This window comes from Cryptomeria japonica, chromosome 5 (genome assembly GCF_030272615.1).
Source record: "Cryptomeria japonica chromosome 5, Sugi_1.0, whole genome shotgun sequence".
Taxonomy (NCBI): Eukaryota; Viridiplantae; Streptophyta; class Pinopsida; order Cupressales; family Cupressaceae; genus Cryptomeria; species Cryptomeria japonica.
Genome location: NC_081409.1, coordinates 358,249,862 through 358,321,950, shown reverse-complemented (window position 1 = coordinate 358,321,950; position 72,089 = coordinate 358,249,862).

The following is a 72,089-nucleotide window of genomic DNA, read 5'->3' as shown; positions in this document are numbered from 1 at the left end:
TTCTTTCTAAAGCATTCAACTTTGAATTTATCTTTATTTTTAATAGCTTGGATGGCTTTAGTCTTGAGGATGATTCTTATTTTTCACTTCACAAATCATTATCCTTACTGATAAAGCTTTGAAAGGACTCTTTAGTGTTAATACTTATAGACACTAGTACAAAAACAATAATATATGACTAAAAAAACTACCAAAAATTGTAGATAAATGACTAAATTTGATCACGTGAACACTGGTAGTTTATTGCCAGTCATAAATCAATTTGGTCATGTGACCGCTAGTTGTTTTGATTGATCGATTTGGTCATTGGTTTGGTCATCGATTTGGTCATTGATTTAGTCATATATCTAGTCACTAATTTAGTCACTAATTTAGTCATATATTTAGTCACTAATTTAGTCATATATTTAATCATTAATTTAGTCATTGATTGTTGTTATCTGGTCATTTATTTAGTCATGACACTCACTAATTTAGTCATATATTTAGTTACTAATTTAGTCATATATTTAATCATTAATTTATTCATTGATTGTTGTTCTCTGGTCATTTATTTAGTCATATATTTCGTCATTAATTTAGTTATATATTGAGTCATTAATTTAATCATTGATTGTTGTTAAATGGTCTTTTATTTAGTCACCATAGTCATATATCTAGTCTTTATTTTAGTCATATATTTACATCCATTGGTAGTATATTTAATCATTTTATAATGCAAAAATAATATAACATTAAACTCGAACTAGATCATAAAAGCAAATAAAAATATTACATATACGATCAAGCTACATGTTAGAATTAAAAGATTGATTGAACATCATGACAAACAAGGTAATATGCAATAAAAAAATATAATGCAAATATGTATATATAAATCAATTTATAAGATGTCAAATCTGTCTAAGGGTATATATGTAAATATAATAAAAAATGTCAAAGTTGTGTAAGAGTTTCCAACTCTTTCAAAATATTCAAAGTACTGCATAAAACAATAAGAAACATGATAAACATATACAACTACATCATTTTTTGCAAATATTTTAATGACCACCTTGTGAAGGTTCCCTCCTTCTCTTTCAGATGAATGACTCCATCTATTTTGTCTTCATAAGGAAGAGGTATGTTACTTGTGACCATTAAAATGTTCACATTTGCGTTGCCTGTTACTTTTAAGTTTACTCCATGTAGAATAGATAGGGAGTGAATCCTCCCAATGCCAACGTCAACACTATCAAATGGATCCAACAACCTAACTTTATCACCTTCATTGAATTTATCAATGTGTTTCTACAAAAACAAAAAATAAACGTTATATTAATACATATGTAATGGTTACCCTCATTTGCAAAATAAAACAACCATTAATTTAATAGTACGCGTGTTAAAATAATTGTAAAAAGAAAATTTCAAAAAAATTGCAATGATTCTATAGCTGAAAAAAAAGACATCTAGCAGACCAAAGTTATGAATTCACTGTAATAGTCATACAATTATAAGAAATACTGCAATGTCAGTAAAAGTAGGTTTTTGCACATATTGTCTTATATTATTCTGCATAACAGTCTGATTACAAATGTTATTTCATGTCATAGAATTAGTGTCAGGTTCTAAAACCTATTGGGTTGGATAAAGGTGTGAATCCACTTCATTTTGGCTTTCGAATCACTTGATTCCATTAAGTATTGGATGAGATATTCACATTTTAGTGGAAGGCTGTCAAAGCCCTCATTAGGGTAACCTGAGAGGCATTAAAATGTAACCAGAAAAGCCTTTTGGTGAAAGAGCGATGTCAAGGAAATAAAAAAGGCACCTAGCGACACTAAAGTTTCATCAAAAACCCAACATCGATGAAAATAACAATGGTCTTTCCGAAGCAAACTTTTTCAATGAAAGGATGATGTCGGAAGAATTGAATGAACTCTTAGCGAAGGCAAAGTTTCATCGAAATATGTATTGCATTGGAATCATGCCAAATTTCAGTGAAAGGAACTCATCGATAAAACAAGGGTTTTGATGAATGGGATAAACAACTTATCAAAGCAGAATGTTCCATCGAAATGAAAAGAAAGCGAGACAAGCACATCAACTTGACCCTCAAAGTATCTATCAAAAGACCAAGTTCCATCGAAGTATCTAGTTCGATGAAAATGGGCACGATCTCATAGAGATGGTCTCATCGATGAAAAGGACATGTCGGTGAAATCCCAAAAGCATCTGCCGAAGCACGAGACTCATTAAAGTGGATATGAAGTGGGGCCCTCTGGTTGGAGTCACAGATCGATGAAATGGAATGAGATCTCATCAAAGTAAAAGGGGTTTTGATGAAAACAAGCTATCGATTAAAGCATTAGAGTGCATGGTGAAATGGAACCTTTCATCGAAAAATCCAATATCGATGAATTCAATGGATAACTCATCGAAATATGGTTGTCGATAGAAAATACATATCGATAAAAGGTGAAAACACTTGAGTGAAGAGAGAGTTTCAGCGAAACAAAATAAATAGTGTTGGGTATATACTGAAGATGGGCATCGATGAAACTAGGGCATCGAAGAACATGAAAATAAAGTCATCAAAGGGGTATGTTTCATCAAAATAAGAGTTGCCTTTGGGAAATGTGGCACGCTCATGCATCAAAAGGCAGAAATCAACAAAAAAGCACAATCAATCTGTCGAGAAATATTACACGAATCCAAATGAGTCACATCGTCATAAATTCAAAATGCGTTTCTTAATGATAATTTCAATAATAGAAGTAATCAAACTACTCAGATACCAAAATAGTTTAGGCGAATAAATTCATCAAGGAAAGAAGGAACTGGTGCAACATGAGTCACAAAATTCTTCACGGAAAGAAGTAAAAACTGTAAGTGCTTCTCAAAATTTCTTGTCTTCTTTTGAATTGAACATAAAGATGGAAGCTTCGTCGTCTAGGAAAGCTAAAACAAAGAAGAACAAAGAGCCTCACCCTCCTCAAACCAAAGAATAAAATCCAAAATGACAAAAAAAGGAAGGCCAACCCTTAGACTAGGACCTAATAGACCAATTCCCTCTCTCAAGTCACCGGTCTAGAAAAATTAAGAACTACGATGAGAGATTGGAAGATAGATTTGAAAACATAGGGGACATTTGGACAGACGTTCAAGGGCATGAATTGTTCATTTTTAGCTATGCTGGAAGGTTTACAGTAGAACCAGTGTGCAATATTTGGAAGATGAATCTAGGAAGACTTGTCATTCCCAACGTCTTTATGAATGTAGAGCTGATAACAACGTTGGTAGACAGATATGACCCACAAACACAAACCATCTGTGACTATAAAGGGAACCGCCTGTTGCCGATTAGTAAAGAGTACATTGAGGAAGTTTTTTGTCTGGAATGGGGGCATGAGGATGAAGTTGATGCCAAAAAGTTGGTGGATGAGTATTTAAACATGGAGAGAATTTATAAATGATGGAGACTCCCACTACACAGACTGAAGACCGAAGGAGCTGTGACTTTGTTTGCAGATACTGACAAAGCCCCATTTGATGTTAACTTGTTTTCTCCATACTTTAAGATCACCTATTATTGTACTACACAAGTGTTGGGCATGGACGCCTCCCCAATAATGGACATTGCTGCTATGGTGATTTGTGCCGACATCCAATCAAAGGACCCAAGGACCTTTGATTATGCTTCTTACTTAGCTCGTGCCATCAACCATGGGTTATAAAAATTAAAGGGAGACAGGGTTAATGTGAATTTTAGATACTACTCTCACCTTATGCATATGTTATTATACATTAGTCAAGATATAGGGCTATGGAATCAAGGTCTATCCATTAGGGAGTATGATAAAGCAGGAATCCACAAGCCAGTGCAATTATGGTTATCAACCTGGGACCAAAGATATATTAACAACTGGTACATGCACTTTGAAGAACATTTTGTGAAACTGTTATACAAATTGCTTGGACATCCATGTGATTTTTTACTTTCCCCTCAGGTTAAGAAATTCCTTCGACCTAAAGATTTTGATGAAGAAATCCACATTACCCATAACTAGGGGGATTAGTACTATTTCTTGGATTACACACAAATTAGGGTGTATGGGTTCGAGGGAGAACCTTCCTTATTGCCTGTGATTATCCCAAACATAATTGCTTATTTGGAAATCATTAGGCAATTGTCTATAGCCAGTGCCAAAAATCTTATAGATCATTGGAAGCAGTCAATTGTGCCTAGCTTGTTGTCCTTTTCTGATTTTTTTGTTAAGAGTTCGAAAAGTTATGGTTTACTGAAAAATAAGTTAGAATATTTCCACCTTGTGAAAGGAGACCCTAGGCCCAACTTTGATCTAGAAGGATATATGCGAGGGGCTAGAATGTCACAGAGATTGAAAGCCATAGAACATGTGCCATTAATGATTGATGAATTCATCAAGAATTTAGAAAGGGAGGAAGCAATCAAGAAGAGGTCGACACACGATAAGGTAGCTAAAGCATATGAATGGAAATTGAGGAGGGGCAAGATCAACAAAGAAATTCTGGAAGCAATTGACGACCCCATGGCCAAATCAAAAAATTATTGTCTCATTAATTGGAGATTCTAGATAATGCAGTACCATTGTGTGTTTAGAGAAAGGATTAAAGATCCTAGGGAGACTACTCCCATTGCCTGCTTATCCCCTAAATCCAGTGCTGAATTTATTAACATAGAAGAATATGTGCCACCTGCTGGGTTTGGACTTGATAACGACATGGATCTAGCAAGAGGATAGCCCTACGAGATGAAAATTGATGATATCAGAATCCTTGAGCATGAGGAATTTGTTTTAGATCAAAAGTTTGTTAACACTCCTGAGTTTGAAACCTTCTTATATCAATACAAAGGTAGGATGATAAAGCTGTAGATGGGAATCATGAAAGAGGAAGACACTCTATGAATGTTGTAGGAGGAAATCAATGTCGAGAAAAGAGAAATGACCCCTGAAAGAGGAAGATAGCTCCTCAAGGACGTTGGTGTGATAATTTACCCTAGGTGGGAAATGAAAGCTGCTATTATCCTTCATAGCTTCAGGAGAAAGCATCACAATGACAAATAATTGTTACCAGAGGAGGTTGATAGGATTTTTATAGGTTCAGGGTATGATCCAGAGCAGAAGGCCTTGTTGCTATGGGCTCTATATCCAAGAGATAAGAGACCTCTGTTGGTAGACACAGATGAAGCATTTGGCCACCTCATGATCTATCAAGTTGGAAAAACAAACCCTAGGATCACTGCCTAGTTAAACCTTGATGTTGCGAAGATAAACAAAGAACAAGTTGAGTTCTTGGTGAGGGAAAACCAAATTGTCAAAGGCCTTTATGAGAAAGCACAGGAAGAGAAACAATATTGGTAGGATAAGGCATTACGGTTGGAATTGGCCCCAAGGATTACAAAGGTTGGACTTTCTACTTATGAAACTGATGAAGATATACTTGAAAAAAATCACAACGCTTCATATTGGAGGTATAAGAGCGAGAAGGGGAATAGATTGCTCAAAGTTGCACAGGCTCGCACTATCAAGCTTGTTGATGACATAGTTGATGCTCATTTTAAGGTTATGATAAAGTATTCTGAAGACTTTTGGAAGATGCACACTGGTACCATCAAAGCATACACAAAGCATATGAGGTTGCATGAATAGATCTAAGAGATCATGACCACTCACGACTGTATGACTCCAGAGGATAAGAATGAAGCAGATACCTTGCTAAAGGCACACAGTGAATTCAGGAACAAGTTGAAAAAATGCCATCCAATTCCTGGAGAATGAACAATTGATCCAATTGCTAGCCATGTTACATGATGGAGAACTCATGTCATTGGGAGACTGACAACTTCAATTGATAGGTTTCATGAGCACAGCCAGAGGACTAGTCAATGAGGATGGGGATCTAGCTCCATATGTGATCTGGATGTCCTATACCATGGAGAGTGCAATGAAGAAATGGACCTCAAAGTTCTAGTGTTACCAGGATGATGATTATATCAATCATATTGGCATACTTAATTTGTTTGTCTAAGTTTAACAAACTATACCTGTTTAGTTCAAAAGGGGTGCACACCTTCATTTCAAAAGACTCGTGATTCTCATATATATGAGAAGGTTTTGTAATACTAGTCATCATTAGATAGTTTTAGATCTTTGCAAGAATTTATCAAGACTTTTTTAATGCAATACAATAGACTTTGATTTCTTTTGTGCAAGTTGTAGAACATATTGTCGTGGGTACCAATTCCTTGTGATATTATCTATAATAGATAAGGTTGCTTGAATTTCTTGGTGTGGAATGTTGGTGAATGTAATGTCCCTTCTTATGAATTCTTAAGAATAAGGAATTATTTAATCACAGATGACTTCCTTTTTTAAGTAATTAACTCAAAACCTTCATGAGAACTGATATATACAATAGTAGTTACCACTTACACTAAGAATGATGGTTATAATCTGCTATATCGATATATTTATCCCTCTAATTGGTATAGTTGATATCTGAAGTGATATATAATCTGCAACTATTATTGGGTTACGATGAAAGTGATACTTAGAACTCATAATGTATGGTCCCTATCAAACTGATGACATATAATATATTTTCTATGTCTAAAATAACTGTGGGGGTTATGCAATGACAATGTTTTGGTTAATATTATGGAAATACCATTCTACTGTCCCTGATACAACTATAAACTTATGTTATCAGTCTTCTCTCCATCTCTTATGGGGATGATGATTAATTGTTGTGTCTAATTATTCCTTCGAAGTATGCAAATAATGGTGTTGTTTCTAATTGTTGACCTCTAATCATGCCACCTGAATATGCAAATGGCAGTTTCTTGATTTGGGCCAATTTAACCATAGATACCAGTAAAAATAATCAGAAAAACCTTATTTGTACTACACAGATCAGTTATTTGTGATGAACCTGATGTATGGAAGCTCATCTAATAGTCAAGAAAAGTATAAAAAATATTTTTTATTAAATGGTTCATATAGATTGTCTTTGTTAAATGTCAAATGATCAAACTTAAATACAACATGCCCATTAATTTCCTAGTCATCATGCTCTAGGACTAAGTTGCAATCTTGTGTTGTGCATAGGGGCTGAATATTTTGTAATGTTCCCTATTCGATATTGTCATAGTTCAAATTATTTATCAATCATTAAAGAATAAATTATCAATTTATCATACTAGATAATTAATTCTTTCATCCCTAATCCCTAATTCTTAATTCAATTTACCAACCTCTGTTACTACTTCAACTTTAAGGAAGGAGGAGGATATGTATGTTACCAAAGCGCTTAGAGACCAAATACAATAGGTTCCCTCAAAGTTTATAGATCCAAGCCCTTACCTATCTTGGGCCTATACCCTCAAGGCTTATGGTTCGCTGATACCCACCCTCTCTTGGGACTTAACCTATTGCTTGAATTTAGACTACCCCTCTTTGGAACATCTCATTCCCATCTTCTTAAGTACTTGTAGTAATAACATGGTTTAGACTATAAGCATACTAATTTCTCATGTACTATAAATATATATTATATTTATTTATTATTAAACTATATTTCAAAGTAGGGACATTATAGTGAATGTTATCTTTAATTTGATTAAATATTCAATTTGATCATCAGAAGTATGTTGGCACAAAAGAAAAAACAAGTACTAAAAAAAAAGAAAAAGTAAAGGTTTCATAGCACTGACCTCAAGTTGAGCACAACTACTACTATGAATATCATTCACATACTGCTTGAATTCATCATCATCACTATCAATATCGACAACTCTATTGGCATCAAGGTGTTTTTGTTTTTTTGTTTCTTTGATAAAATTTCTCTGCATGTAGTTTAAAAAATTATCCATATAAGGAGTAATTCATTTAAAAAATAGTCAATAAAAGGCAAAATTTCATAGATTTGTTGTTCTATTTATGATCAAAATACATTTGCATACATATTCAAAATACAATATAAAGATGATATAGGTGAGAATCAAAATATTGAGGGATGTACTCTTACATGATCTGAATCCATGAAATCATGGTCATTCCATGCATAAATTATGGGCTTAACAGAGGCAGCCAACTATGAAACTTTCTCAGTGATACTGTGTAAGCAATTCATTATATATTTTAACCCTTCATTTGAGTTGACATGATTTTGTGAGGCTCTTAGTGGGCATTCAATAGATGGATGTGAAATCTTTGTGGATGAACTAGATTTGCACTTCATACTACCTGCTTCTCTATTATTGTTTTCCACCTAAAATACAATGTCAATTTTAACATATAGTCAGTCCAAAAAAAAATTAATTTAAAAACACAATGTAGATTGAACCAAAAGCCCATACACTTACTCCTAATTTGTCCATTTTGGCTTGCAACCCGCCTTGGCCAAATGACATATATTCAATGCTCACATTATCTCTTGCTCTCTTGCCTTTGTGACTCATTGTCAAATATTCTTCAGAACGCATGCTTTCTTTCAATGCCTCCCACTTTTTTGGAGATAGAGTGGAGTAGTGAGACCTCTCTTTTCCCTCCATGATTGCTTTTCTACAATTGTATCTAAAATTGTTCATCAAAAGTCTCATCTTGTTTTTTTAATATTTTCTTGAGATTTGTCCACTAATAGTGTCAAAGGCATTTTCCATTTTTTTAATAACATTTTCCACACTTTGTGGATCTTGGTTTGCAAAATTTGATTTACATATATCCAAATGGGCCCTACATCTTACGCCCAACTCAGTGGTCCACCTTGCAACATTTTGCCCAATGGGTTAACCATCTCTTGACACCTCAACCAAGAATGCCTTCTTCCCTTCTAATTTTCTTTCTTTTGCATTCTTCTATACAGATCTATATAAATCTTGAATCAATCTCTTTCTTTTAACAAAAGAGGCCACATCTTCTATTAAACCACTACCAATATTTCTAGCTGATCCAGTACTTCCATCAAAAGTTGGAGATGCAACAACTTCACTCTGAGCCACTGGAACTTCATGCTCCTCTACCACATTATGTGTGCCATGAGTAGATAGATCAGTAGTGGTCTTTTTAGATTTCACTTCAAACACATCCTTTAAACTTGAATAAATCATCTGCAAATTCATTGTTCCTTTTCTCTCTTGTTTTTCAATAATTTCTCTTAGACTTTGTGTTAAGAGATCACTATGTGGTATATTAGGCTGCACATCACCATGTGGTATATCAGGTTGCACATCACCATGTGCTTTGTGAGATTGCACATCACCACAACTATAGTTTTCACCAAATACATTTGTTGAGTCACAAAAACATTGGCTTCTACGAGTTGGCCGCATTGTATCTTTACTTTCTTTTTGTTTTTTCTCTGCTTTTTCTCTGCACTATTTTTCTTGGCTGAAAAACAAAAAAATATATCATATCATGTCTTATGTACATAAAAATATTTCCTATTAAATTTCATTAAACAATATTAAACAAATAGTATACTACTTAGTGGATTTACAACTTGCCTGTTTGTCAAACCTAAATGCGATTAAAAATCATTATTTTTGGCCACATGTTCTTCACGAGAGTGCTCATAATCTGTGATTGGAAATTCAGAAATATGATCACTATCATCTAATTTGTGCCTTAAATTCTTTTTCCTCATTTCTTGATGTCCAAATAAACAATAATGTATAATTAGCTCATCAAACCGAACAATTCACAAAGCATATCTCAGTGAATCATCTAGAGCATGTATAAGGCATTAACAAACCATACCATGATAGTCATAGAGCCAAAATATTGTCATTACATAGTAGTCCCAATAGATGCAGAGTAGTCCATGATACAAAGATAGAGTTAAGTACAGTCTAAGATAATGACTATCTACAAAGACATTTCATCAAATTCTTATCTTGTAGTCATTAGTGTTATAAGGCACAACTGACAGTCACAGTGTAGCATGGTTACAAAGATTAAAGCTAACATATTCATATAGCAACTTTGTTCAAAATTAAATCTTTCAAACAAGTATTAGTTAAAAGGTCTGTGTCCTTACAACATAAAACAATCTTAAAACAACATAAAAGTCTTAAATAAAAATTCATAAAATGGGGGGGCTCATCAATAATCATCTACATTGCCAGTGAGATCAGAATCTTGATCACTAGTGTCTGCATCTACTTGATTTTCTTCCTTGTCCTCATTTGAGAAATGTAATACATTCTCTCTCCCAATTTCTTCATTTGTAATCAAAATTTCTTGTTCAAACAATCCCTCATTGTCTTCATCCACTTCTTTGAATGTTTCTTGTAAATTAGCATGTTGCCCACCAGGCATTACATCGACAACTTCCATGAATTTTTCATTTTGAACAAGACTCTGTTTAAATGGAATAAGACCATCCTGGGATTCTTACATCATCAATTAAAAATGAATGGTTAATTTAAAGAGGGGAAACATATGGCTCATTTGTCTCTGATAAAAATTATCGTGTATTTGCACGCACAAATCCATACTCATCAAATTGTAACATGGATGGTCGGATCCACTTACATTTTAATAATATAGGACTATTTTCACCAAAATACACTTGAATAATATCTTGGATGAATCGAACATAAAATTTATTCTCATTTCCATGAAGAAATTCAGTACTAACAACACAATCACAATTAGTCTTTCCTTTGTCTTTTTCTTCCACTCTTAAGTGACCACCATAGGCCCACATTCCACTAAAACTCATAGCCCATAAATGTGGAGATTGTGAAAGTTCACGTTCCTCTGTTGTTATATCATGACCTCCTTCTTTTGCATCATTGATTGCATTAGCAATCCATTCTTCAAATTTTTGAAAAGAATCTCCTCCAAGCAAATCATGACGGTTGCGCTTTTGAAATCAATGTTGCATCCAAGTTTGATTCTCTTCTTCATATTTTCTACATAAAATAATGACGTACAAATAGTAAGAATAATAATATAAATGTGTAAATGCAATTGAGTAAATAAATTATTGTGTAATTTCTTTTTTACTTGCGCCACTTATCGAACCAAGATGTGTTTTGAAGAATAAAGGCATGTATTGCACTTCTTTCTTGATATGATAGCTTGAATCAACATCCATTGCCTTCCAATACTTCACCTACAACTTTATCATCTTCGTCATCATCCCATACATGTCGATTGACATTTTTAAAATACTTCATATATTCTGTGCAAAATCCCATGGCCTCTTGCAATGAATATCCCTCAGACATGCTGCCTTCTAGTTTTGCCCTAGTATGGACAATTTTTTTCAAAACCTTCATATATCATTCTATAGGATACATCCATCTCATTCTTATTGGGCCACAATGCTCTAGTTTATATTCTAGATGTATCAAAAGATGCATAGAAATGTTAAAGATTGCTGCTGGAAATTCTCGTTCCAATAGACAAAGGACTTCAACAACCTCCTCCCTCAAACTATCAAAGTTTGAAGGATCTAATACATGTAAGCTCATTCTCTTTAATATTAGGCCCAACCTTATAATTGCCAATCTTGGTCCCTTTGCCAAACTTGACATATTTACCACAATAGGTAAGATATTCTTGATTATGATATGATAGTCATGGGTCTTAAGGCCTCTTAAGCTTTTAATGTCAGTTTGGCTTCTGATGCTACTACTTACATATCTAGTGGGAAAGCGAGTATGCGACATCAACTGTAAGAATTGTGCACGTTGTTCCTTTTTCCAAACGCAAGGAGCACCATGTTTTCTATATTTTTCATTATCATATTTTTCAACCCAAAGATTTTGACAAATATTTATTTCTCGAAAGTCTTCACATGATGAAATAGTATCTAAGGCACCAAAAAGAGTTTCTATAATAGCATAGGCTATATTTTTCTTGGTATGCATAAAGAAACAATATTCCTAATGACTATATCCTTAAAGTATGACAACTTATATAATATGCACAATCATTTTAAATTTCTTTCATTACATGGATCATTTCTACTACTTGCAATCCCATTATTTTCAATAAATGACATTCTATTATGTCCATACTCAATAATGTAGTCACCTGTTATTAGCAATGGCGCTTCACGATTCTCTTCTTGACCGTTGAAACGTGTTTTTTGCTGACAATATGGATGATCCATTTTAAGGTAAGCATGATGTCCACAATAAATACACTTATGCAAACTTATTGAGTGCCTCAAAAAATCCTTAAAGTTGCAAGCAGGACATCCATGGTATCCATGAACAAAGAGACTAGATAATGTTCCATACGCAGGAAGATCATGAATCGTAAACAATAAGGAAGCTCTTAAAGTGAATTTGATTAAATGACCATCCCTTAAAGATTGAATTGCTTCAATTCCTTTCCATAATTCCATTAGCTCATCATATAATGGCTCTAGATAAGCGGGTATGTGCAGGATCATGGTGTGCCAAAACAGGCCCTTAAGTGGCAATGAAATTTCAGAAAAATCAGAGTTATGCAACTTGACATGAAAATTTGAATAAGTTGTGAACATTATTTTTAAAATATGTAAGAAGAGAATATATAGAAAATTGAATTTAGTTTCTAAGCTACTAGTTGTTTTTTGGAAAAAAAAAATCCTATTTGATGAAAATTTCAAATTTCAATGCAGTGGTACTAAAATTTCAGGAAAAAAATAAGAAGTAGATGTATGTCTGACCACCCTAATCACAATCAAATCTTAATATTTTTTTATAATATTTATAATATAAGTATTAGACTCATTTCCAGATGTGACACATATTTTTTTTTAATTTTATATGAATTAAATAATTATTTATGATTTTTTTACTATAGCTTTTCAGAAATTCAGAAACTCCTACGTCTGACCACCTTAACTTGGTCAAAACCTTATGAAATTTAATTTTTTTAAATTTTTCCCTATAGTAGATGAAGCATAGGATGTGACGCATGTTTCGGTTTCAAAAAATGTTATACCGTTTGAAAGTTATAAGTGTTTTTCAATCAGTATATCAATCAGGACTATTGTCAGAATTCAATTAGAAAATAAATAATAATTATTTACTAAAGTCGAAATAAGACAAGCCTTATATTGTTGGAAAGTTGGGAACGTCCTTAAAAAACCCTTTTCGTTTTATCAATTTTGGCTACAAAAAAAGTTGTCAGCCACCAGTGTAAAGTCTGGAAAATCAAGGAATACTGAAAAACACGTTTTTTTCAGTTGACTTTCCAGGCTTGTCACTTCCAAGCCTAATACCAAAGCATTCCCGAGCCAAAATTTGAAATTTCAAAATTTGAGAACAAAAATTTGCGGTCCCCAAAGAATTTCCCTTTGCTGCCATTTATGAAGTAAACTGCGACATGGTAGAAATCGGATATCCTATTAAATCGGATATCGGATTTTATTGGTCATATTTTAGAGAGAGAGAGAGAAGGAGAGGCAGAGAGGGAGAGAGAGAGAGAGAGAGAGAGAGAGAGAGAGAGAGAGAGAGAGAGAGAGAGAGAGAGAGAGAGAGAGAGAGAGAGAGAGAGAGGAGGAGGAGAGGGAGAGAGGGAGAGAGAGAGAAGGAAGGAGAGAGAGAGAGAGAGAGAGAGAGAGGGAGAGAGGGAGAGAGAGAGAGAGAGAGAGAGAGAGAGAGAGAGAGAGAGAGAGAGAGACCATATGACCCCTAACAACACAATTTGGTGTCTTAAGGGGTCCTATGGTGTCGTTAGGGGTCATATGGTGTCTTGGGACATAGGACCCCTTAAGACACCAAATCATGTCGTTAGGGGTCATATTGTGTCTTACGACCCATAACTATGACCCCTAATGATAGTTATGTGATATGGTGTCCCATGAACCCTTATGACCTCTCAGGACACCATATGACCCCTAATGACACCATATTGGGTTGCTTTGGGTCATATTGTGGTCTATGACCCCTTAGGACACAATATGACCCCTAACCACATGATTTGGTGTCTTAAGGGGTCTTATGGTGTCGTTAGGGGTCATATGGTGTCCGTAGGGGTCATATGGTGTCTTGGGACACCATAGGACCCTTTAGGACACAATATGACCCCTTAGGACATAATATGACCCAAAGCAACCCAATATGGTGTCATTAGGGGTCATATGGTATCCTAAGAGGTCATAAGGGTTCATGGGACACCATATGACCCCTATGGACACCATATGACCCCTAACGACACCATCAAACCCCTTAAGACACCAAATCATGTCGTTAGGGGTCATATTGTGTCCTACGACCCCGTAAGACACAATATGACCCCTAATGTTATGATTTTGTCTCTCAAGGGGTCGATTGGTGTCATTAGGGGTCATATGGTGTCTTGTGACACCATAAGACCCCTTACGACACCAAATTATGTCGTTAGGGGTCATATTGTGTCCTACGACCCCGTAAGACACAATATGAACCCTAACGACATGATTTGGTGTCTTAAGGGGTCCTATGGTGTCATATGGTGTCCCATGAACCCTTATGACCTCTTAGGACACAATATGACCCCTAGTGACACCATATTGGGTCGCTTTGGGTCATATTGTGTCCTAAGGGGTCATATTGTGTCTTAAGGGGTCCTACGGTGTCCCAAGACACCATATGACCCCTACGACACCAAATCATGTCGTTAGGGGTCATATTGTGTCCTACGACCCCGTAAGACACAATATGACCCCTAATGACATGATTTGGTGTCTTAAGGGGTCCTATGGTGTCGTTAGGGGTCATATGGTGTCTTGTGACACCATAGGACCCCTTAAGACACCAAATCATGTCGTTAGGGGTCATATTTACACCATAAGACCCCTTAAGACATAATATGACCCCTTAGGACACAACAATATGGTGTCATTAGGGGTCATATGGTGTCCTAAGAGGTTATAAGGGTTCATGGGACACCATATGACCCCTATGGACACCATATGACCCCTAATGACACCACAGGACCCCTTAAGACACCAAATCATGTCGTTAGGGGTCATATTGTGTCCTACGACCTTGTAAGACACAATATGACCCCTAATGACATGATTTAGTGTCTTAAGGGGTCATGTCGTTAGGGGTCATATGGTGTCCATAGGGGTCATATGGTGTCTTGGGACACCATAGGACCCCTTAAGACACAATATGACCCCTTAGGACACAATATGACCCAAAGCGACCCAATATGGTGTCATTAGGGGTCATATGGTGTCCTAAGAGGTCATAAGGGTTCATGGGACACCATATGACCCCTAACGACACCATTGGACCCCTACGACACCAAATCATGTCGTTAGGGGTCATATTGTGTCCTATGACCCTGTAAGACACAATATGACCCCTAATGACATGATTTTGTGTCTTAAGGGGTCCTATGGTGTCATTAGGGGTCATATGGTGTCTTGTGACACCATAGGACCCCTTAAGACACCAAATCATGTTGTTAGGGGTCATATGGTGTCTTGTGACACCATAGGACCCCTTAAGACACCAAATCATGTCGTTAGGGGTCATATTTACACCATAAGACCCCTTAAGACACAATATGACCCCTTAGGACACAACAATATGGTGTCATTAGGGGTCATATGGTCTCCTAAGAGGTCATAAGGGTTCATGGGACACCATATGACCCCTATGGACACCATATGACCCCTAACGACACCACAGGACCCCTTAAGACACCAAATCATGTTGTTAGGGGTCATATTGTATCCTACGACCCTGTAAGACACAATATGACCCCTAATGACATGATTTAGTGTCTTAAGGGGTCCTATGGTGTCGTTAGGGGTCATATGGTGTCCATAGGGGTCATATGGTGTCTTGGGACACCATAGGACCCCTTAAGACACAATATGACCCCTTAGGACAAAATATGACCCAAAGCGACCCAATATGGTGTCATTAGGGGTCATATGGTGTCCTAAGAGGTCATAAGGGTTCATGGGACACCATATGACCCCTATGGACACCATATGACCCCTAATGACACCATCGGACCCCTTAAGACACCAAATCATGTCGTTAGGGGTCATATTGTGTCTTATGGGGTCATAGGACACAATATGACCCCTAACGACATGATTTGGTGTCTTAAGGGGTCCTATGGTGTTGTTAGGGGTCCTATGGTGTTGCATGAACCCTTATGACCTCTTAGGACACCATATGACCCCTAATTACACCATATTGGGTTGCTTTGGGTCATATTGTGTCCTAAGGGGTCATATTGTGTCTTAAGGGGTCCTATGGTGTAAATATGACCCTTAATGACATGATTTGATGTCTTAAGGGGTCCTATTGTGTCACAAGATACCATATGACCCCTTAAGACACCAAATCATGTCATTAGGGATCATATTGTGTCTTACAGGGTCATAGGACACAATATGACCCCTAACGACATGATTTGGTGTCGTTAGGGGTCATATTGTGTCCATAGGGGTCATATGGTGTCTTGGGACACCATAGGACCCCTTAAGACACAATATGACCCCTTAGGACACAATATGACCCAAAGCGACCCAATATGGTGTCATTAGGGGTCATATGGTATCCTAAGAGGTCATAAGGGTTCATGGGACACCATATGACCCCTATGGACACCATATGACCCCTAACGACACCATAGGACCCCTTAAGACACCAAATCATGTTGTTAGGGGTCATATTGTGTCCTACGACCCTGTAAGACATAATATGACCCCTAATGTTATGATTTGGTGTCTTAAGGGGTCCTATGGTGTCGTTAGGGGTCATTTGGTGTCCATAGGGGTCATATGGTGTATTGGGACACCATAGGACCCCTTAAGACACAATATGACCCCTTAGGACACAATATGACCCAAAGAAACCCAATATGGTGTCAATAGGGGCCATATGGTATCCTAAGAGGTCATAAGGGTTCATGGGACACCATATGACCCCTATGGACACCATATGACCCCTAACGACACCATCGGACCCCTTAAGACACCAAATCATGTCGTTAGGGGTCATATTGTGTCCTACGACCCCGTAAGACACAATATGACCCCTAATGACATGATTTGGTGTCTTAAGGGGTCCTATGGTGTCGTTAGGGGTCATATGGTGTCCATAGGGGTCATATGGTGTCTTGGGACACCATAGGACCCCTTAAGACACAATATGACCCCTTAGGACACAATATGACCCAAAGCGACCCAATATGGTGTCATTAGGGGTCATATGGTGTCCTAATAGGTCATAAGGGTTCATGGGACACCATATGACCCCTATGGACACCATATGACCCCTAACGACACCATCGGACCCCTTAAGACACCGAATCATGTTGTTAGGGGTCATATTGTGTTCTACAACCCCGTAAGACAAAATATGACCCCTAACGACATGATTTGGTGTCTTAAGGGGTCCGATGGTGTCACAAGACACCGTATGACCCCTAAAAACACCATAGGACCCCTTAAGACACCAAATCATGTCCTTCTCTCTCTCTCTCTCTCTCCCTCTCTCCCTCTCCTCCTCCTCTCTCTCTCTCTCTCTCTCTCTCTCTCCTTCTTTCTCCCTCTCCTCTCTCTCTCTCTCTCTCTCTCTCTCTCTTTCTCCCTCTCTCCCTCTCCTTCTCTCTCTCTCTCTCTCTCTCTCTCTCTCTCTCTCTCTCTCTCTCTCCTTCTTTCTCCCTCTCTCCTTCTCTCTCTCTCTCTTTCTCCTCATCTCTCTCTCTCTCTCTCTCTCTCTAAAATATGACCAATAAAATCCGATATCCGATTAAATCAGATATCGGATTTCTGCCATGTGGTAGTTTAGTTCATAAATGGCAGCAATGGGAATTTTTTTGGGGGACCACATATTTTTGTACAAAAATTGGATATCGGATAAAATCTGATATCCAATTTTATCCAATATCCGATTTTTGTACTAAAAACCAAGAAAAAAAGGGTTTGTGGGCCATTCTGTAGATTCCAATGGCCGACAATCTAGGTCCTATGTTTTTTGTTGAGGATCATGGGGTTTCAGACAGCTAGAGACAAATTTATGCTTTTGGGAGATTCTTAAAGTGAAAACTTACATTGTCAATCATGAAGGAGCATATGTGTGGAGGGAAATGGGGAGTAGTAGTCGTCAGAAGTCTAAACGCAAAAGAAAACTTTCAAATGACCAAGTTGAAGTGTATAGAGAAAGAGATAGAGAATGTCATAGGAGTAGAAGACAAGGTATGTTAAATATTGCTAATGCTACTTCAACTGAAGAGGAAATTGAAATTGAAAATGTGCCACAAGTTATTGAAAATGAAAATGTAAATTTTGAAAATGTTGAAAGTGATAATGAAAATGCTCAACATGTGGAAAATTTTGACATAGGAGGTGAAAATGTGGAAAACTTTAACATTGAAGGTGGAATTGCCTCACCAAGTGAGCCATATGTAACACCTAATTACTTTAGAAATGAAGACCCTCTCATGGATGAAAGACAATTTCCAAATCCAAGACCTTCAAGAACCCCAAAATGGTTATTTGAAATCGATGAGAACATTATTGCGAATCTTGAAGGCAAGAGGTCAACAAGAACCATTCGGTTGTGGGCTACAAAACTTTTCAACCAAAATTTTAGCAATAAGACATTGACCGAGCAATGCCAACTCTTTGTTCAATTGCTAAAGATGATAAAGATGAGACCATTGCTAAACAAATTGAAGATTCGTATGAACAAGAAGATGGAGATAAATTCTATTATTGTAAAAACTCTATTTGACGCTCTCAATTCTATTGGAAAGAATACCAAAGAAAGAGATAAGAGATCCGCTCGAAGAGTGATTACAACCTCCTTAGTAAGCCATCAATTGAGGAAGGCTCGTTAAATGAGACAAACTTGTGTTGATTTTAACATAAATCGTAAAACTTTGGATAGAGCACTTGCACGAAGACAAAGACTTGACGATCCACTTCAACAAGATACATGGGCATTTGGTGGGATGCTTCCACGTGTTGATAGAAAGTTGAGTGACAATGTGAAGGATGAGATTCAACAATTTTGGCACTCTAATTCTAGAGTGTCACCCAATGTAAAGGACGTTTTGAAATTAAGAATCGACAATCGAGACTACACACTGCATCCCAAACATTTCTTGGAATCAAGCCAAACAATGTTGTACAAATTTTTTTGTGAATTACATCCAACTTTGCAAATATCACAAAGGGCCTTTGAATCTTTGAAACCTTTTTATTGTGTTCCTCTTAAGATTTGCAATACCTGTTGTTGCAAGTACCATGTGGAGTTTTCAATGTACCATGAACTTTTATGTCATATTCGTTCTACGATGCATACTAATGAGATGTTGCAGGAGTGTGGTGCAATACTATTTCCGAGATCATCAAGAGACTTGCAAGATCTATTTTTATGCCCTAGAGATGATGGCTGCTATTTCTATAGAAATGATTGTTTGAATGAGAAGTGCTCAGAATGCAGTGTTGTCAAAGTTTTTTTCATGTTTTCATTAGGGCAGCGAACACAAGTTTGGAAATAATTATGTTGAGAAAAAAAGATACGAGACAGTGAAATATAATTTGAAGAGTGGAGGTGAAGGTTCTAGATGCGAATTAGTCTCAAGAGACGTGAGTATTGCTGATTTTATTTTGGATTTTAAGGAAAATATTTTCTACAAGTATGCAAGGCACACCCATAGGTCTCAGTGGTTGGATCAACAGTTCAGGATGTGTAAGAACTCTTTCCCGATTGGCACTATTGTATTGGTGGTTGATTTTGCAGAGAACTATACATTGCAACCACAGAATGAGGTATAGTCTCAGTACTATAATTCAGTCCAGATTGCTATTTTTGTTAACATTACATATAGACATGCTCCTGATAGTACAGAAGAGGACATGAAGATAATCAGGGAGTATCATTTTTATATGAGTGATGATAGATCACACTCCTCCGAGTATGAGCAACATTCTTTCGAGAATTTTTTTGAGTTCTTGCATGAGAAAGATATTGCAATTGACCGACATATAATATGGCCAGATAACTGTACGGGTCAATTCAAAAATGCTTGTATGTTTTATTGGTTGAGTAGAATGCATGTGGAGAGGCGTATACCTCATATTTGGTGTTTTTTTGAGGCAGGGCATGGGAAGGGAGAGCATGATGGAGCAGGTGCATGTTTGAAGAGAGCTCTAGTTAAGGAGCCATTGAGGATTTCAAGTGCAAATTTCTCTGATGCATGTTCTATTGTTGATTGGTGTAGTTCAGCATTGTCACATGGAGGTACTCTTGATTCAGCAGTGAGCAGATTCTTTTGGTTGGTTGAGGAGAGAACAGTGGGAGACAGATTGGATTGTCAAACAATTAAAGATTCTTCAAAGATGCATTCATTTCTCAGCTCAGATGCAAGTACATGGACCATTTGGACATGAGCGTTGGCTTGTTTTTTCAGAGTTGTCTTCAGTGTGTTTGGGATCAGTGCGAGTCAAGTGAGTGGGTCGATACATGGGTTCCCCACTATCTAACTCCTTTATCTCAAACAATATCCTTGTCAAACGATGACATGGAAAGTTCACTTGAGTATGATCGTCTATCAGACCTTGTACAACCAAGACATGTTTTTGCAGTTGTTGCACCGCAAGGGAATGAAGAGAGATCAGAATATTGGTTGGCACGATGTGTACAAGGAAAACAAAAGCTAACACAACCAGTGACAGATGATGATGGGTTCACATATCCTACAGGTTTAGTTGTTGTTGTGGGAACTTGGTTGCGAACATACATGATTAGAAAGAATGGCATACCTACATTTGAAGACTATGAGAGACACAAAACAATTATAATGTATTCACACCTTATTATAGCTACAAATGTCAAGTTGTTGAAGCATCAAGCAAAACCGAAGACCAAAGAGCTATGGACAGTGACTACTACTAATCATGAAGCAATACTGGATACTCTTAAACAAAGAGACGACCCTTTAGGCACACTTGAGTAGTAGGTCTTTAATGGTACCTTATTTTTTTATCATGCATTTCATTTCAAACAATGATCATTAAACCTTAATGTTCAAGTTTGTTACGTCTATATTAAGGATGTGTTCAAAATGCAGGTCTATTGATGAACATTTTTTTTTGGGCAACACGGTTTTTGCATGCACATAACGAGTACACTCGATATAATTGGAAGGGACGTATTTTTGCAACACCACTTATGTTCATCCATGCAATTTATGTGTAGACTAACAATTCTTAAAAATACAGGTTCATGCTAGCTCATTCGTCGTTGACAAGGCCCTCTCTTGGTGATGGTACATATTCCTTTGTGCATTAATGAGATTAAATTGTGGGTCTTGTTGTGTTTATTATCATGAAGATGATTCAAATGCATGTGGCTAGGACACATCTATAGTGGATCAAATTGTCATGACAGATGATCTATTGAATCAAACATTTGACATTGACTAGTCAAGGTGGTCATCGAACTTTCACTCAGGTAACCTTGTCTATTTTTATTCATTAATGGTTTATAAAATAAAGTCAGTTAGATTTTGGCAATTGAATAACATTCTTTCATTTTCAGACATTGACATCAAATGCACCTAATATTCTCTCCACAATGGAGCATGGTGTTCTCTAGCAGTAGCATCTTTGATGCTTTTGACAGTAGTATGAGTCAGATTAGTAAATTTCTATTTTGATGCTTCCCACAAGGCTTTGCAACTTCACATTGTGAGTGTGCCCCTGTTACAAATGAATTGTACTTTAATCGACATATAACAATATCCAAGTGGTGGTTGGCATGAGCTTGAATATGGTAAGTTGTATGCATCTTGAAGTTGAATATGATATGTTGTATACATCTTTAAGTTGAACTTTGATTAGACTTTGTTAGCATTTGATGAATCATAAATGTCATTTCATTATTAATCTTGTGAGTGTGAGGTGTAGGAATAATAACTAATTGAGAACATCAATTCAAATCCATAATATAGAAGATACTAATTTATTTATTGCAGTTTAGTGCAAAACTTATTTATTTTTTCTAATAATGAAATAGGTACAACTGTATTGAGATAAATTGAAGCTTTTCTCTCATATGAAGATGTCACATTGGCAAATTGGTCTATATTATAATACACAAGACGTAAGTAAAATCAAAATGCTCTCGTCAAATCCTTCCAAATTCTATGTTAACTTGTGACTCATTACTGTATGCTGGGAGAGGGAAGAGTGTGTGGCTTCAGGGTACAGTTTTGGACTTGAACCATATTGCATAAATCTCAAGGCTTCAACTTGATTATCATTAAAGGTTTCTGATTGTTTACAAAATATCCTTTCATATCCCTTCATGGATGTCACATGCGTAGGGTATGACCCCGAGCGTTCGATCTAGTGGGGGGGCAAAATAGGAGCATGCGTAGGGTAATAATGCCTAACTGGATATGTTGAAGCCGACGGTTCGTCATCACGATGAGCAGAAGGAGAAATCGGCCACGCGACAACATTCCATTGAGTGAGACTGATGATTTTTTTGCCAACCGAAAAATTGCTGCCCTAATAAACCATTGAGAAACTTGAGAAACCGAGATAGGCTTTCGTAGGGACCCCTCTTGTGGCCCCGTAGGTTCAAACAGATCATTTGCAGGTGCCACGAATTTCGAGTTAGGGCCTGTCAAATTTTGACAATTTTGAGCACTTGGGGTGCTCAAGGGACAACGCTGGTAGGGTATGACCCCGAGCGTTCAATCGAGTGGGGGGGAAAAATAGGAGCATGCATAGGGTAATAATGCCTAACTGGACATGTCGGAGCTGACGGTTAGTCATCGTGAAGAGCAGAACGAGAAATCGGCCACGCGACAACATTCCATTGAGTGAGACTGACGATTTTTTCGCCAACCGAAAAATTGCTGCCCTAATAAAACCGTAGGGAAACTTGAAAAACTAAGATAGGCTTTCGTAGGGACCCCTCTTGTGGCCCCATAGGTTCAAATGGATCATTCGTAGGTGCCACAAATTCTGAGTTAGGGCCTATCAAAGTTTGACAATTTTGAGCATTTAGGGTGCTCAAGGGACGACGCCGGTAGGTTATGACCCCGAGCATTTGATCAAGTGGGGGGGAAAAATAGGAGCATGCGTAGGGTGATAATGCCTAATTGGACATGTTGGAGCTGATGATTCATCATCGTGACGAGCAGAATGAGAAATCGGCCATGCAACAACATTCCATTAAGTGAGACTGACGATTTTTTCGCCAACCAAAAAATTGTTGCCCTAATAAAACCGTAGGGCAACTTGAAAAACTGAGATAGGCTTTCGTAGGGACCCATCTCATGGCCCCGTAGGTTTAAATGGAACATTTGCAGGTGCCATGGGTTCCGAGTTAGGGCCCGTCAAAGTTTGACAATTTTGAGCACTTAGGGCGCTCAAGGGACGACGTCGGTAGGGTATGACCCCGAGCGTTCGATCGAGTTGGGGGGGGGGGGGAATAGGAGCATGTGTAGGGTAATAATGCCTAACTGAACATGTCGGATTTGATGGTTCATCATCGCGATGAGCAGAACGAGAAATCGGCCATGCGACAACATTCCATTGAGTGAGACTGACGATTTTTCGCCAACCGAAAAATTGCTGCCCTAATAAAAACGTAGGGCAAATTGAAAAACCAAGATAGGCTTTCGTAGGGACCCCTCTCATGGCCCTGTAGGTTCAAACGGATCGTTTGCAGGTGCCACGAATTCTAAGTTAGGGCCCGTCAAAGTTTGACAATTTTGAGCACTTAGGGCGCTCAAGGGACGACGCCGGTAGGGTATGACCCCGAGCGTTCGATCAAGTGGGGGGACAAAATAGGAGCATGCATAGGGTAATAATGCCTAAATGGACATGTCAGAGTCAACGGTTCATCATCGCGATGAGCAGAATGAGAAATCGGCCATGTGACAACATTCCATTGAGTGAGACTGTCGATTTTTTTGCCAACCGAAAAATTGCTGCCCTAATAAAACCGTAGGGAAACCTGAAAAACCAAGATAGGCTTTCGTAGGGACCCCTCTCATGGCGTCGTAGGTTCAAATGGATCATTCGCAGGTGCCATAGATTCCGAGTTAGGGCACATCAAAATTTGATAATTTTGAGCACTTAGGACGCTCAAGGGACGACGTCGGTAGGGTATGACCCCGAGAGTTCGATCGAGTGGGGGGGCAAAATAAGAGCATGCATAGGGTAATAATGCCTAACTGGACATGTCGGAGCCAATGGTTCATCATCACGACAAGTAGAAGGAGAAATCGGCCACGCAACAACATTCCATTGAGTGAGACTGACGATTTTTTCGCCAACCGAAAAATTGCTGCCCTAATAAAACCGTAGGGCAACTTGAAAAACTGAGATAGGATTTTGTAGGGACCCCTCTCATGGCCCCATAGGTTTAAATGAAATGTTCGCAGGTGCCACGGATTCTAAGTTAGGGCCCGTCAAAGTTTGACAATTTTGAGCACTTAGAGCGCTCAAGGGACGACGTCGGTAGGGTATGACCCCGAGCATTCGATTGAGTGGGGGGGGCGGGGCAAAATAGGAGCATGCGTAGGGTAATAATTCCTAACTGGACATGTCAAAGCCAATGGTTCGTCATCGCGATGAGCAGAACGAGAAATTGGCCACGTGACAACATTCCATTGAGTGAGACTAACGATTTTTTTGCCAACCAAAAAATTGCTGCCCTAATAAAACTCTGAGCGTTCGATCGAGGTGGGGAGCAAAATAGGACCATGCATAGGGTAATAATGAATTGTATCAAGTATTATTCATTAAATGAATTGTATTGTATTGTTCATTAAATGAATTGTATTGTTCATTGAATGAATTGTATTGTATTGTTGATTAAATGAATTGTATTGTTCATAAATTGTACTGTTCATTAAATGAATTGTATTGTATTGTTCATTATAAAAACAACACTTAAGATGAAATGAAATGAAATGAATTGTATTGTTCATTAAATAGCCATTATTAACCATTGTTAATTATTGGAATGAAGATTAAAGATTTCCATAATAACACCATGCACAGATGAGCAACAATTTATATGATCGAATATCAACTTCTGTATATATAAAAATGTCAAATGATTACAAATGTATGTCCATACACAAATATGGCATAAATGCCAACTGAAACAAAATGTATGTCTAAATACGTGAATGTATGTCCATATACAAAATATACATGCCAACTAGACATGTAAGCATCCCAAAACTATCTATAACTTCCTAAGTTGCTGATGGAACATCAAAATTGATCTTCGCCGCACTACTCGGCTCTGAAGGATCCTGCACAAGAAAAACAAACCACGATTAATATTAGTTATATTATATAATTCACATTCAAAAAGTTAACATAAAAATGAAATATAATTGAACTATTCATGTTTACCTCATCTCCACGTTTTCTCTTTAGCTTTGCAGGTTTCTTGATGTATGTCTTCAGTAGAGGAGGTATGTTTTGAATATTTTCATAAACAACCTACATATGTTTAGAAACATGACATTGATACAAGTTAGCATATAATTGTCACTGATAATAACAAATTATATCTACTAATCAAAAAATAAAATAAACACACATCTACTCAAGGCATCTCTTCTTCTTCTTCAGGTATACTGGGTGTAGTCATCAAGGATGTGAAGCCAAGGATTCTCTGTATATATACACAACAAGTATATGAAACTATCAATCTATGTCTAGACATGTATAATCACTATAAGTTATTTAAACTATTCATTCAATCATATTTGCATTCAATTACCTTTCCCTTGTCTCCAACTGCACTACTAGATCCTAAATCACACTACTCTGCACTCATGCTGCTTGTTCCCTACAAGAGTAAAATAAGATATACATGCAAGTTACTACATAATCTAATTAATACCAATATAAATGATGAGCATGTATGCACAATAAAATACAAACGACTAGGTGCAATAATATATGTACCGTCAAGCTATCAAGGCCAAATGAAATGGCTAACAAGGTGCCCTCCTGAATCTATCTCAACTCATCCTCGGTCATCAACTGTTAAATCGACCATGTAAATAAAAATTAGTACTTAATATTATCTAATTTATAAATATTTAATTAAAATATAACATGAACTGTGAAAATACAAATCTTACCACTACATCATCAATGTATGATGACGGTGCCTCCTCGTCTCTAGCATGTGAGGACTCCCCAGGGTATCCTCCAGTCTGTGTAATAACATCTAGTGCATCATGCATCTCATGCACCTCATAATCTGCACTGTCCACAGGATGATCGACGGGCTATCCTACTGGACCCAAGCATACGTGCCCACACATGACACAACTATGGGGCATGCATATGTGTGGAGCCAAGGATGATGTGTCAACGCCACCAGATGCACTGCTACCACCAATAGTAGGCTGAGCTACTGATGTGGCCTAAGAAACCAAAAGGCTACTCAAAGAGTGAATAGCCGATATGGTTCGTGAAGCCGCCTCACAAATGATATCAGGATGCTGCACTGCAGGTGGGGGATCAATAGGAGGAGGGGGGACATACGGGCCCTGGACTACTCTAACTACCCCAGGTCTATTTTGGGGCATACCTAAACCTACACCTTGGAAAGGTTGGATGTCAAAGTAGTTCACATGTTTGTGTAAAACAAACTCAGCATACAATTTTTTTATAAAATAGAAGGGGATATCAAGATTGTTGTTGGGTGGTTTGTCGAAAACCATCCATCAACGATCCCAAAAGTTTTTCACAATCCCATCATTTGTGCACCATTTAACAGAAAGTTTTGTTTTTTGGGGATCTACAGGCTGACCAGTACGGGGATTGACAAACAATGAGGTGATTTTGGCTTTGGATATCTCAAGATCCTTAATATCCTTATACGACAAGCCATTTGCATATTTTTCCCTCATAGAATCTTGCCACAAAAGGGCGGCATCGTGCTCCTCATTCATGGTTTCCATACTTTTTATGATCGATGTGAGAGGATCAAACATTGGGTTTAGATGAGGGATCCTACGATATACTTCTGCAATCCCCCTCAATTCATTCAAATTTTGTGCAATCAAATCTTGAATTGAGGGGGGGTTTGGCAAATGAGGGTTTGGCTGTTGCAGTTGTTGTTATTTTTAACCTAATTGAATGTAAACAATTAAATTTAGTTAACAAACTTAAACAATTAGGTATTTGATTTAAAAAAACCTAGTTTCCATAAAAAAAATCATATTTTCAATGAAAAATCAAATAAACATTAACAAAAATACAAAAAATGAATGAAAATGATTCAAAACAATAAAATTCTAACCTCTGAATCTATCTTTTAGCAATTTTTTGTCAAAAAACCGGATATTGGATTGTGATGAAATTGCGCAGACCGTGAGTTAAAAATGACTCACGGGCTGCCACTGTCAAAATATAAAAGTCTCAGAAAATCGGATATCCAATTTTTATACTTAAATTATTTTTAAATAACATATATAATATAATAATATATTATATAATATATAATACGTATTGTATTATATTATATTATAATATATAATATAATATAATACGTATTGTATAATATAATATAATATAATATAATATAATATAATACATATATCCGATTTGCATAGGTAATTACCAGGCCAAGCAAAAAGTCAACACGGATTTTCGCATTTTTAGGCAAGTGAAGAAGGCTATTTTTTTCACATCGCCACTTTTTGGCCCCCCTTGGTCCTGCACTAACCCAAGCATCTATTGTTTCTAAAGTTACACTTTTCTTTCCTGGTATAATCAATGATAACATTAAGAAAAATGGTTTAATTTCTAACCATGGAGGCAAGTTATAATTTATTAGAAACACAGGCCAAGTTGACCATTTCGTACTTTGATCTGAGAATGGGTTCACCCCATCTAGAGCCAAACCCAACCTTATATTATGAGGATCTTGAGAAAAATCAGGCCATCTCTTATAAAATTCCATCCACGTCCTTGAATCAGGAACATGTCATTGTTTCCCATTAGTGCTCTTTGGGCATGTCACTACATAAGTTCAACATTGTCTCTGCACCTATACATTCAGAGTAATCGTGCGATTATCGGAAAGTGGCGAAGAATTTTTCTAGGAACCACGACTGATTTCAACCCTTGTTTATACCTCGCTTCATGACATTTCGTACATTCACTATCACTTGCAATATTTTTGCAAAATAATACACAACCATTCACACATGTGTGGATGTTTTCATACCCCAAGTTGAGCTTACTGATTTTCTTTTTACATTGACTTCATTTTGTTGGCAATGTGGAGTCGGCTAGTAACAATGAACTTAATAATGCCAATAATTGATCTACACTCTCATTTGTCTAACCATGCACCACTTGCAAGTTAAGAATTTGAAGGATTGTCGTCAAATGACTTAACTTACAATTAGCATAAACAGTCTTTAAAACATCTTCCATTGACTTGGCCTAATCATCTCTTCGACCCTCATTCAACATTTTATCAACTTCAAACCCTTCGTAAAAAATTTCTGCCTCTTCATCTATGTTTGGTGCCACTTCATCTATGTTTGGTGCCACTTCGTCTATGTTTGCTACCTTTTCATCTCTCATAGTTTTCAATTCTATCATATCTTCATAATAATTGTAATCCCAAGGGCTTATACCACTATGCCCCCAACTTATCATATGTCGATAAATCACATTTATTTTTTTCACCTTTCCACCAAGACAATCATTACATGGACATGGATATTTGTCCAAGCTCCTCTCATTAGCTACTCTTTCATCATGTGCATGATATTGCTCCATAGTCGACCTTTGACACTGATCCATCTATAATATTCTACATTCTAGTATTGTTTTGAGATCTATCTTACATTCTCAGACCGTAATAGAAAGAAGAGGATACAATGAGTCGTTATTTTGAGATCTATCTTACATTCATTTTAATTTTACCTACTAAGAGTGGAATATGTGTGTGTTTCCTATCAGCTTACTTTCAGCAATGAGGGTTTCAAATTACCTCTGAATTTGCTACAAAGGGCCTCGCTGACTTCAAATTCATTGCAACAAACTCCGATTTCCTTGCCCGCCTTTTCAAAAGTCTCCAGGTCCTATCCCAAAAAGCTTTATCGCCCATGCAAGTGCTTCAATACCTGTCCATGAGAATAATAAATGTAAAAAATAATCCAAAGATGACACATTCAAGGCACATTGAAGTAACTAGTGATATTCAATGATGACACATTAATGATTTATACTCTAATGCAAAGAAATTCAAATACTACATAATCATGAAAGTTTTCTTTAATACATAAATTTATACAAGATTTAAATCTTATTTTATATCTTACTATCGATGTAACCATTGCACTTTATTTGGTGCAAGTGCTAGTTATTTTGTGGATGACTAATGGAAAGAAGACGAAAGCTATGCACTTTACAGGGCGCTAGTCTTTTCAAGTAAAAGTTAAACTCAATTAGATTAAATGTTGTGACAAGAAAATAGTGGAGTAGTATTGGAAGTTGGAATAGTTGATAGATCCATTCCAGCAGTGGATTCAAAAATTGTATCACAAGAGTTATATGTGAGATTCTAGGAATTAGTGGCTCTTTAGCCCAAGAGGAGGAAGGCACTGATCAGTCATTAAGTTACATTTAATCAATTCAAATATTTATATTTTCATTTTTAGTTTGAAGATATAAGAAGGAAACAAAAATAGGAAGTAGGGATAAATAGAAGAAGCTAAAGAATTTTATCTCAGAAAAGAGATATCATTTTGAGATAAACAATCAAAATCAGAATATAGTAGAGAGACACAATCATCTATAAAAAACATCATCTTGAAGAATCAGTTGGTGAAGAGGTATACCTGCCTAGGTCCTAGAGAACCTGAAGTGCAGGGAGTGAATAATCCTAAAGGAACACTCTATAAGTTGGCCAAATCAGTTGGATGGTTTGAAGATAGGATTTGGTATAACCTTATAACTTTCTAATATGTTGATTTGGGAACCAACAGGATCCATTAAAATTTAAAATAAATTATCAAAATGGATGAATATAATAATATATATCCTCTTAATCCCAAAACAATTCACTTGAATCACTGAAAAAGCAACCGATTTTCACATTTTCCAAGAAAGAGCCCAAAATAGATAAGATTGAGATATGAGTGCCTAATAAAAAAATTGCATAAAAAGACTTGAGATCTAAATAGAAGACATTAAGAGGTTTTTGAATTTCAACAATGAGGGTTTCAAGTTACCTCTGAATTTATTATAGAGGGCCTCGCTGACTTCGAATACGTTACAACAAACTCTGAATTCGTTGCCTGCCTTTTCAAAAGTCTCCAGGTCCTATCCAAACACGCTTTATCGCCCATGGAAGTGCTTCAATACCTGTCCATGAGAATAACAAATGTAACTAGTGATATTCAATGATGAGACATTCAAGGCACATTCAAGTAACTAGTGATATTCAATGATGACACATTCAAGGCACTCTTTGATCAAAGAACAATAGTAAGACTTGTCATAAGATAGTGTGTTATCTGCAACAAACTATGATACGGTCAAATCCAAAGATCATGGACAATAATAAGCCAAAATCAATGACAGAGAACAATAATATGCCAAGAATCTTAGCTTAATAAATGCAACAACCAATACATAGTAATATATTCAATCTTTTAGTACGAAAGAATACTACAAGTTAACATCTCAAAAACTGTAGAAGCCAGACAATATAATGAAGAATACGCATCCTTAATCAAAATGACACTATCATATGTTTCCAATATACTTTGATATGATAGTCAAATAATGGTTAATTTAAACTATATAATTTAAATAAGAGTTATTTGATTATATAGAAAATATAAATGGAAATTAGGTCCAATTGACATGAAGATAAACGATAGTCATTGCTAAAATCAGTTTAAAGTGTATTCATTTAGGGACCTTTCATAAAATATTGTCAACTTTCACATCATAAAAAGATCTTAAAATATTCATTGTTTATAATGATAAGAATTTGGTTGTTTCATACACCTTCCTTTACTATTTTAAAAATCCCATCGACCAAAATATTATGCAACAATAGTATGGAGTGCATTTCATCTATTTTATGTCCAAATATTTCACCATACCACTTTCTTTTCAAAGGAACCCAAAATTTGATGTGTAGTTACTTCCAAAATCTCTAAAATAACCCTACTTCTTGGTGTTGGCATTAGTTCTAAGATTTTATAGCAAGGGTTTCTATATTTTAAATATCTGTATTAAAATATCCATTACACCCCCAACATTCAATTGTTGTGCTAGTATATAAGAAATATATGCATATCAAACCTTGTTCCTAAAATCTTTATTTTTTGAAATCATGGAACATTACATAATTTAAATGAAGGCAACCAAAAGAATGCAGAGAGATAAAAAAAACTCTATAGAGAAACTATTTTACATACCTCAAATACAAAATCGTACGGTGGAACAATAAAAAATGGCAAATTAAGGAAAAAATGAAAGATCCACACCAAATTCTTATACAATACAGTCCAGTTGAAGGATTTTCATTCAACACAAGATAGTGAAGGGGTCGTTATGATGATTTGTTTCAAGGTTCATAAGTTAGAGGTAGTCACTACCATATAAAGAGTGAATAAATTGAAGAGCCTAATGAATTGCCAGCATAGCATGAGGATGTATGATGTTAACAATAGCAAAATGATATTATGATGGTGGTGAAACTAAAAAAAGTTTTGATCATATTATTATTGAGCATGAAAGCAACCAGCTTGAGCCCATGAATGATAGGCATCCTGTTGTAGAGTATCAACCCTTGTTGAACAAGGGTGTCACATTTTTTTGAGGCTCGATTAGTGCAAGGAGCCATCCTCTTTGCTTCATAAGCAGGGGAAGAAATATGAATGCACAAAGTTGGTAATGGTGGCTACAATGATATATTTTAGTTGAAGTATTTTCATTCAGCACAAGATAGTGAAGGGGTCATTACTGACAGTAATATACATGCAAATTTTGTTTGCATCTTTGTATTAAACATGACATGAGTTGAAAAGTTTGAAATTAAATATGAAGTGGTTTCGATTCACCATTTTGTATATAAGCAGAGAGGAGAGGTAGATGCCTTTGTTTATTTGCCTACAAAACAATGATGAAATGGGTCATGGTTATTATTACAACCATAAGTTGAATACATGAGATATTCCTTGACTCAAATGAATGATAGTGTATTGATTTCTTCAAAACTTGCTACTTTCTTCCCTAGTTCTCTTTCCTCTCAACTACATAAGACTATTTTTACTTCTAAAACTATTGATCTGGGTTGGTTGAGTTCTTGTTCCTTTGTAAGAATGAACATTCCAAAAGGAGCTACCTATGCTTATTAAGGCCCCAGTAGTTTGAGGTCAGAAGATACCAGGGGTTCTAACCACTTTGGGGTGAATATGGATATAGAGTTTAACATGAAGAGTATGGTAGGCTAAGGATACTTTCAAGGTCAAGAGTTAGAGATTCTACAAGACAATATGATGTTTGAAGCAAACAAAATGAAAAAAAGTATCAAAATGATAGTGATATGTTAGAAAAGGGTATTCTTGCAGTCAGGAGGTTTTGTCTCAATTTTCACAATCAAGTGACAAAGAGCTTTAAAAAATTCTTTCAATGATAATAAAAAAACATAGTCTTTCGAATAATCACAACTTTTAGAAGAGAACAGACTAGATTCTCACAATCAAGAGTCACTGCTAGAAGATATTAATGCTTGCATGAAAGATTGTAGCAACATTTGAGACAAATCATTGCAACCCTAGCATAGATAGGAATGAATGAATGAAGGTTTGTTAGCAAATCCATCAAAAGGGCATAGATATTCAATCATGAGGCTTATCAAAGCATGCATTGCAAAAGATACTATGATTGAATCAAAAGAACACAATGCATAAAATCCTAAAAAAGGTTATAAAGCCACAAAAGATAGTTGTGAAGACAAAGTTACAGTCACTTGAAGGGTCTAATAACCTTGCAGAGTGACAATGGTTAGTCTAAGGGCATAATAATGAAGATAAAAACCCTCAAGGTTAGACAAAGATAATCCAATCATGAAAGTATAGTGAAGAAGGACAAGTAAATGACCTAGAACAATAATATAGAAGCACTATCAAAGCAAAATCCCTGTCAAAAAGTTAGGATAGTCACGGGAAATGGGTGCAGACCTCAAAAGATGAGAACAATTTTGATGATAATAGTAGAGCAATTTTGGACACTTAAAGCAGATTCGACCTAAAAAATGATACTTTATAGATATGCCTATATATTAGCAGCAATTTGCATGCAAAAACTTTCATTTTTGGAACATTTGGGAGTCCCTCTTGGCATGAAATAATTTATATCCGACATCTGATCTCTTGTGTTGGATTATTGGCATTGACAAAACTGGTCAATCTAGAGAACTGGTATATGTGCTAAGGTTTTTCATTGATGTCCAACACTTACCAGTGAAGACACGAACCGATGAAGTGGTATAGGTAGAGTGGTGATGCTTTTCAATAAGCAAAAGTGATGACTTACAATACATGGGAACAACATTGGTATTGAAAGATCAAAGGTTCATTCAGCTCAAGGAAAGATAAATTAAGTCAACCGATTTATCATTTAGGAAGATTGGTCACTTTGGTGATGGTGAAGTCACAAAAGGTGACTTAGGCAAGAAAAATTGTTTGTTCTAACAAACCGATAACTCATTGGTAAACAGGGGAAGAGACTTGGTGCTAGCCCAACAAACCGGCAATCAAAGGACAAACTGGTAATATAGAAGTCCAGTGGCATACCGGTATGATAGAAGGAAGATAGGTGATCACCATAAATATCAAAGCAGTGATCAGTTATTCAGTTGCAGTGGCAAATGATGAGTTGGTGAGCTTATGTCTACACTAAATCATATGTTGGTAAGGTCAACTTTTAGTTATCATTCAGTCAAGCATGATTACATGCAGATTTTCTGGTTCGCACTTATTTGGCTGAACACGACTCAAAATTTTATATCTTTGGGCGATGTGGTGGTAGAATTGGGTGAATACTTGGCGAAATTGTTGTAAGGCGTGCAAAGAAAGAGTGGGAGATTTTGAATTTGAAATCTTTCGAAATCCATGATTGGTTAGATTGAGGGAATGCCTGGAGGTGTCGGTAGAAAATGTATAAAGAATTCTTGAGCTCTCTCAGAAAGTTTTGATCATGAAATTTGCAACAAGGAGATCTTGTTGAAGGTGATCCAAAGTGCAGAGAAGAGAGAGAGAAAGTGCTAAGAGGAGTTAGCACATGAGAGTGTATTTGAGGTAGATCAACTAAGTGCAGAGTCAAGATATAGAGGATCGATAGAGTGCAGAGCCAAAGATCAGAGGACCATCAGAGTGTAGAGACAAAGGTCAGGGGACCGATAGAGTGTAGAGCCAAAGGTCTGAGGATTGGCAGAGTGCAGTGCTGAGGGATAGGCGACCGACTGAGTGAAGAGACGAAGGTGTAAGAAGGAAACCGGTGATGTGTAGTGAAGACACAACCAGTGTGTATTGAGTGTGATACATGTTGAGATATGATCAAGCTATCCGTAGCTAATTTAGCAGATCATCCATCTGTTGCTTTCTAACAACTGCAACATAAATCCCTTGACAAGGTGGACTTTAACAGGTCCATATTGTAAAATCCCTTAACCGGGTGACATCTTAACTGATGTTCTAAGTCCTCTAACCAGGCTACCTTTAACAGGGTAAAGACTCTAACCGGCCTTGTTCAAAATCCCTTAACCGGGTGGCACCTAACAGTGTCTTTGTAATCTCCTAACATGGATGGCTCTTAATCGAGCGTACTTCAGAAGAGTGCAAATTTTGTGAGTTCCTACTCACACCGTGGTTTTCTCCCTATTGGGTTTCCACGAGATAACTCCTTGGTGTCACTATCAAATTTTCATGCTTTCATATTTTACTTCAGTGATTAAGTATATTGTTGGTTCTTAGATGAATACAGATTTAAGATAAAAGTTAAATTGTGAAAATTTGATTAAGTGTTGATTCACCCCTCCCCTCTCAGCACCGGTTGGGACTAAAATCTTGGAATCTAATCAATCGTTTGATCATCATGCAAAATCAGTTGACTATATATGAATGCATCTCTATATTTATCAATAGGCACACTACCCTTTCTGCGACTATTGCTTCAAAAGTAAACAAGGAAAAACCAAGAGCAAACAATACATTTAATGTTAGAGGCAAGATGAATACATACCTGTATGCCTTGTAGCAACTGCAGACAAAGGTAGACACGAGATGAAAGCAAATATTCTATGAATAAGCTACCACCTGGAGATGAAAAACTTGGCGAGATTCATTTGCTGCTTGATATGCTAAATGTTTTTTAGACAAAAATCCACTTGGTGCCATTCATTTGCCCTTAATTAGCAGCTCAATATGCTAAAATTCAAGTTTTTCTATCTTTATTTTTTATTTAAGAAAATCAAAATACTTTAAATTTTTAATTTAAGATAATTTAAATATTTAAGAAAATAATTATTTTGTCTTTAAAAATTGTCTTAAACCTCCTTTTTATGTAGTAGTGGTGAAATGCTATTACTTTTATTCTTATTATATTTTTAATGGAAATAAAAATAAAATATAATATAATACATATGCTAATATAATTATTTATTATTTATAAATAAAATAAATATTTAAAATAATTAATAATTTACAAACAAAAATATTACAATCGATCATTTTATTATAAACCAAAAGTTATGTATAAATGAGCATAGAATATAAAGTACCTAGTTTGAAAGAAATGTTGTTTCATTTTCAATTAAAAACGAAATAGGGGAAAGTACCTAGTAGTTGAGCACATTCCAATTCTTGTGATAGAAATTATTGATTTAATGCCCTATACTTGATGATTTAATGTTCAACTTTTGTATAATGTGTTATCAAATGAGAGATACCTCATGACTAATAGTATAGAGGAGTGCTAGTAATTTATTTAGTCATTTTTATTTATGTGAGTAATCATTTAGTTGTGTTTCTTACCTAATGACCAAATTAGTCATTTATTTAGTCATTTATAGTTGTGTTTTCTTACACGATGACCAAATTAGTCATTTTTATTTGTGTGATCTCATCCAATGACCAAATTAGTCATTTATTTAGTCATTCATATCTTTTTTGTAAAAAAATAATAAAATTTGGTCTCGTAACTAAAAATTTTGGTCACGTAGTCATTTATTGGCCATATTTGTACTAGTGAGAGCTTCTCAAAATGCCTCGTTCAATCTGCAACATTTAATGTCATGTTGTTTATAATTTAACCATCTTTCGATTGCTCAAGTACTTGGATAAGAATTCATCCTAAAGAAGAAATCATCAACCTTTACTTACTCTTGGAATGGGAAAGGTGCCTCATTTATTGCTACTTTTAGGTGATCGGACCTTGATTAATGCGCATTAAGGAAATTTTTTTTCTTTTCGAGACAAGTCATTTGTGCGAACTGATACAACATCATCTTGCAAAATGTCTCTTTAAAATCATTGATTGTAAACTTCATCATCTTTCTACGGCTACCTCTGAACTTTTGAACCACTTGGCACTTCGGCCTCAGCTATATTATACCCACACATCTCATCGCTATGATGTATTCCTTGAAGTCTAAACTTTCTCAATTTGGTACTCTTTTTAACATATATGAAAAGATGAGCATTTATATCACCACGTTTGAAACCTTTATTTATTCCGCTTTACCAACTCTTCTTTTTATACTTCATTCTTGTAGTTGGCTCATGCTTTGCTTTTAGCCATGGCTCGTGAACTCTCTCTGTTGGTTGATTGTGCTATATGCTTAACTAGCAGCACTAACCAATTATCCTTTTTAGGGTCCATAACTAGTCACCATCTGCATCATGTATTTATGCTTCACGATATCCAAGATGTTGACTTAGTTGAGATGGTGATAAAATGGATCTTAGGGTCTGAATTTTTAACTTCCACCACTAGGTACAGAGTAAATTCAAACATTGTATCTCGCTTTATAGCTTCTTTGTTGGACCTAGGGGAAGATGAAGATATGGTTTCAAGTTTGTGTGACCATTTACTACATCTTGACTTTATGGGCGGGTTAGATGTGATACTAGAAGTAGCTCTCCCTGGATATGGCATACCAATACCGTAGGATATCGTGGATTTTTGGGTTTCTCCTATACATGTACCGGTTTTCCAATTTTTGGGTGGTTTTCGCATGAGTACTATCCAGGAACACAGTGAGAAATATTGTCGAGCATGCTGCTACTTGAAGCAGTACTTCAGGTTGATTCTGGATGTTAATGGGCTTGGAAAGATTGACTTCATAATGTGGCTAATGCTCCTTGATGAATGAAGACTCCTCTTTCCATTTTTGATTGGCGACTTCCATATCAGTTCTCTCAACTATTTAGGAATTTTGCCCTAGCTAATGTAAATATATACATTTTGGCTGATAACTTTTGATAAATGTATATATGTCGCACTAATGAATAGAAATATCGATATGTCGCACTAATGTTTATCATTCTCTTAATTTTGTTCATGCTCACACTCATGTTAATCTATTACTATTAACTTTAATGAATTAGAAAAACTACACTCACTACTTAAGTTACTTCACATACTTTGCAACTTTAGTAACATGCTACGCTCTAACCTACGATGCTCTGCTAACGATATTTACACTATTTACAACATTAACCCTCCGAATTTGCACTTAAAAATAATTCCTTAGAAACTTCCCATTGAAATGCAGTGCAAGGGGTTCTCCTTCTAATGTTGATAATATGAATGCATTATCTCCTAAGATTTCCGATATTTGATATGGGTCTGACCATATAGGTGCGATTTTTTTGAAAGTTCCTTTCTCTTCTTCTGATTTTTAGCGATATAACACAAGGTCCACTAAATAAAATGATTTTATTCTTTCTTGTTTATCAAACCATTCTTTCATCATAGCCTGATGCTTATTCATACACTGAGTGGCTATGTCCCTTTTCTCATCTATGTTTAATAATTGCGTTAACCTAGCTTCTCTATTTTCAAACCCAAATATTATTGGATAAATTTTAACGTGGGTATCTTTAAGTTTGCGGGTACTACTAGATCTAAGATATAAACAAGGTGGTATGAGGAATTTCCCAAACTACTCTTAACTCTAGTCCTGTCAGCCCACAATGCATACTTCAATACGACATGTCACCCTCTTGGGTTTTTGTTTAACAACTTAATGATGACATCTATCAAATTTTAATTATTAGATTATGCTTAACCATTTCCCCGAGGATAATAGTTTGAGGAAAAATTTAAAATGATTCCTAATTCGAATGCCCAATCAATAAATTTCAAAGATGTGAAAGCAGGGCCATTGTCACATATCCAAAAATTTGGGACTCCAAAACGCGTAATTATGTTGTCTTCCAGGAACTGAATGATAACGTCTGTGGTGCAATTCTTGAATGTTTCCACTTCAACCACCTCGTACAATAATTTGTTATGGTTAGTATATACCCATGTCTTGTTGATGATGGATAATTTATCATTCTAACAAAATCCATTCACCACTATGTGAATGGTTGCACTTCAATTACAAATTGCAATGGTTGTGCTGAATATCTTCCTTTATCGACATGAACTTGCAAACATAACAATATTGTATGTGCTGGTATATGTCTTTGAAGATAGTAGGCCAATAAAATCCGGCTCTAAGTACTGCATGGGTTGTAGCCAGATGCCCTCCATGTCTTGTATAGAATTTATCATGAAATTCATGAACGATCTTATCACTCTTCTTTACTTATGCATCTTAAGTAAACTCTCACATGATCTCTGTAGAACAAATTGCCATTCTTTATTATATATTTTTGAGTCTTGACTTTCAACGCTCTACGCTATGACCTATTCAAATGTTCAGGGAAATATCCTATTACTAGGAAGTGCATCAAATATTCATACCAATCATCTTGGTTTTTGTCACTTAGCACATATTGCTGACTTATCAATTGCAGGTCCGTCTCCGCAATTACTTGAACCAAAGCATGTCCTCTAACCAACTTCATAGGGACAATATCTATATCAAATTATTATATGATGGTGATCCATTTGGCTTTCCTTTCTCCTATCTCATTCTGCATTAGAAGGTTTTTTCACGGATGCATCGGGCACGATCACTATCACTTACTCCTCAGAATATAGTGTCTAAATTTTTGAATTGCTTTCACCAATGCAAAAGCATGTTTTTTGACATTTATATATCTCATCTCCGCATCATTGAAAGGAAAAATCATGAATGATATGGGCTTCTCTTCTTTCACCTCAGTTTTCCATGTTAATACCGTGACACATGTATGCTTAGAAGAAAATAAGTAGATATAGAAGGGCTTATTGTAATCGGGGTTGGACAACATAGGAGTGTCTGCTATTGCTTTCTTAACATTTTCAAAATCTTCCCATGCTTCCTTTGTCCATTCTATCTTATCATCATTTTTTAGTATTGCATTCAAAGGTTGTACTATCTCCACAAACCTTGTGATGAGTTTTTGGACAAAATTGATCTTCCCAAACTATGACTTCAATTCCTATTTACTATTCAGAGGTTGTAATTTCTATAAATTTCTGATGCCAATAGCTAACAAGATGAGAGGGGGGGGGGGGGGGTGAATCATACAAACTTAATCTTCAATATTTTCAATAGATTCAACCTCGGTAACTTAAACTTCAGCAATATAATCAACAACTGCTAAACATGCTAACTCATAAACACATAATCATCATAACACATATAACACCAGATTTAACGTGGAAACCCAAATAGGGAAAAACCACTGTGGGATTTTGGACCCACTAAGAAATATACTCTTCTAGAGTATGCTCGGTTAAAAGAAAATCCTGTTAAAGATTACAAACACATTGCTAGATGTGACCCGGTTAAGGGATTTCCCTCAGATCTATTAGGATCTTCACTTTGTTAGAAGTGACCTTGTCAAAGGATTTCAAACACTCATTTAGAATGTTACCTTGCTAGAGGGTTTACAAATAAGACTGTTAGGTCCACTCGGTTAAGAGATTTTCTGTCACTTACAAAATAACAGTAATACAAATATATCTGCAACTTCACATCTAAAATGCTAAAGCAGATTCTTATTTTCTCAAAACAATCTTGTCATAGGACTTATCTTGTCCCTCTGCTGGGCTCCCTACTCTGTTATTCAAAACAGGTCTTCAAGCTTCTATGCTCGGTAATCACTATGTAGCATCCCTGTGCTTACACTTGCTTGCATACATTGTTTATCAACAATTCCTTATTTATAAACAATTTGCTAACCGCTAAATCTCCTTGATCACATTTCCCATGATCAATCTTAGCCATCAAATCATTAATCTTGACTAGGTTCAATGTATCCTTCGATCTGAAAAAAGTTTTACCTCGCCTTGGAACTTGCAGTCCTTCCTAGGAACTTGTGCTAGGTTATTGCGGTTCAATCTATGCTGTAGATCTTCCTCTTGATTTTCCATTGTTGTAGATTCTTAACAAACTTCATGTGCGGCATACCAATCATTAATTCATCTCTATCTCATCAGCATCCTTCATTAAATAATGCTTTTATCCATCCAATGCGATCTGTCATAACTCGCTTGCAACTCGGTAAATATTGAACTTCACTCGGTAGACATTCTGCCTTCGTTAACCGATATTGATAACCTTAGGGTTTACCGACTAGGTTCTTTGCTCGGTGACATAGTATAGTATTAACCTTACAATCAACAACATATGTAGGATATCAAAACAATCTAAACATCATGATCTCATCATTGTCTAACTTGGTAGTAGTTTCCCATTGAATAACTTATTTGTCCCCTTATTCATCACATTCTTTCTGTGTCTATTACCGACATCTTAATACTCATCAAAACATACTTCTTAAGATATGGCAACATCATACTGAATCAAAAAATCAATTTCTTGACATCAATGACAAAACAATGTTATAAATATAGTAATCATCCTTCTTCAGTTATATCAATAATCTTCAACAACCTTCTCAATATCCTTATTGAAATGCTAACAATCTTTCTTTCTACTAAAATGCCAACAATTTCATCAATGTGCTAACTCGATCTGGATCAATTGAGATTCCATCTTTTGAGAATATATGCCCTAACAACTTTCCCTTTGTTGCCCCAAACATACACTTTTTCAGGTTTAAAGATATTCTATATTTCTCACATTTCTTCAGTACCTTCCACAAATCATGTATATGTGTGGACCTATCTTTTGAAAAGATAGTAAGATCATCCACGTAAATTATTTCTATAAGTGAATGTTCCCCTTTGTGGTGAACACGGTTTTTAGCCTATCTTGTTTATCAACCATAACCTGGTTATATCCTGAGAATCCATCTATGAAGGACATCATTTGAGATCCATTAATTATTTGTAGCACTTCATCTAAGGGTGGTAGTGGATAATTGTCTTTCTCTGAAGCCCTGTTAAGGTTTCTAAAATCTACACATAACCGCATGTCTCCATTTTTCTTACGCACAGGAACAAAGTTCACAACCCAAGTGGAATGTCTAACGGGAAACATGATCCTTGCTGACAGTAGTTTCTGTACTTCCTTTTGGATTAGCGACTCAATCAAGGAATTCACCGATCTCTATTTTTGTCGAAATGACTTTGCATCAGACTTTAGGGGGATCGTATGGGTGATGATTGATATGTCATACATCTTTAAATCTTCATATGTCCATGCAATGACATGTATGCAATCCTTTAGTGCTTGTATTATGTCTTTCCTTTCCTTCTCGGTACAAATATTTCCTATCAAAACATTTTGGTTTTCCATTGTTGTATCCAAACTGTATTGATGGCACTTATCCCCTTTTGTTTTAGGCAAGCTTTTCTGCTTTAGCACTTGATCTACATCAAACAATCTCTCCAACTCTATTATGCCTTTGGGGATATTGTTACACTTTAAAATTTCAGGCAATTCCTCCACTTCCTCATTTGGCATACTAATTTCATCAATCACTTGTGCTTCAAAAATACCAGAATTTGTAATGAATTCTCTGATGTGGTGATCATATTCAAAAACTTGTAGGTTTCACACATTATTAGGTACTGATGGAATTGGTACCAATTCTACTATGAATTTCTTCAATCTAGAAGACTCTAGTGGTTCCAATCAACTGGCTGCTACTGCCAAAGAATCTACTCTTTTGTTAAACTTCCTCGAGACATGTTCAATGTTAAAAGATTCAAAACTTTCTATTAGAACCCATACTTGGTGTCAGTAACTAGCTAACTTCTTATATCGACAAACATATTGCTTTCTTACTTGCCTAACTACCAATTCTGAATCCCCCATTACTTTTAGTATCTGAACTCCCTTCTTTATGGATAACAATAAACCATGTATCAATGCTTCATACTCAGTAATGTTGTGAGTAAATTGAAACTAAAGTCTGTAAGTAGCTAAAATGAATTTCCTTTTGGGTTAGTCAATTCTACCCCTATACCTAACCTTGCTTGGACTTCAATCCATGAAATTTCAATGTCCAGATCTCATCTTCTTTTGGTGCTAGATATTTCCCCATTTTGGAATTAATTTTATGCTTTCCCATTTCGAGAGATTCCTCGCAATTTTGAGAAACTTCTTTTTCCTCTGATTCTTCAATTTCTCTGCCAATTTTCAAGTCATCAATTCCCAGAGTACTCATTTATTTTGGTGCCACTTTACTTGTCCTTGCTCATTATCCAGAATAGTCAAGCACAATACACACTGAGTTTCAGGGCGTTTGGCATTATGAACCCTACACCAATCAGTTAATAATATGAATTCTAATCATGTTCCCTGTTGTATGCAAGTGTTAGCTTTCTGAGAAACCATGTAGTGTCCACCCTTGACTTGACTTGTTTTGACTAGAGTTGACTTTTAATTCATGCATGATAGATATTATTGGGCATAGGCTATTTCAGATGATTTATATGATGTCGATGCTATCGTTATTTATCGTGTGATTTATTAGACACTATATACTTATTATGTGATTGATTATCGAAAGACTATATTGATCATGTGATTTGAGGAGCATAAGTGTTGATGGTTTTTACATGTTGTACTATAATCATGAATTATACTAATCATTCACTTGATGATGTTTTTATGTACTAACCAAATTTAATGATTATCTATGATGAGTTGATCTTATGGTGTGTTTAATTGTTGCCTAACTGTCTTCGGGATAAAGACAATGCCACATCACTTATTGCGAGTAGGATGTGTTGTTGTGATTCTCTAACCCTTGTCTGTTATAATATATATGCATATGTCGTATCATTTCTTTGTGGATGCAGGATTCGCAGGTACCAGACACCGACTCCACCTGGCTCCATAGGTCTGAGCGTGTCTTTAAATCCCAATGGCATGTGGTTCAGAGTTGGCACAAGTTCCCCTCACATACTCTAGGTCTAAGTTGTTGACTGTGAGTCATCAACGTCTTGGCGCAAGTCACCATGTCAGTTAGTAAGCTTGATTTCTTTTGTGTTGTGAGTATGTTAGTATTGGTTGGTTAGTTCTATTATGTTGAGACTGATTGATTATTGATGTGAGATTAAAAAGTTAATAATGTTTATTTTAATTATTTTGATTAATAGTGATTTGATTATTTGATTATCTAATGTTTAATTTAATTTATGGGATTCTTGCCTTTTTGGGTATTTAATTATTTGATATTTATTTATATTTATTTATTTTAATGATGATTTAATATTTATTTAATATTTATTGTTTAGCTTATGTTGTGGTTTTACATCTATTTGTGATTTGACCTTTTATTGGTATTTAATTATTTATTTATTTATTTAATCATCTATGGTGTAATATTTATTTGGTATTTAATGTTTATCTGGTTCTTTAATTCATTTATGAGCCTTTGGTTTATTTAATTTAATTTCCCCATTTGATTTATTTAATTATGGCTCATGTTTTATTTATTAGTTTGACTTTTATGTTTAGTGAGTTGCATAAATACACTTTAAAATAAAATAGTTAAATATTCCCACCTAATTGTAAAAGCATGATTTATATTTATCTTACCTACCCTCTTCTTTTATGGGTTGAATTTGAAAAGGGAGGTAAAATTATATTATATGGTGGGGTTGGTAAAATATATTATAGATTGGAATATTTTGATTGGTCGAGATTGAGGCTAGGGTTTTTGGTTATTGTTTGGTTTTTTATTTTCTTTCCCGTGAAGTTTTTGGGGGTTGGCTTCTTCTTTTGCAAAATATTCTCTACAAGATTTTCCTTTCGGTTTTGGCTTGGATTGTTGCTGGAGCTTGTTGGTTTTGGCTTTTGGATTTGGGGAACTCTTCTTTAGCTTCTTCCATCACACGGGTTGTAGGTTGGAGATGTATTCCTCTTTTTGTATTTTGTTTTATAGTTTTCCTGTATGCTCCGTGTCTGTAGATTTAATGTGTGAGCCTTGGAAAATAAATCTATAGTTTGTATAGTATGGAAGGAAATATGTGAATGCATAAATTTGTTGCAAGGCTTTATTCTATAGTTTGTGGGAAATATTTATATTTCTAGGATTGTTGAGAGTCTTCTGGTGTCTTTCTGAGCTTGTGTCGTAAATGAAGTTTTGATTGAATGTTGGCTTTCAAGCGTTTATTATTTATTTCATTTATGCCCTTTAAATCTATTGTTTTGGGCAACTCAGTAAATATATTTTTTGAATCTTGATGTTTTAAGTTTGATTTTTAATCTCTGCCGAAAGTTCTGTGTTTTCGGCCCTTTCATGCAAAAGCGTTGATTTTGCATATGCATTGTCCTTTGTTGTATTTACGTTGTCCTTTCATGTATTTGCATTGTCCTTCAGTATATTTGCATTGTCTTTTGGGTAAAAGCGTTTTCTTTAACTGCACAGGCGCTAAACTATTAAACACAGGCACTAACCTGTAATGCAAAAGTGCTAAACTTCAATGCGAAAGCGCTGTTCTGCCTGTCTTTGGTGTTTTCACTATTTTTCCAGTCAGATTTGGATTCTTGAGTTTGGTTTCATTCCAAAGGCTTTTTGGTATTTTTGTAGACATTTTCCAGCAACTGTTATTTATCAGTTTGATGCGATTTTATGTTTTATATGATTAAACATTCTTGGCTTATTGTTGAAGATTTGAGTCCTTTCTTATATTGAGATGTTGCAATGGAAGGATGGTATTGCTGTGGAGACATCAAGATGTTATTACTGTGGAGACAACAAGATGATATTGTTATGGAGACAACATAATTGATATGTTTTATTGATGGAATATTTCTTACATGATATGGATTTCCACTTTGAGGCTCATTTTGCATTGTAATGGATTTAAGCCCTTTGTGCTCTTTAGCTATGGTTTTTCCTTGTATGTTTCATGTGTTGTTGGGCTGCATGATGAAGTTATGGCTCTTTTCTTGGAATTTAAATTGGAGCCTCTTGTGATTTATTGTTGGGCCATGTTAGGAGGAGTGGGCTTCCTTGTGATGACCGGGGTCACAAGAGATAGGCTTGCATGAGGTTCCTTGTAAGGATGCATGAAACCTAGACCACCAGGGCACATTGAAGTTTTCCATGATTTGTAAACAAGTGATAACATTAATAATGAATTAATTGGAATGGGTAATTAGATCTCATTTAAATAAGATAATTAATAGTTTGAGCCTCATGGTTTTTTCCTAGGGAGGATGTTTTAGGATAAGCTTGAGAAGGTCGTGAAGACGGTAAGTCAAATCTCCCTTGATTCTCTCATGGGTAGAAATGGCTCCACATGTCTATTGAGGTTATGCCGTGAAGAGTTTTGTATTGTCAATTATGGGGGAGGATAGCATGTGATGACACTCCGCTCCTACATGTGTCCTTTTCTTGAGATGTATTTATGCCTTGATGATTTGTGCGCCTCTGGGATTTTTCTATATGTGCTATCTTGTGATTGGTTCTTGCTTGAGTGTCCTTGTATTGGTTAGTCTCTTTGGTTTTAAGTGTCAGCCTAGATGTAGAGTGTGTGTTGGGACCTTGTGTCATCTCCTAGCATGGGGGGTGGTTCCTTTGGTTCCACATGGTCGGGTGATTGGTGCTTTTAAACCATTGGGATGCTCCTATCTTTGGATTCTTCTTGCATGGATGAGGATGCCTCTTCAGATAGTTGATGGATAATAAGTGCAACAAGAATGTAATGATGATGTGATTTATGTAATTAAATTATTAGGTAATGGTTGTAAAAGAAGTCATGCTTATGAGAAATGATTATGTTGTTCTAGTTATAGTGATAACTTTTGGTTATAGTTTATGATTGCATTGATGGACCTTGAGTTGTATTGTAACATATTTATATTAAATGAAATGGATGCATGAGATGTGAATAAGTATTATGGCTTGGAATTAAATAATGCATTTTGTATTCCTGATGAGCCATGATAAAAGGAAATGGTGTAAATGTTATGATAATGGTATTAGACTTAAATGATGTCTTTAACTAATGCATTAAGTGGAAGAAATGTTATGCCTTGGTAGGATGTATGAGTATAAGTGATATTGGAAGATATCTTAGGACATGTTTATGAGTTGTGATTGAAGAATTTGAACTTATAGTAACATACTTCGTAGTCAGTGATCTAACGGTAGGATTGAAATATTATGATGCTTGGGATGTAATTGAATGTTCCTTAATAAAATATTGTGGGGATGATCTTAATGAATGAATTACTAATCTTATTAATGGAGATTACTAGTAAGTGTATGGGTAGACGGTAAAATGAATGCTTGTCTTTTAGGAAAGGATTAGAATGTATCATGTGTTATGGTTTAAGATTATATCTCTTTTTGGTGGATGCTATTAGTTGTTATGGAATTAGGATATTGTATCTTAGTTGTGTTGAGATGAATTCGTGTGGTTACTTAATTTGTAATAAGATGTTGTTGATTTATTGATATAGTGCAAGAGATTTTATGAGTATCAAATGAGATATGGAGTTAAATGTTTAGGGAGACTTTGTGATTATTGCCTTTTGTACTTTAGGAATCATGATGAAGTAATAAGCATGCTAAGAGCATAGAATCATAAATGATTATGTGGAAGGTAATCATAAATGGAAATTATGTGAATGCAATGTAAGGGTTAATCTTGGTATGTGAATGGTGATATTAATAGTTGAAGGTTGGTTAATGGTAATAGGAACATTTGGACTTGGTGTATAAAATGAACCTAAGAGAAAAAGGGAAGTAGCTATGCATGTAAAGATAGAATCTCATATTAAATGAATGATTAAGTAGGTTGCATATCATGAGCGTTAGGTATTCCTATGCTGCATCTATGCTTGTAAAGTGATTAGGATTATGAGGTATTGATCTGGATGAAAGTAAATTAAGTAATGGCATTGAGATACCCTAGGGAGTTAGTAGTAATGATTTATTGTATTCCTCTTGCATAATTGTTTGAATAGCTTGAGTGAATTATTCTATGTTCATAACACTTAAATGTTGTTGTGTGCTTGCTGCATTGCTTAAGTGATGTTATGTGTTGTATTGATTAAAAAATAATAATAATTAAATTAGTGTGTATTAGCTATATTTCTCTGGGGTATTACAAACCATTTATGTGAACATGTCCAACACATATTTCTCTTCATCAAAAAACTCTTTATCTAATTTGTTGAACACATCTATGTATGGCTAACCTTTTATAATGGTATCTGAATTAAGGACATATATTTCATCCATCTATGGTTTTATGCTGTAAACACCTAATTATACTCCAAGATACAATACCTCATTTTCTTGATTATAATCAGTAGCCATTAATTTCACCCAAGGTTTAGACTCTATTCTAATCTGATTTGGAACTCCCTTCCACGATAACCACATGTGAGAGAAATCTGTGTGTAAATATCCATTTAACATTCTCAACCAATCTCTACTTAGTAAAATCCCATATTGATCAGGTATATCCACTACCTGAATATCCATGAAACCTTGAATCCTTGGATTCGATGCTAATTGCATATATATATTCATCAATTCTCCAGTCACATTTACTTCTATATTGTCCAAATGAGTTACCTTATGATTTGACTTTGCTAGAGTCAGACCTAACTCTTGACAAACAGCCAAAGGCATGACATTCGTGGATGCCTTAGAATCAATTAAACAATTATGCAAGTTCTTCCCAAATACCCTTAAATTCAACAAGAATGGAAAAACTTGTCACAACCCTCCTTTATCACTTTTTGATTTAAGTACAATTCTATTATATTTTGGTTAAGTGATTTAAAATGATTGAATAAATGTTATAAAAGAATAAAAATGAATACACACACACACACACTTGGAGAATATAATTATTTTTATTTATTTATTTATTTTCCACTCCCAATTATGGCACATGTTGTAGGAAGAATAAGAAGCTTCTAGATGAATCTCCACCACTTTGCATGTAACTCCCCCACTAAGTTTAATCAATTTGCATGAGTCCAATTTTGGAAAAGAATCTCCTTTTTAATTAAAATTTTCTAGATAGTGGAAGGGAGGGATTTTTCTTATAAAATGATATGCAAGTTTCAAAGAAGGGAGTTGAATTTTGTTTTGAAGGAAATTTCCCAAGTTTTTCTTTGGTAGTCTCATTTTTGTTGTAGGATTTTTAAGTTGTTGTTTGAAGGATCTCTCTCTCAAGTTGCAAGGAAGGATCAAAGGATAGCTAGAGGATTCAACATCAAGCTTTAGTAAACCAAGTTCTCTCCTTTTGTCATATGAGGAATTTGTATTTATCAAAAAAATATATATAGTTTCTAGATTCTTTAGTTGAATATAGTTTTCTGAAAGAAATGTTTTTTTTTATTTTGCTAGATAGGAAGAAAATCTATTTTGTTTTCTTTAAAGAAATGCAGTGATATAATTCTTTCTCTTTTTAAATACAAATGTAGACTCCTCTTGCATATTTTATTTAATCTATTTAAAAGGTAGAAAATCAGATTTTTTGCTTTTTTGTTTTCTCTTGAAAACTAGAGATGATATTGAATATAAAAATAAATAAATCTCTTCTTCTTATTTAGGAATAAAATGCAGCTCTATTATTTATTTTATTTAGAAATTATGCACATGATCTTGCTTTCTGCTTTTCCAAAGATTTTAGATCTATCCAAAAATCATATTTCCCCTCATTTAAAATCCTTTTTCTGAGATTAAAAAAATCTTCCTTGTGTGATTAAATGATATGAATCTTAATATTTATTCTCTCTTGAATTCTTTTCTTTGGCTCTTCGAATGGAAACCTAAAAGTAAAATTTCATCCTTTAATTAAATTTTACTTCTCTGCGAATAGAAAAGTCTGATAACAAAATATAAACCTCGTTGTGTTCTTTATTCACTATGGAAAATATTATTCTTTCCTCTCATAAATCTCCCTCTCTGTGAATATTAGTTGGGAAATAGAATATAAATCCCCCTGAGTGAGCTTTGTATAAACATCTACCTACTTCTTGATAATCTGTGCATCGCTAGAGCAAATGATTTTTCTGTTTATTTTATTTCTCTGTTATATTCTCATCCCTGGAATTAAATGGTTATTCTCACTCTTACATTAATATTTTCTTATATACACATACTTGTTTATATATTCTCCTTTTATGCAATTTAATATTCTGGAATGAAACTATATAAATATATATATATATATATATATATATATGTATAAAATATTAATAAATTTATGCAAAGTAATTTTATTTATTTTGGCACGATATAGTACTCTGTACGTGCACGAAATATCGGACTCGCAGGTGGGGAGTGGAGTTATTACTCCGCAGGGTAGTGGAGGGGGACCACGGTGGTCCCCTCACCACTACGGACCTATATCTGCAGGTCCGCAGTGGTGACGGGACCCACGGGGTCCCACTCTCACTTGGCCCTTTGTTAATGCCATTCAAATTTTAAATTTATGGCAATGTTAATTGTTAAAATTCTTTTTTTGTATATATAAAATTTTAGTTTAATAAAATTCTTTTATATATATATATATTTTTAGTTTAATAAAATTTTAAACTTAGATAAATTTTTTGATTTATAATTAGTTTTAACAATTTATAAATTGTAAATTAAATTATACCAAATTTTATAATTAGATCTTTTTTTTAGATCCACTTAGCAATTAATCCATATTAAATGACTTGAAGCTAAATTCTATTTTGGGATTAGTAGCTTTATAAGCGATATTCTCGCATGTAACTTACACTACCTTCGCCTCATGCAAATTGCTTTACATTGATTATATTTATTGGTGTTTCCATCTCCATGCAAGCTCACGTTTAATTATTAATATGCAAGTTTCCTAATTGGCATTATTATGCAAAATTATATTTCAAGTTTTGAATAATAAATAATGTTAGTTATGGTTTTTATTCCATGTAATTCATCAAGTAGTTATTTCAATTAATTGAGCTTTGCAATGTCTAATTATACGTGTTCAATTCATAATTATTTTCCAAGCATGATGTCTATCATAGGCTAGAAAATTAAACAAAGGAAGTTGGAAAACCAAAACCTAGTAGCGTTCGGTATATACAGTGCCTCTGGAATGACGTTTGTGGCATCGTCCCTATAAATCATCAGGGAGTAATAAGGGACACTTGGAAGTTAAAAATCCAAGGGGCAGGTAATCCCCTTTGGATCGATAATTTAATAAGATAATTCTAAAGTGATCTTTCATCCGTTGAGTTAAACCATAGTAAACTCCTATAGGGATGATGAGTGAAATGCTTTATGAAATTGATTTAATCTCAAAGGATTGTTGTCGATTGAGAATTGGTCAAGAGTGATGCATATGATAAGAATTAGGATCTAGTTGTTTTAGGCCACAAGCAATAGGCCATCTTGAGCCTTTGCTTAAGCGCTACCACCGTGGGTAGCAACTGCAGAGAAACTATCTGGGACATTGACCCTAGAAAGGGTTGCATACCCACTAATTAGTTTACATCAAACCTTAGAGTAGAAAATAGAACTACATATTCTACGCCTTGATCCCGTGCCGAAATGGGTATGTAGGCAGTCTTGGGACAGAGTTGTCTCTAGTACTCAGGCGTTCATGGGTGGGGTCTAGGCTTGGTAAGAAGAAGGGTTGAATAGAATCCTAATTTGAAAGATAAATATAATAAAATGGAAAAACTAATTCAATGCATACTCAAAAGGAATCCCGTATGGATTCACTTGACTTCCCAAGGCTTTAAGCCAAATTTCGAGGTGAAATTCAAGCTTGTATTATGTTATTTAATTACTCCTAAGGATGGCGACCTCGGTGCACTTCTGTTAGAAGAGTGTAGTACTTAGTGAGTGGCTCAGGACCTGAATGGTCCTGATGAGTCTAAGTCTCTGGCCAGAGTACCTCCTATCCCGATTGGATAGATGCCTACCCCGTATGGGTAGATGCCTATCCCATATTGGATAGATGGAATCTTATGTCCCGTATGGAAAGATGCCTAACCCATATGGTTAGATGCTCATCCCAGATGGATGAATGCCTAATCCAAATGGATGGATGCCCAGAGTATGTGATTGAATCAAACACAATAATGAAATTAAACAAAATAAAAAAAAGAATGGTCAATTTTGTTGAGTTAATTATGGTGGGTTATTACAAAACTTCTGATTCGCCTTTATATATTGCCACATGTATTTCAATAGCTGCCATAATTTCCTTTTCTCTTTTCGTAGGTTCCTTCTCCTTAGGATCACCCTTTTCTTTTCCTACCCGATCTTCTAATCCTCTAAGATAGGCATTCTTGATAATAGGCATTCTCAACAACTCTATCAGAGACATATTTTCTTTTACTTTCTTTATTTCCTCTGCTAAGTAATACATCAGTTGTTCAATACTTGTATGATTAACTTTAGTCTCAAATTTACCCACTTGAGTCACTCCAGGGGTCTTATAAACTTTGTTTTCTTCGGGGGTGGTCGGTAGGTTACTCGCTTGAGGATAATAGGGTGTTTGATAATTGTTCAGTGGTATTGAAGTTGTCAAGGCTCCCTTGGCTTGTTATAGGTTTTTCTTCTCAAATTATAGGTATTTCCTTTACGGTACTGCTGTGTGGCATACACTTCCTCAATTTTTGACTCAAAGGAATCTTCCTACTAAAAAGGGAATACATATGATTCTACCACCAAAGCGGTGAATTCCCTTGTGTTTCCAATATGTTCTACCACTGTATTTTCTTGTACTATCTCTGTTCATTGTCTAGGACTTTCTAAGAGTAAAGGAGTACCATAGTTAGTTGGGATAATTTCCCTACACACATTTTTCTTGCAAAAATCTTTTGAATGCTACAGGTTCATGACTTTAGATTGAAAATTATCTATTGCTATCTTGAACTGTGGGTAATATTTCTCTGCATGCCCTGCGGTATTGTGGATTTTGCACCAATCAGTTAAGGCACATTATATCAAGTTAATTATTGTAGGGGGATTAGTTTTCCTAGCTAGAGGGTTATCTAAAGGTGACACTATCCCTCCATTATTCGGTCGAGAGTTCCAGGGTCTCGGAGGTTGGTTCTGGTTATAGCTTTTGTCATGGATTGAAGTTCCCTTGATCATGATTATTGTTACTATAATGCTGACTCCTTAAGAATGAAACTTTAGTAGTCAATTTCCTTAACATGTCATAAATTTCCTTAATTTCTTTCTTACTGTTGTTATCTTCTTGGTTATTGACCTCTGGAGTCTGTGAAAAGAACAAACCTCCATTATTCAGGGTGATTTCAATAATAGCTGGTCCAGGATGTACCACTATGGCTTTATTACTGTCTGTTTGGTTTGTGAATGTGCTTTAGGGAAACCCAATGAGTCTCACTCCATGTACAAGTGGTACCATTGTGTTTCCTACTGGTATTGTCATGTTATTATGACAGGGTTTAGTGGCTAGACCATATCCAACTTGTCTCATTTCCTTATTTACGTTTATGGATTTGACATACACTCCTGATAGATTTGTAATCTCTAGGATTTTCCATGTTACAAATATTGAGGTTAAAGTATCCACAACTACATAATATACCGAAAATGCGGTTGGATCAGTTAAAGTATATAGAGCCTCAAGCTTCGAATAAAATTTGTGGAATCTATCATTAAAACTACTAATCAGTTCATTTGGTTCTCGATGAATTAAGGCAAACTGATGATATAACATAGCAGGATCTATAGGTGCCTTGAATCTAGATAAGAATGTGACTTCTAACAAATCCCACATTGTTATTGAACCAATAGGTACATTAACATACCAAATGTGAGCATCTTCAATCAGAGTATACGTAAACAACCTACATATTATGTCTTCGTGCTAAATATGGGCTCTCCTATACATATCCTTGAAAATCCTAAGATGCACTTCTGCATCACCATGAATTTCAAACTTTGGACACAATTTATTGTTGGCATTTGCATGAAGATTGCATTAATGATATGTTATGTTGTCATTGATGTCAATTGAACTGGTAATGATATTGTTGATATTGTTATTATTGTTGACATTGTCTTATAACCGGTAGGAAGAGCTTTGTGAAGGATATTGTAAACCGGTATATAATTTTGTGAGTTGAACTGGTAATTGGAGTAAAAGGTTAAACCCTTTCTATGTTATGTAACCGGTAAACCCTACCAGTTGTTTTTGTTAAACCCTAACCGATTAAGGTTGTTGAATTGGTTATGTTGGTTTATGATCTGATGTTGAGCAGTAATGATGGTGACACGTAAGGTCATTGTATGAAGACAAGTTCAAAATATTTTTGTGTGATTATTTGTCTAGGGAATGAGCAAAGTGTATTGCATCTAATGCAAAATGTGTGATGAGTTACTGAGATCGATGAAGCGGTAATCAAGGAGCGGTTGAGGTTTTCTTGATTTATGTGTAGAGATTGCTATGAAATCTAATGGTCATGCTTGTACCGACTTATTTATAATCTTGATGAGAGGATTAGATTTTTGTGTGTGGTTGCTGAATCGGAGAATGAGTCTACAGTTTGAGTAAAGGTAGATAGAAGCTCAAATGGATCTGATCAAGCAAGTGTAGTGTTATTTAGATAGATCAAGAAACTCCTATTGTTTTCTAACAATTACAACAGAATTGAAATCCCCTAACCAGGTAAGCTCTAACAAGCTTGGTTACTTATTAAATCCTCTAACAAGGTGGTCCATTAGATTGGATTTTCAAATCCTCTACCGAGGTTACTCCTTACAGGGTATTTTCTTCTAACAAGGCATTTGTAGTCAATCCCTTAACCGAGTGATTCCTAACAGGATCCGTTCTTAATAGGACTTTTGTAAAAGCTTTAACAAGCTTGGCTCCTAACAGGGAAAACTTTAGAAGAGTTCACATATTATCTTGTGAGTCTCATCTCACCGTGGTTTTTACCTATTTGGGTTTTCCACGTATAAATACTTGTGTCATGTGGTGAATGTTTTTGTGGTTATGATCTTATGGTTGATTTGATTAACTGTTTAACTATTTTTGATAAGGCATGATGACCGGAATCATTGAGAAATGAAGCATTGGCATATGATAAAGCATTTGGATGTTTACAAGTTAAATGTTGTTTACTATTAAGTTTATGTAATAGTCAACCGGTATTCTTACGAGTATTGATCTTGATAGTGGTATTTCATTGATAAGTTTACTTTATATGTTGAATTTGAGTTTGGGAAGTTTCTATCAGTTTTTCTATTTACTGATTCATCCCTCCCTCTCAGTAATCTACCAGATGCTTATTCTTTCATCATACCATCAATTGGTATCAGAGCATCTCAGGTCCTCTAAGGTCTAAGCCTAACAGCTTGAGGAAAAGATCTACTAAATCATGATGAAGAAGGAAGGTCTTAAGTTCAGCAGAGAAAACTATAGGATATGGAGTGACATAATGAAAATTTACATCAAGAGTCTGGGAAGTCAGTATTGGGATCATATAGATACTAAGTATATTGCACCTACTGGAATTTTGACTAATGATCAGAAGAAAGAACAACAAGAAAAAAATCAAACATTGGAGGCTATTATCAGCTCCCTGTCTGATGCTGAATATGTAGATGTTCATGGTCTTGAAATGACCTATGAAGTATGGAAAAAACTTGAAGAGATTTATAGCGGTGATGAACATGTTAAGATTGCTAAAGAAGAGAGTCTAAGAGGAAATTTTGATGACATGAGGATGTTTGAAGGTGAGAATATCCAGCAGTATGGTCAAAGGATAAAAGAGATAGCCGGTGAAATTAAGAGTGCAAGATGGAAAGTGGAAGATGCCACAGTAATCAGTTAGGTAATGAGAACCCTGCTACCGGTCTATGGTGTTTGAGTTGCAGCTATTCAGGAGCTGAAGTCCATTGACAAAACTATTCAGGAGCTGAAGTCCATTTACTGTTGCTAGAATTAAAAGACCCTTTAGTATTCTTTCCCAAGGCACACCCTTTACAGGCTCCTTTAGATTTTTGACTTAGCTTGGGTAAGCCGATCACCATCTTCTCTATCTTAGGTAGGGCATGGAAATGAAGGTGCCCTAATATTCTGTGCCAAAGTTCATTCGAATCTGGAGTCTCATGAATCAAGGCTAGAGGTGGAGTGGTGCAAAGTCTGTAAAGGCCCCCTTGTCTTACTCCAATGGTGTGGGATTTCTCGATGGAGGAGTTCTTTGGCCAACCAAGTACCTTTCCTTCCATAAAGGTTAATTTGTAACCCTTATCTTCAAGTGCAGAAACTCAGACAAGGTTTCTCTTTATACTAGGTACAAATAGAACTCCAGTTAGCTGTAGGGATATGTCTGACTTTAGGTTGATATTACAGGTTCCTATTCCCATAACTAGATAATTTAAGTCGTCACCAATTATCACTTCTTCATTTGAAATTTCTACAAGTGTATCTAGGTGCTCACAAAATCCAGTGATGTGTCAAGATGCTCCACTATCAATCATTCATGTGTTGAAACTAGAGGTGACTTGACTAAAGAGGGCTGAGTAGAAGACTAGCTTCTCAGAATTATTCCCTTTCTTAATTTCTACTATTGAAGCTTGTTGTTTGATCCTATCTGGACACTTCATTTCATAGTGCCCATATTGGTCACATTCAAAACATTGTACTTCAGAAATGTCTCTCTTCTTCTTTGAAGACCTCTTCCCATTTGAGTTGTTGTCCCTCTTTCTCTTAAAGTTCTTCTTCTTTCCTTTCTTGTGGGAATTAGAGTTTAGAACTTGAATGTCTTCATTACCATTGTTTTGTTTTATTCCTCTTGTGACAAGCCAAGATTCCTCTTGAATGCAATCGGTTTTCAATCTATCAAACTTAAGAAATTTAGAACGAGCACTAATTCCTTGAATGAACAATTCCCATGAGGTAGGAAGTCCATTTAGGGCCATCATAGCAAGTTCTTTGTGTCACAACCCTCCTTTATCACTTTTAGATTTAAAATACAATTCTATTATATTTTTGGATAAGCTATTTGAATGATTGAATAAATGTTATAAAAAAGAATGAAAATAATAATACACACACACACATGGAACATATACATTATTTTTATTTATTTATTTTCCACATCCAATTATGGCACATGTTGTAGGAAGAATAAGAAGCTTCTAGACGATTCTCCACCACCTTGCATGTAACTCCCCCACTAAGTCTAATCAATTTGCATGAAGTCCAAAATTGGGAAAGAATCTCCTTTTTAATTAAATTTTTCAGATAATGGAATGGAGGGAATTCTCTTATAAAATTACATGCAAGTTTCAAAGAAGGGAGTTGATTATGTGTTGAAGAAAATTTCCCAAGTTTAGAAGTAGGATTCTCTTTGTTAGTCTCATTTTCATTGCAGGAATTTTGAAGTTGTTGTTTGAAGGGTTTCTCTCAAAGTTGCAAGGAAGGATCAAAGAATAGCTAGAGGATTCAACTTCGAGCTTCAGTAAACCAGGTTCTCCCCTTTTATCATATGAGGAGTTTGTATTATCCAAATATATAGTTTTTAGTTTCTTTGGTTGAATATAGTATTCTGAAGAAATCATTTCTCAATTTCTAGATAGGAAGAAAAATCTATTTTTGTTTTCTTTAAGAAATGCAGTGATATAGTTTCTTCTCTTTTTAAATACAAATGCAGATTTCTCTTGCATATCTTATTTAATCTATTTTAAAAGGTAGAAAATCAGATTTTTGCTTTTTGATTTCTCTTAGATGATATTGAATATAAAAATAAATAAATCTCTCTCTCTCTGTGAATGAATAAATAAAATCTCTCTGTGAATATTGGATTGAACCTCTGTGAATATTAGCTAAATAAAATCTCTCTGTGAAATGAGTTGAATAAAATCTCTCTGTGAAATGAGTTGAATAAAATCTCTCTGTGAATATTGGTTGAATCTCTGTGAATATTGGTTGAATCTCTGTGAATATTAGTTGAATAAACTCTCTCCCTGTGAAATCTGGAAATAAACTTCCTCCCTACGAATGTTGGAATAAACTCTCTCTCGCTCTGTAAATATTAATCTCCTGTTTACTGAAAAAAAAAAAAAATCAATCTAAAGCAATTACCTACCTCTGTTATTTATTTTATTCATGTTCTTATTTTCATAAATAAATTTTCTTTTTGTTTATATATATATATATATATCATTAAATAATTGAATGTTAACTATATATATATATATATCATAAATTCATTTCAAATGATAAAATACATTAAACGTTGTAAAGCGATTTTATTTTAGCAAAAAAAAATGGTTTTGAAAAATTGTTGGGAGGCGTGCATGGGGGAGGCGGTTATGGTAACCGCTGGGGAAGTGGTACCCTCCACTTCCCCTGCAGTCACGGTCACAGTAGTGGCCATAGGGTGGTGGAGGGGACCACGGGGTCCCCTCATCACTGCGGGCCTGCTTCCACAAACCCGCAGTGGTGATGGGACCCATGGGTCCCACTCCCCACCATCCCTTAAACAAAAATTCGCCTATCTTTTTTTTTTATATTTACTTTTTTTTATAAATATAAATGTATAAGTTGCAATTTAGAAATTGTTAAATTTTTTTTTGTATAAACTTTAAGTTATTAAATTTAACTTAGAAAAATTTATAGATATTGGAGATTATTGTGTAGTAAATTTCATGATTAATTTATCCTTAGTAAATTATATTCTACCAAATTCTTTTAATTGCAGTTATTCAATCCATCTAAGATCCATTGGGGCACTTAGTTGGCCTTTAGCAATTAATTCACATTAATATGACTTGAATCGAATGTTTAAATTAATCACTATTTTTGGATTGCTTAATCATGCATGCAAGTTACACTATTCTCATATCATGCTAATTACTTATAGATTAATCACATTTATTGACGTTATCATCTCCATGCAAGTACACATGTAATTATTAATATGCAATTTTTCATATGCAAGTTATATTTCAAGTCATGGGTTTTATTCTACGTAATTCATCAAGTAGTTATTTCAATCAATTAAAATTTTGCACATTCAATTAGTAATTGTATTTCAAGCGTGATGTTTTCATAGCTTCTTAGTTAGAAAACTAAATAAAGGAAGATGGAAACCAAAACCTAGTAGCGTTCGGTATATACGATGCCTCTGGGTCACGCTTATGGGTAATGTCGTCGTGTTGAACTACTGCACTTAACGCCTAATAAAGCTACATCAACGACGTCTATGGCATCATCCCTATAAATCGTCGGGGAGTAATAAGGGACACTTGGAAGTTAAAATCCAAGGGGCGGGTAATCCCTCTTGGATCAATAATCTAATAAGATAATTTTTAAATGATTTTTCATCTGTTGAAATAAACCATAGTAAACCCCCTTTAGGGTTGGTTAAGTAAAATTCTTTTATGAAATTGATTTTAATCTTGAAGATATATTGGCGATTGACAATTTGGTCAAGGGTGACGCTCATGATAGGTGTGAGGATGTAGTTGTTAGGCCACAAACAATAGGCCATCTTGAGCCTTTGTTTAAGTGCTACCATCGTGGGTAGCAACTGCAAAGAAACTGTCTGGGACATTGACCCTAGAAAGGGTTGCGTACCACTAATCAGTTTACATCAAACCATAGAATAGAAAATAGAACTACATACTTTACACCTTGATCCCATGCCGAAGTGGGTATGTAGGCAGTCTTGGGATGGAGTTGTCCCTCGTACTCAGGCGTTCGTGGGTGGGGTCTAGGCTTGGTAAAAGAAGGATTGAGTAAGAATCCTATTTTGAAAGATAAGATAATTAAATTGGAAAAAGTAATTCAATGCATACTTGGAAGGAATCCTGTATGGATTCAATTGACTTCCTGAGGCTTTAAGCCAAATTCCGAGGCAGAATTCAAGCTTGTATTATGTTATTTAATTACTCCTAAGGACGGCGACCTCGGTGCACTTCTGTTAGAAGAGTGTAGTACTTAGTGAGTGTCTCAGGACCTGAATGGTCCCGATGAGTCTAAGTCTCTGGCCAGAGCACCTCCTATCCCGATTGGATAGATGCCTACCTTGTATGGGTAGATGCCTATCCCGTATTGGATAAATGAAATCTTATGTCCCGTATGGACAAATGCCTAACCCGTATGGTTAGATGCTCATCCCGGACGGATGAATGCCTAATCCAAATGGATGGATGCCCAGAGTATGCGATTGAATCAAACATAATGATTAAATTAAACACACAAAAAAAAGAAATGGTCAACTTCATTGAGTTAGTTATGGTGGGTTATTACATGTGGTATCAGAGCAAAGGTTCAAATCTAGGCCTTGTGCTCACTTCAATTTATACAACTAAGGGAATGTTTTGCAATGGTAGAAATTAAATTTTAAAATCCTAAATCAAGAACTAACTACATAATTTAACTTTCAGGTAAAAACCTAGAATGGCTAGAGGAAGAGGAAGAGGAAGAGGAAGAGGAAGATGAAGAGGAAGAGGAAGGGGTAATGGAAGATGTACTAGGAGTCAAAGGGAAGAAAACCATGAGGAAAACCATGAGGAAAACCATGAAGAAAACCATGAGGAAGACCATGAAGAGGATCGACACAACCCAAGAAATAATGAAGATGGGGTCAAAGCTATAATCGACCTTCTAACTGAACAAAGAGATAAAATCAACTTCTTGGAACAACCAATGCAGGACCTTAGGTAAAGGTAGAATGACTTTGAATATAGAAGTGGTACCAAAAATGGAAACCCTAGAAGCAATCAAGGGAATATGATGGGTAATAGAAAAGAAAATAACATATTGGAACTCTCCAAGGACTTAAAGAAAATCACCCCTCATAAGTTCGATGGGAGGCAAATTGGTGAAGGAGCTGAGAATTGTTTAATGAAATGGAAAAGTATTTTTAACTAAGACATTTTAGTGAAACAACCAAGGCTTTATGGGGTTCCTATCATCTCATAAGGGAGGCAGCTAGTTGGTGGACCAACACCAAGGAACAAAATGGGTATAGCAGGGATACGGTCACATGGGATCAATTTATTCACCACTTCTAAGAGAGGTGGCTCCCTCAATTGTTCTTTGATGAGAAGGTGACATAATTCCATAATCTATGTCAAGGGCCCCTATCCGTTCAACAATATTGGGATAAGTTCACCAAGTTGCTTAAATATGTACCTATGTACCAGAAAGATGAAGAAGGCCAAGCAAGGAAGTTCATTTTGGGGCTAAATACCAACATAGGGGTAGAGGTTGACATGCATGGACCCAAAAACATGAACGAAGTACTTGAAAAGTCCCTAAGGAAAGAGAGGAAGATTCAAATACTAGCAGGGCGGAACTATAATGGGAACCACTCATTTAAAAGGAAGTAGGAATTCAATGGGAACACTAATTTCAACAAAGGTCAAAGGAATAATTCTTCCGAAAGAAGGCCACCTCTAATCAATATTAGAGGAATAGAAATAATGATAATAATAGGGGCAATAATAACATAGGCAACTATAATAGGAATGACCAGAAAAATAGGATAACTTATCCACCCAAGGCCAATGAAACAAGGAATGATCCCCCTAGGAATTAATCAAGGTAGGAGGGGTCCTCTAGGTGGATGCTTCATGTGTGGGGGAAACCATTTTGCTAGAGAGTGTCCCAGGATGCAAGGACAGATTAGGGCCAATCAACCCCAACAAGGGCCCCAATAAAGGATTCATGCAGCAGTTAGGAACCGAAGAGGAAGATACCAGATTGTTCCCGTGGAAACTACAGGTACACTATTTGAACAACCAATTTCAATTCTAATTGACACTGGATCATTTGAATGTTTCATCTCACCTGAATTAGTAAGCAAATATGCATTAAAAGTTAATCAAATGGAGTCATCATGGATGGTTCAATATGGGGATAAGGCAACTAGGGAAGTAACTAAGTGTTTGTCGAGGGCAAGGGTACAATTTCTTGAGTTTGAAACAAGGGTAGATCTCTACGTGGCACCCCTAGGATTATATGATGTAATTATTGGAATGAGTTCATTAACAGACCATCAAGCTAATGTAGATTTCTATAGCAAAGTTGTTGAATGTTTGGATGATGGAGGAAAAAGGGTAAAAATCCAAGGAAAGTTTAAACCCATTAATATAGAAACCATATCAACGAAGAAGAGGAGGCCAAATCTATATGGTTGAAATTGATGAAGGAAAAGAGGAAAATACACCAACCTTTGAAAATACCCCTTTCTTAAAAGAATTCAAGGATGTTTTTCCAAAAGAATTACCCGGCTTACCCCCTAAAAGGAAGTTTGACTTTTCTATCGAAGTACTACCAGGAGCTGAACCAGTATCAAGGGAACCTTACCGAATGAACACAACTAAATTACAAGAGCTCAAAATGCAATTAGAGGAACTCTTAGCTAAGGGATTAATAAGGCCAAGTGTATCACCATGGGGAGCGCCAGTTTTGTTTGTTAAAAAGAAGGATGGAACCGTAAGACTATGCATCGACTATAGGATGTTGAACAAGGTCACCATAAAGAATAGGTACCCCTTACCTCGCATAGAGGATATTTTTGACCAAATGAAAGGAGCAACAGTTTTCTCAAAGATAGATCTCCAATCAGGGTACCATCAACTTAGAATTAAGGAGGACGACATTCCAAAAATAGCTTTCAGAACTAGATATGGGCATTATGAATTCATAGTAGTTCCTTTTGGTGTAACCAACACCCCAGCTGCATTTATGAACCTAATGAATATTGTACTCCATGACTACTTGGATAAATTTGTTCTGGTATTTCTGGATGACATATTGATTTACTCTAGGAATGAGGAGGAACATTTAGTACACCTACAAATTGTTTTGCAAAGGTTGAGAGAACATAAGTTATATGGGAAATTGTCAAAATGTGCCTTCTTTGAGGAAAAAATTCACTACCTTGGGCATATAATATCTAAGGACGGAATAGTAGTTGATCCAGATAAAATAAAGGCAATAGTAGACTGGCTGATCCCTAAAAATGTTTCAGAGGTAAGAAGCTTTATGGGGCTAGCAGGTTACTATAGGAGGTTTGTGGAAGGATTCTCTAAGATAGCAAACCCCATCACCTCATTACAAAGGAAGGGTCAAAGGTTTGTGTGGACAGAACAAAGTGATAAGGCATTCCAAATCTTGAAGGGAAAACTAACCTCAGCACCCATTCTAAAAGTACCATATCCGAATGGACACTTCACAGTCGTACCTGATGCTTCTATTGAAGGTTTAGGAGGAGTACTTGTCCAAGATGAAGGGGTAGTAGCTTACAAATCCAAAAAGCTAAAGACTCATGAAGTTAATTATGCACCCCACAACTTAGAGTTAGCAGGGATTGTGCATGCCCTATAGAAATGGAGACACTTCTTGCTAGGGAAGCCCTTTGAGTTAAAGTCAGATAACCAAGGACTAAAGTACATCTTTACCCAACCCCACTTAATGCCAGACAAAGAAGGTGGTTAGAGTTTCTAAGTGAATATGATTTTGAAACTGAATATATTAAGGGGAAGGAAAATAAGGTGGCAGATGCCTTAAGTAGGAGGAGACACTTGATGACTATAGAAACTTTCAAAACTTCTTTCAAAAGGCAAGTGATGGATGAGCAGGAACATGACCCATGGTATGAGAAAGTCAAATTGACATTAGAACATGATCCAAATGATCCTAAGATTGAAGGGTATACACTAGACAAAGATGGATTGCTCAGATTCAATAATAGAATCTATATTCCTAATTCAAGAGACTTAAGGGAAGTAGTCTTGTTGGAGGGTCACAATGCCCCTTATTCAGAGCACCCAGGAGTTAACAAACTTTATGCAAATCTAAAGAAGATATACTTTTGGCAAGGGATGAAGAATGCCATTGTCAAGTATGTGGCTAAATGTTTGGAGGGTCAAAGAGTAAAGGCAGAACATAGACATCCAGCTGGATTGTTACAATTGCACGATGTACCTCAACACAAGTGGCAAGTCATTAGCATGGATTTTGTGCAAGGGTTACCCATGTCACCTTCTAGGCATGATGCAATAATGGTGGTAATTGACAAACTCACCAAGTTGGCACACTTTATACCAGGGAATTTGACGGATGATGCACCTACCTTGGCTAGGTGCTTTGTTAAGGAAATATTTAGGCTGCATGGAATACCAGAGAAAATCATATCAGATAGAGATGCTAGATTCACTTCAAGGTTTTGGACCACTCTTCAATCAGCTCTAGAACTCAACTAAATTTTAGCACCGCATACCATCCTGAAATCGACGGTCAGACAGAAAGGACAAATCAGATTATGGAAGACCTACTTCGCATGTATTGCATGGACCAACAAAAGAAATGGGAAGAGTACCTACCTCTGGTATAATTTTCTTACAATAATACATATCAAACATCTTTGGGAATGGCACCTTTCGAAGCATTGTATGGTAGACCATGTCGAACACCTTTGAGTTGGGATAGTCTTGAAGACAGAATAATTATTGGACCAGATATGTTGAAGGAGATGGAAAGAAAAACTAAGGAAATTAGGTAGAGATTGAAGGAAGCCTCATATAGACAGAAGAGTTATGTAGACAAAAACAAAACACCAAGGGAGTTTGAGGTAGGAGAGAAAGTCTTCCTAAGGGTTAGGCCACAAAAGAGTTCCATAAGATTTGGGAAAAAGACTAAGCTTGCACCTCGTTATGTTGGACCCTTTGAAATATTAGGAAGGATTAATCCAGTTGCATACCGGTTGGCCTTACCTCCCCAATTGAGCCAAATCCATGATGTCTTCCATGTATCTCTTCTTAAAAAGTATGTACCTGATGAGAAACACATTTTGAATTAGGATGCTTTACAGGTCTAGGAAATGGGAGGAATAATGATAGAGCCATTCAAAATCTTGGAGAGGTGCCAGTGCCAATTGTGCAATAGAGAGGTTGATCAGTGCAAAGTACAATGGGACCAGTATGATGAAAAGAATGCCACCTGGGAAGATGCTAAGGAAATGCAGCAGTTGTTTCCTTTTTTGTTTTAATCATGAACTATAGACTCTTTTGGATGCGTTCAATAAGTGCATCGGGATGATGCACAAATTAAGGGGGGGAGGATGTCACAACCCTCCTTTATCACTTTTGGATTTAAAATACAATTCTATTATATTTTTGGATAAGCTATTTGAATGATTGAATAAATGTTATAAAAAGAATGAAAATAATAATACACACACACACACATAGAAAATATACATTATTTTTATTTATTTATTTTCCACATCCAATTATGGCACATGTTGTAGGAAGAATAAGAAGCTTCTAGAGGATTCTCCACCACCTTGCATGTAACTCCCCCACTAAGTCTAATCAATTTGCATGAAGTCCAAAATTGGGAAAGAATCTCCTTTTTAATTAAATTTTCCAGATAGTGGAGTGGAGGGAATTCTCTTATAAAATTATATTCAAGTTTCAAAGAAGGGAGTTGATTATGTTTTGAAGAAAATTTCCCAAGTTTAGAAGTAGGATTCTCTTTGTTAGTCTCATTTTCGTTGCAGGAATTTTTAAGTTGTTGTTTGAAGGGTTTCTCTCAAAGTTGCAAGGAAGGATCAAAGAATAGCTAGAGGATTCAACTTCGAGCTTCAGTAAACCAGGTTCTCCCCTTTTATCATATGAGGAATTTGTATTATCCAAATATATAGTTTTTAGATTCTTTGGTTGAATATAGTATTCTGAAGAAATCATTTCTCAATTTCTAGATAGGAAGAAAAATCTATTTTTGTTTTCTTTAAGAAATGCAATGATATAGTTTCTTCTCTTTTTAAATACAAATGCAGATTTCTCTTGCATATCTTATTTAATCTATTTTAAAAGGTAGAAAATCAGATTTTTGCTTTTATGTTTTCTCTTAGATGATATTGAATATAAAAATAAATAAATCTCTCTCTCTATGAATGAATAAATAAAATCTCTCTGTGAATATTGGATTGAACCTCTGTGAATATTAGCTAAACAAAATCTCTCTGTGAAATGAGTTGAATAAAATCTCTCTGTGACTATTGGTTGAATCTATATGAATATTGGTTGAATCTCTGTGAATATTAGTTGAATAAACTCTCTCCCTGTGAAATCTGGAAATAAACTTCCTCCCTGCGAATGTTGGAATAAACTCTCTCTCTGTGTGTAAATATTAATCTCCTGTTTACTAAAAAAAAAAAAAATCAATCTAAAGCAATTACCTACCTCTATTATTTATTTTATTCATGTTCTTATTTTCATAAATAAATTTTCTTTTTGTTTATATATATATATATCATTAAATAATTGAATGTTAACTAGATATATATATATATATATTGTAAATTCATTTCAAATGATAAAATATATTAAACATTGTCAATCGATTTTATTTTAGCAAAAAAAAATGGTTTCGAAAAAATGTTGGGCGTCGTGCATGGGGGAGGCGGTTATGGTAACCGCCGGGGAAGTGGTACCCTCCACTTCCCCTGCGGTCACTGTCATGGCAGTGGCCACAGGGTGGTGGAGGGGACCACGGGGTCCCCTCATCACTGCGGGCCTACTTCCATAGACCCGCAGTGGTGATGGGACCCGTGGGTCCCACTCCCCACCATCCCTTAAACAAAAATTCACCTATCCTTTTTTTTATATTTACTTTTTTTTATAAATATAAATGTATAAGTTGCAATTTAGAAATTGTTAAATTTTTTTTTGTATAAACTTTAAGTTATTAAATTTAACTTAGAAAAATTTATAGATATTGGGGATTATTGTGTAGTAAATTTCATTATTAATTTATCCTTAGTAAATTTTGTATTTGTAAATTATATTATACCAAATTCTTTTAATTAGAGTTATTCAATCCATTTAAGATCCATTGGGGCACTTAGTTGGCCTTTAGCAATTAATTCACATTAATATGACTTGAATTGAATGTTTAAATTAATCACTATTTTTGGATTGCTTAATCATGCATGCAAGTTACACTATTCTCATATCATGCCAATTACTTATAAATTAATCGCATTTATTGACGTTATCATCTCCATGGAAGTACACATGTAATTATTAATATGCAAGTTTTCATATGTAAGTTATATTTCAAGTCATGGGTTTTATTCTACATAATTCATCAAGTAGTTATTTCAATCAATTAAAATTTTGCACGTTCAATTAGTAATTGTATTTCAAGCGTGATGTTTTCATAGCTTCTTAGTTAGAAAACTAAATAAAGGAAGATGGAAACCAAAACCTAGTAGCGTTCGGTATATATGATGCCTCTGGGTCATGCTTACGAGTAATGTCGTCGTATTGAACTACTGCACTTAACGCCTAATAAAGCTACATCAACGACATCTGTGGCATCGTCCCTATAAATCATCGGGGAGTAATAAGGGACACTTGGAAGTTAAAATCCAAGGGGCGGGTAATCCCTCTTGGATCGATAATCTAATAAGATAATTTTTAAATGATTTTTCATCCATTGAAATAAACCATAGTAAACCCCCTTTAGGGTTGGTTAAGTAAAATGCTTTTATGAAATTGATTTTATTCTTGAAGAGATATTGGGGATTGACAATTTGTTCAAGGGTGATGCTCATGATAGGTGTTAGGATGTAGTTGTTAGGCCACAAACAGTAGGCCATCTTGAGCCTTTGTTTAAGTTCTACCATCGTGGGTAGCAACCGCAGAGAAACTATCTGGGACATTGACCCTAGAAAGGGTTGCATACCCACTAATCAGTTTACATCAAACCATAGAATAGAAAATAGAACTACATACTTTATGCCTTGATCCCATGCCGAAGCGGGTATGTAGGCAGTCTTGGGACAAAGTTGTCCGTCGTACTCAGGCGTTCGTGTGTGGGGTCTAGGCTTGGTAAAAGAAGGACTGAGTAAGAATCCCATTTTGAAAGATAAGATAATTAAATTGGAAAAAGTAATTCAATGCACACTCGGAAGGAATCTCGTATGGATTTGCTTGACTTCCTGAGGCTTTAAGCCAAATTTTGAGGTGGAATTCAAGCTTGTATTATGTTATTTAATTACTCCTAAGGACGGCGACCTCGGTGCACTTCTATTAGAAGAGTGTAGTACTTAGTGAGTGGCTCAGGACCTGAATGGTCCCGATGAGTCTAAGTCTCTGGCCAGAGCACATCCTATCTCGATTGGATAGATGCTTACCCCGTATGGGTAGATGCCTATCCCGTATTGGATAGATGAAATCTTATGTCCCGTATGGACAAATGCCTAACCCGTATGGTTAGATGCTCATCCCGGATGGATGAATGTGTGAGGCCCTACCCCGACTCAGTTTGATATTTTCAGTTATCTGCATATTGAGACTATTATGGATGCTTTATTTTATGCTTTATGGATTTAGAACCTATATGACTTCATGATTTGAATCACATTGACATATAATGATGCTTTATTTTATGCATGATGATTATGAAACTTTATATGTTGCTAGAATAGAATTATTTTGAAATGGTGAATGTCATTATTGGAATTGCAGGACTTCATTTTGATGATAGAAAAATGATGCTTATTTTATGAATGGTTCAATTTTGAAAATTATGTTAATTGCTTATGTGGAATCGAATTTGAATGAATGAGATATTGAATTATTGTTGCCAAATGTATGAGTGTTTGATGTGCAATTAAATCCATGTATTTAATTATGTATAATTGTGATTATTTGGAATTACTAATGTGTTAATTGAGATGCACAGGAAAATTATCCATGTGACCATGGAATTTATATGGAGAACCAAACCTAGACCAATGTACATTTGTTAAGCCAGGGGTTGTCTATTTGGAGAGACAACACCCTGTTTGTAATGTATTTTATTTGTGAAGTGTATGATGCTTGAGTGTTAAAATTAATTTTTATGTATACGTGTAATCCTACAAGAGACAAATTCCATGTGTGATTTTTATATTGTATTTTTATTGTGTCACTTGACACATGTGTTGATTAGTGTCATTGATTTTGACTTGTCTCTTGGAGGGAGTTTTGTTTCTACCAAAGCCATTCAAAAACATGAGTGTGGTCCCAAATTTGCCTTGGGTAGGGAGTCTTGGGAGTGGTCAACTCAGGTTTGACCCGTAGGTAAACTTCAGTTGGGTTTCTAAGGGGTTAAATGGACTCCTAGGGTCAGTTTTAGGGCTTTTCCAAAGGTCCAAAGGGTATACCTATGGGTTAGGGGTATTTTGAAACATGTGACTACTCCCATGTGACTATTTAGTCACCTCAAAAAGTGGTTTTTCCAAGGTGAGCGAAAATTCAACTTAGAAAGTTCCTCCTAGGATAGACAACCTTCCCTTTTGATGTCAAACTCTTTTCCCCATCTTCTCTCACCTTTTCCCTTTCCAGTTTTAGTAATGTGTAAGAGTTTGGGAAGAGCAACCAATGGGAACTCTCACCTCACCCAAGGGGTTGGGAAGTGTGTGAGAGGCCTTCTTAGGCAAAGATTAGGGACTTAGTGAGTAATCACCCACTCTCCATTGTTGGAGATTAGGCCACCATCTTTTGGGGGATCTACCGACGGGGTAGAAGCAGAGGCATGGATTTTAAGCCTAGATAGGTGCTTTGCATTGCGCTCTTATGAGAGCAATCTAAAAGAACGTGCAGCGGTACACCTATTGCGAGGAACAGCCTCCACATGGTGGAGACAAGAAGAGTATAAGTGTGGCTTAGAGATAGAAACCCTCACTTGGGAGATTTTCACAGAGAGATTCAGAGAGAGGTACTTATCAGAGCATTTTAGACAGCGTAGGGTGGATGAGTTTCATGACCTCCAGCAGAAGAGTCTTTCAGTGACCCAGTACGAGAACAAGTTCTTTGAACTCTTACCTTATGTAGACTACCTGAAAGATGAGAAGCTTCTCGTCAACCGATTTATCAGAGGATTGAATTCCAGCATAGCAGGACCAGTGAGGATGGCCACTCCAGGGAGCCTTTGGGTTGCCGTGGAGAAGGCTTTGATAGCCGAGGAGATTCAGGTCATACCCCAGGACTCGAAGGATCAGTTCCAGAACCGTAACCCTACACCACAGACTTATGGGTTTCAGAAACCCCATTGGAAGGGTAACAACAGACACACATCGGGGTTCTCCAAACCCCCTCCTCCGCAGCAGTCACAGCAAAACCAGAGGCAAAGGCCTCCGCAAAATCAGCAGGGTGCGAAGCCCAAGCAGTGGCAGTCACAGGGTCAGAGGCGAGATCAGAGATCTCAGGCTCCTTACACACCTCCCGCGAGGACTCAGCAGTCCTCCAGAGGTGGGTACAGTGGTTCTAGCAGGACAGGGGGATAGTCTTTCTCCAGACCACAGGGAGTGCAGGTTCAGGCACGTGGCGCTTGCTTCACATGTGGAGCCATGGGACACATGGCGAGAGAGTGTCCTCAAGGTCAGATGGCAGGGAATTAGAGGATGGCAGCATTAGAGCCGATAGTTGGGGATATGGGCAAGTCCCATAGGGTCTTCGCAGCGGTTGACAATCGCCAGGCAGAGCATCAGGCCATGGTTATTGAGGTAGCAGTGTATCTATATTATTTGATTCAGGAGCTACTGACTCTTTTATATCTCCATTGGTTGTGGAGCGTTGCGGGCTAGTGGCAATTAGACAAGAGGTCAGTTGGGAAGTGGAATTAGCTTTAGGGGCTAGAGTGTTAGTGGAATCCGAGGTTAAGGGTTGTCAGCTTCAGATTGGTAATACCACCACCTTAGTAGACCTTAGAGTTACACCACTTGGTTCATATGGCATCGTACTTGGCATGGATTGGCTTTATGCCCACAGAGCCAAGATGGATTGTCGCCTAAAAAGGATCGAGTGTGAGGATGATCATGGCTCTCCCATAGTGATCACTGGAATTCAGAGACCCGTGTCCCTTCGTATGATCTCCGCCATGCAGCTTAAGCGAAGCATGCGAAAGGGATGTCAGTTATTTGCCATCACCATTAGTGATAGAGGAGAAGAAGAGGAAAAGGAACCATCTATTGATGACCATCCTATCCTTAAGGAATTTTCAGATGTGTTTCCTTCAGAGTTACCAGGTATGCCGCCTCGTAGAGAGATTGATTTTCATATAGACCTTGTTCCAGGAGCCGAACCAATTTCACGAGCACCATATAGAATGACCACAAATGAGCTTAATGAGCTCAAGATACAGCTTGAGGAACTCCTAGAGAAGGGCCACATTCACCCTAGTGTATCCCCTTGGGGTGCACCAGTCATCTTCGTGAAGAAGAAGGATGGATCCCTCCGATTATGCATGGATTACCATCAGTTGAACAAAGTAACCATCAAGAACTGTTATCCGTTGCCCAGGATCGATGATCTGTTTGACCAACTTCAGGGTGCCAAAGTATTTTCCAAGATTGATCTAAAGTCAGGGTACCATCAGTTGAGGATAGTGGATAGTGATATCCACAAGACCGCATTTCGCACTAGATATGGCCACTATGAGTTCACTGTGGTCCCATTCGGTCTTACGAATGCCCCAGCAGTTTTCATGAGTCTCATGAATGGAGTATTCCACACATTCCTTGACCATTTTGTGATTGTGTTTCTCGACGACATATTGATATATTCATGGAATGAGGAGGAACATGAGGAGCACTTGAGACAGTTTTTGCAGTGTTTGAGGGAAAATCAGTTGTATGGAAGTTTGTCGAAGTGTGCTTTCTTTAGAACAGAGGTCAGGTACCTTGGTCATGTTATATCCAGTGATGGGATCTCAGTAGACCCATCAAGATCAGAGCCATTATGGATTGGCCAGCACCTACCAGTGTGACAGAGGTTAGGAGCTTCATGGGCTTAGCAGGTTATTACCGACGTTTTGTTGAGGGATTCTCTAGAGTTGCTCATCCTATTACTTCTCTTCAGCGCAAAGGGAAGAAATTTGAGTGGACGGAGAAGTGCGAGAAGGCCTTTCAGGAACTTAAAAAGGCACTTACTACTGCACCTATCCTTGTAGTACTAGATCCTTCAGCTGATTTCATGGTTTGCACAGATGCTTCGCTAGAGGGTTTAGGAGCAGTCCTTATGCAAGGTGGCAGAACTATAGCTTTTGAGTCTAGGAAACTCAAGACTCACGAGCTTAATTATCCTACTCATGACCTTGAGCTTGCAGCAGTAGTGCATGCACTTGTGAGATGGAGACATTTCCTTTTAGGTCATCATTTTGAGTTGCACTCAGACCATCAGAGCCTTCAGTACATAATCACTCAGCCGAATCTTAATGCACGTCAGAGGAGATGGATGGAATTCTTGTGCGAGTACGATTTTGACGTTCACTACATCAAAGGGAAAGAAAACGTAGTTGCAGATGCTTTGAGTAGGAGATGTCATGAGGTATAAACCATATCTATGAGCACGGATTTGAGAGATCGGATCATGCAGCAGTTGCCAGAGGACAGATGGTATTTAGAGGTTTGCCAGGCTATACGATCTCAGGAAACTTTAGAAGGGAAATATGTGGATTATTCCTTAGAATCCGATGGCTTGTTATGCCATAGAGGGCGCATCTATGTACCTTCTTCCAGGGGATTGCGGGAA